The sequence below is a fragment of the Callithrix jacchus genome, chromosome 11 (assembly GCF_049354715.1).
Source record: "Callithrix jacchus isolate 240 chromosome 11, calJac240_pri, whole genome shotgun sequence".
NCBI lineage: Eukaryota > Metazoa > Chordata > Mammalia > Primates > Cebidae > Callithrix > Callithrix jacchus.
Genome location: NC_133512.1, coordinates 51,912,669 through 51,984,757, shown reverse-complemented (window position 1 = coordinate 51,984,757; position 72,089 = coordinate 51,912,669).

Here is a 72,089-nt window from a genome sequence, read left to right as displayed (position 1 = left end):
GTAAAGGCATACAATTGAAAATTTTTTTGTTCTCTTTTTCCTGAAAGTATTCTTATTCTGCCTTTATTCTATAGGAATATTTTATCTGTGTCTTTTTTTTTTTTCTAAGACAGGATTTCACTATGTTGGTCAGGCTGGTCTTAAACTCCCGACTTCAGGTGATCCACCCACCTTGGCCTCCAAAGTGCTTAAATTACGGGCATGAGCCACCACACCCGACCGTCTGTGTCTTTTAATTGGGGAATTTAGCCTGTTCACATATAAGGTTAATATTGTTGTATGAATTTGATTCTGCCATTATGATGCCAGCTGGTTATTCTGTCCATTAGTTGATGCAGTTTCTTCATAGTGTTGATGGCCTTTACAATTTGGTGTGTTGCAGTGCCACTTGTTCCTTTCCATGTTCAGTGCTTTTTTCAGGAGCTCTTGTAAGGCAGGCCTGGTGGTGACAGAACCTCTCAGCATTTGCTTGTGTGTAAAGGATTTTATTTCTTCTTTGCTTATGAAGCTTAGTTTAGCTGGATATAAAATTCTGAGTTGAAAATTGTTTTCTTTAAGAATGTTGAATATTGGTCCCCACTCTCTTCTGGCTTGTAGGATTTCTGCTGAGAGATCTGCTGTTAGTTAGATGGGCTTCTCTTTGTGGGTAACTCAACCTTTCTCTCTAGCTGCCCTTAACATTTTTTCCTTCATTTCAACCTTGGTGAATCTGATGATTACATGTCTTGCAGTTGCTCTTCTCAAGGAGTACCTTTTTTCATTGCATTTTAGGTTTTGGGGTACATGTGCAGAACATGCAAGACAGTTGCATAGGTATACATGTGGCAGTGTGCTTTGCTGCCTTCCTCCCCTTCACCCACATTTGGCATTTCTCCCCATGCTATCCCTCCCCAGCTCCCTCCCGCTGTCCCTCCCCTATTCCTCCCAATAGATCCCAGTGTGTAGTGCTCACTTCCCTGTATCCATGTGTTCTCATTGTTCATCACCCGCCTATGAGTGAGAATATGCAGTATTTCATTTTCTGTTCTTGTGTCAGTTTCCTGAGAATGATGTTCTCCAGATTCATCCATGTCCCTACAAACAACATGAACTCATCATTTTTTATTGCTGTATAATATTCCATGGTGTATATGTGCCACATTTTCCCAGTCCAGTCTATCATCGATGGGCATTTGTGTTGGTTCCATGTCTTTGCTATTGTAAACAGTGCTGCAATGAATTATTCGTGTGCATGTGTCCTTATGGTAGAATGATTTATAGTCCTTTGGATATATACCCAGTAATGGGATTGCTGGGTCAAATGGAATTTCTATTTCTAAGGCCTTGAGGAATCACCACACTGTCTTCCACAATGGTTGAACTAATTTACACTCCCACCAGCAGTGTAGAAGTGTTCCTATTTCTCCACATCCTCCCCAGCATCTGTTGTCTCCAGATTTTTTAATGATTGCCATTCTAACTGGCGTGAGATGGTATCTTAATGTAGTTTTGATTTGCATTTCTCTAATGACCAGTGATGATGAGCATTTTTTCATATGTTTGTTGGCCTCATGTATGTCTTCTTTTGTAAAGTGTCTGTTCATATCCTTTGCCCATTTTTGAATGGGCTTGTTTGTTTTTTTTTCTTGTAAATCTGTTTGAGTTCTTTGTAAATTCTGGATATCAGCCCTTTATTCTGTTGGTTAAGGAGTATCTTTGTGGTGCTCTCTGTATTTCCTAAATTTGAATATTGGCCTGCCTTGCTAGGTTGGGGAACTTCTCCTGGATGATATCCTGAAGAGTTTTTTCCAGTTTGGATTCATTCTCTCCATCACATTCAGGTACACCAATCAAACATATATTTGGTCTTTTCACATAGTCCCATATTTCTTGGAGGCTTTGTTTGTTTTCACTCTTTTTTTCTCTAATCTTGTCTTTTCACTTTATTTCATTGAGTTGATCTTCAATCTCTGATATCCTTTATTCTGCTTGATTGATTCAGCTATTGATACTTGTGTATGCTTTACAAAGTTCTCATGCTGTGTTTTTCAGTTTCATCAGGTCATTTATGTTGTTCACTAAACTGGTTATTCTAGTTAGCAATTCCTCTAACCTTATTTCCAGGTTCTCAGCTTCCTTGCATTGGGTTAGAACATGATCCTTTAGCTCAGAGAAGTTTGCTATTACCCACCTTCTGAAGCCTACTTCTCTTAATTTGTCAAATTCATTCTCCATCCAGTTTTGTTCCCTTGCTTGCAAGGAGTTGTGATACTTTGGCATAGAAGAGGGATTCTGCTTCTTGCGATTTTCAGCCTTTATGGGCTGGTTTCTCCCCATCTTTGTGGATTTATCTAACTTTAGTCTTTGAAGTTGGTAACCTTCGGTGGGGGGGGTCTCTGAGTGGACATCCTTTCTCTTGATGTTGATACTATTCTTTTCTGTTTGTTAGTTTTCCTTCTAACAGTGAGGCCCATCTGCTGCAGGTCTGCTGGAGTTTGCTGAAGGTCCACTCCAGACCCTGTTTGCCTGGGTATCACTGGCAGAGGCTGCAGAACAGCAAAGAATGCTGCCTGTTCTTTCACCTGGAAGATTTGTCCCAGAGTGTCACCTGCCACATGCCAGTCAGAGGTCTCCTGTAAGACGTGTCTGCCAGCCCCTACTGGGAGGTGTCTCCCAGTCAGGATACACAGGGATCAGGGACCCACTTGAGGAGGCAGTCTGTCCCTTACCAGAGCTTGAATGCTGTGCTTGGAGATCTGCTCTCTTCAGAGCTACTAGGCAGGAACAATTGAGTCTGCTGAAGCTGCACCCTCAACTTCCCCTTCCCTCAGCTGCTCCATCCCAGGGACAATGGGGTTTTATCTATAAGTCCCTGACTTGGGCAGCTGCCTTTTTTTCAGAGATGCCCTGCCCCAAGAGGAGGGAATCTAGAGAGGCAGTATAGCCGTAGTAGCTTTGCTGAGCAGCAGTGGGCTCTGCCTAATCTGAACTTCACAGTGGCTTTGTTTACACTGTGAGGGTAAAACTGCCTACCTAAGCCTTAGCAATGGCAGATGCCCCTCCCCACACCAAGCTCAAACATCCCAGGTCAAGCTCAGACTGCTGTGCTGGCAGTGAAAATTTCAAGCCAGTGGATCTTAGCTTACTGGGCTCCATGGGGGTGGTACCCACCAAACCAGACCACTTGGGTCCCTGGCTTCAGCCCCCTTTCCAGGGCAATGAACAGTTCTGTCTCGCTGGCATTCCAGGTACCACTGATGTAGGAAATAAAACTCCTGTGGCTAGCTCGGTGTCTGCCCAAACGGCCACCCAGTTTTGCACTAGAAACCCAGGGCCTTGCTGGCATAGGCACCGGAGGGAATCTCCTGGTCTGCAGGTTGCAAAGACCATGGGAAAAGCACAGTATATGGGCTGGAGTGTGCGTGGTATAGTTCCTAATGGCTTCCCTTGGCTAGGAGAGGGAGTTCCCTGACCCCTTGAGCTTCCTGGGTAAGGGGATGCCCCACCCTGCTTTGGCTCACCCTCCTTGTGCTATACCCACTGTCCAACCAGTCCCAATGAGATAAACCAGGTAACTCAGTTGGAAATGCAGAAATCACCTGCCTTCTCTGTGGATCTCGCTGGGAAATACAGACTAGAGTGCTTTCTATTCGGTCATCTTGCCCCAGTTGCCTCTAAATCTTTTATTTCTTAAAAAACAAAAATAAGAGAGGCATGCATAACAAAATGGTAAGATTTGACAAAGTTGAGTGGTGGATACGACATGTGTTAGTCATGTTATTCTCTGGACTTCTCTCATATGCCTTAATGTTTCATTATCTTTAAAAGAGCTTTAAATTATGAGGCAAAAACCATATTTATATATCAGCTCTGCCATTTACTGACCATACAACCCTCAGCAGACTCTAAGAGCTCTCTGCACTTTTGTTTTCTTGTCCGCAAAATAAATGTGTTGAACTGAGATCTTAAATTCCCTTGCACCATTAAAATTTCAGATTATATTAATTTTTAAACCTCAAATTAATTGCTCATGTTGATCCATTACTCCAGGCAGGATTCAGAATACCCACTTGAACATGCAAAGCCATCGATAGAGTCCTGAAACCTCAGATGGTTAGCTTAGCTCAAGGAATGCAAACTAGATTGTGGGTAGAGCAGTGCCTCATTCCAATATCATGAAAACTCTGAAAGTGAGAGTGGTCTAAAAGGTCTTTGTGACAATCAAGCCATTTATATTGTCTGCCAGAGTTGAAGATATACATACACACACACACACACACAGAGAGAGAGAGAGAGAGAGAGAGAGAGAGAGAGAGAGAGAGAGAGAGTCATTATCCTATAGAAAAAAAATATAAGAGAGCACTATCTTTATTAATGTTTTAAATAAATCTGTATATATCCTTAACAGGACCCAACCCACAGCCCAATCACCTATTTTGCTTTGACACAATTGAAGGACAACCATGATGATTTGAAAATGTGACAAGCAGGGGTTGGCAATGTACAGAATTAAAATGATATCATTTTCTACTGTAGACACAAAGAAAAGCCTTATTCTCAATAAAAAGGATACATTAAACCTAAAGATTAAAATGAGTTTCTCTAATAGATTCATGAATTCAGCTGCAATAAAGTAGCATTCTTATTTCCCTCTAGGTATATTCCCTGTTCTTAAGTTCTTTGTTTCAAATTCTTAGGAGAAAGTAGTCTTTGGCTACAGAATGTATTATGTCTGAATGCTTCCACATACAGTCTATGACTAACAAAGCTATTTATACAAACTTTTTCTGGGTTTTCAGATCTTCTGACTTATAGGACTCCTGTTCTAAAATGTGTTTTGTCCTCCAATTTCCTGCAAATTTATCTATGAAGCCTGGGAAACTGAGTTATCTTGGAATCAACTTTTGGCGGTTTCCAGGAGACAACCATCTGTAAGTACTTACACATGGGTAGTTGATGAAACTAGCTTAGCATGCTGTAGCCATGTAACACGTTTTTTCATAGGTAATACATTTTTCCAGGTGTAAGCTTAAAATATTATTCAATGAGGGAATAATTTATCCTCATCTTGGTTACACTGACTGAAAATGTTGAGAGTATCTGATCAGTGTGCCCTCCCTGTGCATGTTTAAGTCTTGTATGCTCTAAGAGAAGAATTTAACCATGATGCTCAAGTTGAAACTTTACTTATAAGAGGGAACACAACTGTGGAGAGAACCATCGTCCTCTCCCCTTCATGGTAGTGCCATCTTATTCCATTAATCACGGGGCAGTGAAAATACACAGCATCACACAATACCTGACGTAAGTGTGAGAAAAAAAGAAAACAAAACAAGGGAACAGCTGATGTGCCTAACTTTTTCCAATTGCTAATAGCCATTTATAATTGTCTGCACGACATTCCACATTTTCAAAGAAAAACAGTAATAGCACAGGTGTTGAAAGCATGGGTTGTACAGTTGTTACCTTGCCTTAAATCATACCATTACTGCTTACTAGTTCTGTGGTTGATCTTGTATAACTGACCTAACCTCGTTAAGCCATAGTTTTCCAGTAGTTTCCCAACTCTAAATTTTCATGGCACCATTGCTGTTATAAATTGTTTCTATAGCTGATGATATAGTTTAAATATGTTCATATTTTGCTTTTATATTGCCCTCTAAAATTGACCATACCAATTATTATATTTCCATAAATATCCCATAGATAATGTGTACTCTCTCTCCAAAATTTTGACTCCTTCTCAGGACAAATTCCTCAAACCTCTTCTATGGAAATGATCAAAAGGAATAGCTCTCACCACTATACCACAGTTGGTAGCATTCTAAGAGAGAGAGTTTTAGGGAAAAGAAATGCCAAAGGTGGATCTAAGCCTTTTTTCCTGAAAGTATAATATAAACATTGCAAATTTTATATTGCCCGCCTATAATTTGTAGAAGAAACTTCTTGGGTAGGGAGAGCACAGAGAATAAAATAAATGAATGAATGAATGAATGAATGAATGAACACAACACCTGAAATCTAGGTTATATAATTAAGGGAGAAGTACATACCTTATACTTCTTTCTATAGCTCTTTCTCCCATAGTGCCTATCACAATGCCTATCATTGCAAATATTTGTCAAAAGAACTATGACCATAAAAGGAAGAGCAGAAAGAGAGACGTGATGGTGTTGGAAGAAACAATTGTAGCAGAAGATAAGGAGACAAGGCAGTAAGGATTACAAAGGGGCACATGCACCATCACTGACTATAAACCAAAGTAAACAGCCTTTAAGTTACTGAAGTTTCTTACACCCTTGGTTGTGGCATGGGCAGGTGGTGATTTAGTTGTAATTAGGAGGTAACCAAATATATTATTTAGGTGCCCCTTTCTCTCTTCTACATTTAATTGGGTTCAACTCCTATGTCTGCCCACCTGGATCTTGTAGCTTGTGGAACACTCTGACCCATCAAAGCTTTTAGAAACTTTCCATCTTCTCTCATATCCCTCACTGAGGTAGAAGATTACAACCCTTCAGACCACAACCAGAGAGATAGGTGGCATCTCTGATTCACAGGGTTGCTCTTCATAAAGGAATACCTTCTTTCTGTATTTATCACAAAGACATTTTATCCTCTTCTAATATGTAACTACTCGCTGGGCATCTGAAGAGGACTAAAGAAGAGATGAAGTTAATTGTTATCAATGGTCAAGAGATAAATTTTTCATCTTGTGGCCAATCACTGCCTTAGTGTTTGAACCTATACTCCCCCCAGTTACTATTATTCTATACTGAAGAAGGTAAGGTACAGCTCACCAAGGAAATTTCTACTATATATGTTGAGCATATAAGTCAGTAGCTCAGGAGATAGACCAAAGATCAAACTATAAATCAAAGATAAAATATGTAAATATAAAATACATAAATCTTGGAGATGATCACTGAAACTTTGGGAACAGATAAGTATTAGTTTTGCTTATGTTTCAGTAAAAGGTTAGTATCAGGAATTTTGTGGGCCCACTGGGCTGGAGTGCACCAGTTGGTTGTTCACAGTTCAGGTCAGTGCAGATTCTATCAAAGAAAAAAAAATACATAGAACTTAACTGACCCCTGCCTTTGCACAGATCATTACGCACTGCTAATTATCTTCAACCACATATACGTCAGAAATAAAAGCCAAATCTGAGTGAATATTTCACCCACTTTTGGCTGAGAGGGGTACTTCCATGGCCTCTGGGTCATTTTAGCTTGTTGGCTTAGCTTATAGAGAGAGTGGTCAGCCCTACTCATGGGTACATTAACTTGGGATCTAACTTCCTGCCATTGGTACTGGAGTGAGTAATTTTCATTCTGTCTGATTTACTCAGTAGTTGATTAACACACTATCTTATGTACAAAAGGTGCTAAATGAACGATGAATCTAAGGAATTAATGGTCTTTGAAGTCATCTAATATTATATTTCAAGGGTAAATTTGAATACCAAATAAAATAGTGGCTCAAGTTATCCTCAGTTCTTTTCTCAAACACAATGCAAACAACAGCAATAAAATATGTTAGAAAGAGAACGTCTATGGCTCAGTGCAGTGGCTCATGCCTGTAATCCCAGCCCTTTTGGGAGGTCAAGGTGGGTGGATCACCTGAGGTCAGGAGTTCAAGACCAGCCTGGCCAACATGGTGAAACTCCATCTCTATTAAAAATACAAAAATTAGCTGGGTGTGGTGGCACGTGCCCATAATCCCAGCTACTTTGGATGCTGAGGCAGGAGAATCACTTGAACCCGGGAGGCAGAGGTTGCAGTGAGCCAATATTGTGCCACTGCACTCCAACCTGGGTGACAGAGTGACAGAGTGACACTTTGTCTAAAAAAAAAAAAAATAGGAATATAAATTGAATATTTGATAACTTGACCTAATCCTAAGAAAAGTGTTTAAAATGAGTAATAGTAGTTCTACAGATGTTGAGCTTTCTAAATAACATTCTTATTCCCTTAAATCTTGACATCTATGCACAATAGGTATTTATGCATTTGAAATGTTCATCACAATCTTAGGTATGTAAACATAAATATAAATGAAGTAATGAAGAAACAATTTTCTTGATTACAAGTTATCTTCATTTCAGGGATATATTCATTACCTTTTTATGCCTATAGAAATGGCTATCATTACTACTGAAACTGCAAAATAGAGTTTTAAATTTTGAAATATGTCTGTATCTTTACTAACTGCCTGCAGATGAACTTACTAGCTTCTGATTTAGTGTGAACACATCTGTGGCTTGTTTTGTCATTCCATTTGGTTTTGGCTTTTTTTTTTTTTAACATAATGTCTCTGTGTCACCAGGCTGGAGTACAGTGGCAAAATCTCAGCTCACTGCAACCTCCACCTCCCAGGTTCAAGCAATTCTCCTGCCTCAGCTTCCCAAGTAGTTGGCACTACAGGGACGTGCCACTGCCCAGCTAATTTTTGTATTTTTAGTACAGACAGGGTTTCACCATGTTGGCCAGCATGGTCTCAATCTCTTGACCTTGTGATTCACCCACCTCTGCCTCCCAAAGTGCTGGGATTACAGGCGTACACCACCAGGCCTGGCCAGTTTTGGCATATTTTTTTTAACACTTCCTCATTGTCTCTTGTTATACAAAGACAGCTGTGCCCCTAAATGTGTTCACTTTTAAAGTTACGTTGTCTATGAAAAGAAAACGTTCTGAGAAAAAAAAATATAAATAAAACACAGGTAAAAAAAAAATCCTGGTAAAAAATTAAATGGTACAAAAATGCTGCAGTAAGTGTTTGAGTGAGGATAGTGTTGAGGGTTGTGAGTATATTTCAAGCCCCAGAGAACAAAATACTTTGAATATGAAGTGACCATCACAATTATTTTTATGACTTACAACTACATAGAAGTTGAATCAGAGAATAACTAGGAAAGTAAACCAAGATATAAATGCTATTAACATATTGACATTCTCACTACTGTTTATATTTGAACAAGTATTGATGTATTTTCACATTCAACTATAAGTGAAAATTAGTAAATATAAATGATAAAAACTAAACATGAATTCGAATTCTTAGTCTTAATAACAAGCATTGTGATCTGGAGCAAGTTGTTTAATTTCTGTCTTATCGCCTATAAAATGAAGATGATGAAGCCTACCTTACACAGTGGTTAGGAAGATTAGAGTGCTACAAGAAGAGCACCTGATTATAAGTTTCTTAGTCAGAAGAAATTAACCAATTCCAATTAATTTAAGCAGGAAGGTAATGTGTTCAATGTTTTTCAGTAGCTGTATGAGATATAGGAGGACCAGAGCAACAAGCTTAGAGTTGCATGTTCATCAGTGTTCTAAATTAGACTGGAGAACAGTAGAAGATCGCATTTTGGAGGCAGTATTGCCATTCCCACTTACCATGGGCACAATGGTTTGCATTGACAACATCACTATCACTGAGCACAGGATGTTGCCATTAAAACCCCTGCCACTGCTACTTCTGGAAATTGGGTATCTTGTCTGTCAACCAAGTCAGAATGGATTTTGTATGTTACTTGTTTCTTACAGAGTCAGCTACAAAGACTGGCATGGGTGTGCCCAACTGAAAGAGCCTGGATCAAAAATGTGCCATCAGCCACAGTGAAATTGGAAAAATGAATTTCTGACTTCCATAATGAGAGGCCTATTTATTAGGTAGAAATTCCCCAAACATAAGAAGGATAAACAAAGGAGAAGCCAAAGAGAATAAAAAATGTCTATTACAGTCCACTCTTTTGGCATCTTAACCTTATGTATTATTCCCTTGTATAAACTTTCAAGCCACTGTACTAAATATTATATCCAACTCCATGTCCAGGATCTCTGGCATATATTTATTCCTCTTTCACTTCACAACCACACCTTGAGTAATATGTAGTCTATGAATTTTAAAAATCACCATCAGCATACTCTATGTAAGATTATAAGGGAAAAAAGAGGTTAAAAAAAAGAAAATAAGAAAATAAGCACATTTTTGTCTTTAAGCCAACAACACAGCTGGGTGTTGTCTTTACCTGAAGAGGTGACACAAAACTTCATTCTTGAGGGATGTGAGTGTGTGGTAGTCCTGCCTGAATGAAGCTGTTTGAGTCTTCCATCCCTCCCCTAGCCTTCCAGGAAGAGCTAGGAACTGTGCTGGTTTTCTCCGAGAAACCACATGTAGAACACCAGATGCAATGGGAGTCATTACCTTATTATGTGTATAATAATCTATCTTTAAGTCCACCTGTCTTCTCTATAGGCCAAATATGTGAATTTAATGGGAATGGGGTGGCATAATTGCTTGAATAGCTGCAAGCCATTGATGACAGCACTCATCTCTATAATCCTTCTAGAAACATGAAATTGTGGGTGGAAGGCTGGGGAGGGATAGCATTAGGAGAAATACCTAATGTAGATGATGGGTTGATGGGTACAGCAAACCACCATGGCATGTATATACCTATGTAAGAAACTTTCACATTCTGTATGTGTATTTCAGAACTTAAAGTATAAGAATAAAAAAATATGAAATTGATTTGGTTAACTGTCATGGTACAGAGATGCAGTTCTAGGGGCTTCCAGTTGGTTTTTCCTACAATGATAGCCCTCATTCCACAGTTCAATCAGCCAATAAGAGGATTTTGCCAGTTACTGAATATGTCTATCTCAACTCTGCATTCTGTAATTGGAAAAATAGCCAAGAGCTGGATTTACAGACTCAATGAACTCACTGTGAGATGGACCCAAACAAAAACTCCTTAATCATTTGACTTCTATAAACCCCTACTCTGACTGGCAAACCATGGTGGCAGAGAACAATCATTGTAAAGCCTTTCAGGGACCTTGGTTTTCTCTACAGTGATGTATTTTCCAAAGCCTTAGTGAATGGGTCTCCCCTGCACCCACTTGGAAGACAGAGAGAATAGCTGAGCATTGTACATCGAAATAAGTTCACTTCACATTCTCATCTCCCTAAGCTTTTGTATACCTTTTCCACAAAACATCAAGGATATTCTGGAGTTTCATCTTCACTTAATGCATAAAATGTGAGGGTCTAGATTTCAGTCATACAACCAAGCAAATTGTGAGAGCCACCCTCAGCTGCTTGAGTTAACACAGTAGAACCAGAATCTCTGGCTGGCACACCCACATCAATAAATTCGGTCTAATCCAATATAATATAATTTCTACCCTCATCTAACACCTTAGGGTTTATTTCCATGTATATTCCCCACATTTCTGTCAATATAAATTGGCAAAATGTTACAATTTTTGGTGTTTATGGTAATTCTCTTAGATTGTGTTTTTGACTTACTTTCTTGGAATCTGTAATCGAGTGCTATTAAAGGTCTAGAAAGTATAAGAGATAGGGAAGAGTTCAGAAGGCTCGGCATTTTCCTGTAAAATTTTAGGAGAATTTATTACATATTCTTCAAGGAAGGGAAGGCTAACTTTCTCAGACAAGGGAAGAAGGATGTTTCTACTGGGAAGAGAGGTTCAGAAGAATTTGAAATATGCTCAGATGTCCACATCTCACTCTTCAAGGCCCCCTTTTTCTCCTAAATAATGCCCTAACTTTAAAACACAATTCCTTGTAAGACTGTAGATTCAATTTGTGTTGTAATTCAGCCACCTGTATAATCTATACCTTGCAGTATACAAGATAAATGTTTCTTTCAAGGCAGTGATGAAAGCTTTCTAGTTCTTTACCTAAGTTCTGATCTGTGAAATCTTATACTCTTTATTCCCACTATAATTTTCTATTAGAACAGCTACCTCATCGCCCTAATTTTCTATCAACATTGGACTCCAGGTGACCACAAGTGATCATTTAAGTATCCATTTGGCCACTGCATGTCATAGACTACCAAACCCTAACTTATTACTGATGATGGGGTCATTAATGCTGTTACTGCTACTCAGATCAGAGAACCAATTCCAGATTTTCATGAAATTCTGTTTGCTAGTGAAGTAAAGCCATTGTTAGTATTACTGGAATAATAATTTCAGAAACAGAAATTATGGCTTACAAGAAGGCAAGAGATACTAGAAAAATGAAGGTCTGGAAAACAATTTATATGAGAGAAACAATCACTAATCACTTCAGCCTAGGATACTGGCCAGAGATAATGGAGAAGTCCAAGAAGCCACATGCATCCAGCCACCAACAGACAACTGCAAGGTGAAAACTTATGGAGAGGCCTAAATCCCCAACCACTGGGATGCTAGAGCTCCGGGAAATATTTGTAACACACCCCACAGCTGTGATATGTGAACTCTGAGGAATCTTCAATGTCTGTGGAAGCCAAAGTAACTGATCAAGCTGCAACATCTAATCATCTCACAACCGTCTCATAATAACTTCCACTTTATATCCTTATCCAAATCTTTTCTAAATGATTCTCATTGTTAAATTTGAATTCAGAATATAGACGGGATTGATGATAGTGGTGCCAAGCTGACAACAATCAATCCAGCACAGCAAGGAAACTCTCCTTTCATGGCACTGCGAGGAGGAAAAATACACTTTTTGAGAATTTATAACATCAAGCCAAGCCTCACAGGGATCTTTGTTTGAATATATGTTACTAATGTTGGTTAAAAATTTTCTAGTTGGAAATTTAATTTAACATGGTCTAGTGGTGATCAGATTCACAGAAACAGATAGTATCCTCTTGAAACTCAGGCTATCATTCTTCATGGCCAGCCTTCTCTACTGGCCAAACAAATGAGATAAATGGATATGAGGGACATCGGTATTCCTCTCTCTTCCGAGTCTTTATGGCAAGTGACTACTTCCACAATTCTTTTAGAAATCTAATATTGCTTTTGGTTTTCCATTTTTATAGTAAGCAGGAATTCTAATGATTTCTACTTAGCCCTTAATATCTACCTAATTCCATAGATCAGAGTGCCAGTCTGCTTGTTGCTGAAAATGTGTATAATTCAGAAGTTCCCAAACTTTCTTGGTATATAGTATTCATGATATCATAGCAATTTCTATGTAGTACCCTAAGACCAAAAGAAATACCTAGTAGTTCTGTTGATTAAGTAGTTAAGTTTAAACAACTTAGTATTTATGAACTAAGAAGTTAGTATCTGTTCAAAAAAACAATACATTTTATTGAAAGATACATTTTATTGTTTACTAATGGGATGTGTTCATCTTACAGGGTACTGTACAACTTCTCAAATCTTGGAATCAGATTAGAAAATGCCAGTCTCCTTTTCTATTCTCGTTTCTAAAATATTAATTTCCCACAAAATGCTTGTTTTTTTAATCAAACAATTGCCAAAAATCTCATTTTGCAAAACTACAGCATTTTTTAAAAAATAACACAAATTAACGTAATTCTGAACTACCTTTAGCTAGTAGTTCTCAAGGTTTCTAACAGAAATCAAGTTTCACTGCGCTTCTTTCACCAAATTTAAAATATCCCTCTATGTCCTTGTGGTTCAGGGTGCCTCAGCACACAGTTTTGGAACTCTGGATATAGCTAGTGCATAGAATAGGATAGTTCCAGGAGTATAAACACAAATCTTATTCTTTCTTACTTATTCTTTAAAATATACTTTCTTGGAGAAATTTTCTCCTGTTGCCAAAGTGTTTACTATGATGCAGACACTGTTATAAGCATGTGTAGTAGCCCATTTTCACTCTGCTTATAAACACACATCTGAGACTGGGTAATTTATAAAGAAAAATAGATTTAATGGACTCACAGGTCCATGTGACTGGGGAGTCTTCACAGTCATGGTGGAAGGTAAAAGGTATGTCTTACATGGCAGTGAACAAGACAGAAAATAAGAGTCAAGCGAAAGGGGAAACCCCTTACAAAATCATCAGATCTCATGAGACTTCTTCACTACCACAAGAATGGTACCGGGAAACTGTACCCATGATTCAATTATTTTCCGCCTGGTCCCTCCCACAACACATGGGAATAATGGGAGCTATAATTCAAAATGAGGTTTGGGTGGGGACACACCAAACCATATCAGCATGTTACAATTATTAACGGACTCAGTCATCATAACTCAAGGTAGTAGCTACTATGATTATTCCCAATGCACATACAATGAAACTGAGTCAAAGATAGATTAAGTCCCTGGCCCAAAATCAACACAGCTACTAAGTGGTCAATCTGAGATTCAAACCCAGGAAGATTTTTGGCTACGAAGTCCAACACCTTTAATCACTACATCATGTTTCCCCTTTAATGTGGAGGCAATACTTTTATCTCAACTGAGCTGAGACACCAACAAAAATACCAACACTGTTCACTGGGCATTACTGCTAAAATCTCTGCTACCACTACCCCAGAAACTGCACAGGCAACAGAATCTGCTGTTGTGTAAGCCAGAATGGATTGGATTTGGTGCTGCACCTGTTTCTTTCATCACTAGCTTCCAACTGACAGAGCCTAAGTCAAATGGTTAGATTTCTGCACTCTAATGAAATGGAAGATGAGAAAGAGATTTATATTTCTATTATGGGAGGTAAAAGCTCAATGGAGTTGTAATTCGCCAAATATAAGAAGGGTGCTCAAAATATTGAATGTCCAGAAAGAATGGCAAATGACTCCTATAACATGTAACATTATGTTTTCCATATATGTAGTGATAGACATGAAATATTAGCAGTAACAATTGTTGCCAATAATTATAGTAAATAGTGAATGTGTTTTAAATATAATTTCTAGATCATACTGTGGTAAATCAATACCATCCACATTTATTTATGTCCCTGACTTCACAAAATAAACCTTCTATCTATAATTTTTACTAACAGATAGGAACATGTGATGTGTTGTGTCTTTCATTGACATTCACCAAGCTACACTGTTATAGACAAGAAAAAGATAAAAATATATCAACCCACATGCTTTTGAAGAAGAAAAAAAAAGATTCTCTTTCCTCCCCATAGTGATTTCCTCTCCTCCACACTTTTCAAAATGTTCGTCTAAATATAGATTTAAATTACTTCCCAGGGCATAACTTATTATATTCTAAGATATTATCAACATATTCATATTCTCTTCAAATCCATATTAATAGAAACTGGTCCAAAATGAGTTATTAGGCATAGGAGGTAATTTTAAGTTTTAATATATCTTTGCAGTTAGTGACTCAAGTAATTGTGCCCAGTCAGAAATAACAGAATTAAAAATTGGGAGTGTGTTTTTGGATAAATATATGCACACTACCTAGAGAGAGAGAGAGAAAACAAAAACAGAAAAATAGCAAAGTTCACATTTTATTGGAAGACTTCAAGAAGCCCAATATTCAATCAGACCAAAAATTCAAACAACTTGGTATTCTGTCTCAACAGGAGCAATAGTAGTTCTTTTCATGATAGAAACAACTTGCCAGACCCACTTCAATTTTACAGATCTTATGCTTATAAAGCAGGTAGAAAATCATCTATAAGAAAATATTTCACATCTATTCAGATACCATTAATTAATTTACAAAATCAAAAGACCAGGATACTGAGGCAGGAGAATCGCTTAAACCCAGGAGGCAGGGGTTGTGGTCATCTGAGATCACACCATTGCATTCTAGCCTGAGCAACAAGAGCAAAACTTGGTCTCAAAAATAATTAATTAATTAATGGAAAAAATAAAAAGACTATGAAGACATATTAAAAATTACTCCAAAACATGTTGAGGGCACCTTATGAAAACAACACTTAGATCCCCTAAAAATGTCTCAATCATATTTATGGTTGCCCACTTTCTATAAGATGGATGAGGGAGAAGCCTAAATAATTTCAAGATATTATATAAAAAGGCAAAGGTACATTCATTTGCTCTTCTTCTAGGAGAAGCAGGTCTAGACCCATCTTCTTAACATTTAGTCACACATGTTCACTTAACAGTTAGTTCTTTAGTGAAGAAATAATAACCTCAACAGAACTCCTGTTCCCAAATGTTTTCACATTCTGTTTCTCACCACTCTTCCATCTCTTGCTTTCTCTTCTCCTCTCCAACTCCCATATGACTCCCTTAACCTCTCCAGGTCTTCCTTCTACAGTACCACCCTAAATCCTGACTCATTTGCTCCCTTGCCAATTCCTCCAGCAACACCTTTCCTTTCCCCATCCCCGCCATCAAACTTTTCTGTCTTTAGAACAACTCCCTTAGGGCTTACTCTCTGCTGTTCCAGAAAGCTAAGTAACTAATACATTAATGAAGGATAACTTGATAGTGGCAAATAATGATTTAGTAAGTTACTCCTCTAGGAAAGTTGCATCCTAAAAGGGAATTCTTGAATCTCCTTATGATCTTCCCGGGTTTCCCTGGATGACCTCTCTCCATCTATTATTTGTATTATAGCACTTAAAAATAACATTTTTCAGCCTGGTGCAGTGGTTCATGCCCATAATCCCAGCAGTTTTGGAGGCCAAGGTGGGCATATCACTTGAGATCGGGAATTCAAGACCAGCCTGACCAACATGAAGAAACCTGCCTTTACTAAAGATACAAAATTAGCTGGGCATGGTGGCACATGCCTGTAATCCCACTTACTCAGGAGGCTGAGGCAGGAGAAACACTTGAACCCAGGAGGCAAAGGCTGCAGTGTGCCAAGATCGTGCCATTGCAGTCCAGCCTGGGCAACAAGAGTGTAATTCCATCTCTAAAGAAATAAATTAATATAATAATATTTTTCTATCTTATACAATTTATGAGCATGTCAATCTTCACTCTTAGATTATACGACAAGGCAGCCACAACTGATCTTGTGTCCCTGGAACACACAGTAGTGACTCCATTCAATTGTATCAATAAAGCTCGATGGAGAAAGCTAAGTTTGGGGAGGAAGTCAGTTTTTCAGAGCTCTCAAACCATACTACAGGATGCCTCCTCTTCTAGCTTTGTATAAAAGCTACTCTGGAATTAGGCAGTGGCTTGGATTGAGAGTTGGCCTCCCTTGCCCCTTTCTTTCCTCCAGAAGCAGTGTTCACAAATATGTACATGAAGTTTCTCTTCTCCACCCAGTAGATAAGATAGTCAATGTTCTGTGATATGAGGAAGACAGCGAGGGAGAGAGGAGGCAATAAGGTTCTAAAAGCAATAGAAGATATCAGGGAAAAGAAGAGAAGAAAGTGAAGACAGAATATACTTTACAACTTTTTAACTTCTAGGAAGTAGACATAAAGTGACATAAAGTAAAAAAACTGAAAATGACATAAAGTGAAAAAATAAATGCTTTAAAAATTACCAAATCATTCCTCACCACTCTTACATTGTCTGGCAAGATGATGTCCAAGAAGCTATTGAGTCATGGTTTTTCTGAGTGTGAAAAATGATGTGATAAGAAATTACTCCCAAAGAGCCAGTCAGTCACTTAACTCGGGAAAATGAAATTCACTACCAGCATGAGATATCATATCATACTAATATGCAGAAGAGACTGCTGAAATGATATGATGTGCTGATTAAATTTTAGAAAATTCCATTAAGAGATTTTTTTTTCCATTCAGTCAAGTGTTTTGGAGGAAAATATTCACATTCTAAAATTAAAGCTATCAGATCAAATGACAAGATAAAGGCTATGTATTGGTAGTTAATTGATTAAACAAGATGGGGGAGATTGAGGAGGAGGAAGAGAGAAGAAAAGGGAAGAGGAGTAGGAGATGGAAGAGGAAAAAGAAGGAAAGGTCCTAGAATATCTTGAGGCCATTAAAATATTTCCAATAATTCTTGTTTTACATGTGTCTGACGTATTAATAATTGTTTTGAACTGATTTAGTTCCTTCTAGCAAGCGTTTGTAACATAATTCACATCTTTAGTGAGGGCAAACCTCCTGCTGTGAATATGCAGAAAACATGATCAGTTTTCCTGCGTGGCTATGAGGCACAAGAAACACTGAGATTTCTGGAATGTCCATAAAGATCAAGCATTCCAGAAAACTTGGAAATAGCAGATGAAAAAGAAGAAAATACGTTAGAGTTCTGTGATTAGAAGGCAATGAATACACCTTGATGTTCCAAATAAACTGCATAGTCAGATCAAAGCAGAAGAGAGTGAATTAATAGGAAATTCATTCATTCATCCTTTCATTCATTCATCTACTATACTGTGTGTTTATCTGTTCACCCATTCAACAAGTACTTGCCGAAAGCCCTCTACATACAAAGTCCTGGAAGTACAGTGCTGAATAAAGCAAACAGCCACAGAAAGCACATTTTTCATAGAATTCTGGGGTTCTGCTTTTGTTCCAAGAGAGATTATGGAAAAATCATGTATTTTGGTCTTGTCATTAAATGACAAAGTGTAGCAGACACTTATTGAACCCCTCAGGGATGTTAATCGGACTTTATGTCACTAGGAATGCAGTAAATTGATGTTGTAGCATAGTGTACTGCCATTAATTATAACTAGCGTTTCTCATAAATATTTCAGAAACCATTCTTTATCTGAAAAAAATATACAGAAAAGGAATTTCAGAAAACATTTTTAAGTGAAAGATATATAAAGGGATTTATTTCTTGTTCCATCTCAAGCAGATCACTCACATGAACGTTGATGGTGACAAAGAATTATCAGCCCTTATTCTCTGTCTCTAAGGATTTACATTTTAAATGTTCAGTTTCATAATAAATGGAACACTGAGAAAATCTTTTAAACATAATAAATAAGCAAAATACAAGAATATGCTTTATAAACCTTCAGGTTGTTATGATACCCATCACACACTGCTTCCCAGCCATACTGCCTCTCAAAGTGGTTTTAAATATCATCTACTTCTTTTAATTTTATTGAGAGTTTGTTGTCATAAATATTAATGGATTTAGCCCTCAGACCATGTCTACTAAGCAAAGCTTATCTAAGGCTAGAAAGTGCTCATTAACGCTTCTTTAATCTGAAATTCTAACAGTGAAAACAAATGTGGTGTTTCTGTAAACCCTCTTATCTCCTATTTCTAGTTGGTTTCCAGCTATCTATCCAACCATACTTTTCATAGTCCCAACATGGTGTCTTGTCATCCTTCATATAGGTGCCCCTATTCCCACCTCTCCTTTTCCTGTGGTTCTCCTATCATATGGAGTGACCTATCCTTCCCTCTATGCATCCAGCTTCTTCCTTTGAGGCCTAACTCAAATACTGCTGCGAATGGACCCAACGTTTGGGGCCTGATCAGGTTAACAGTGTTTCCTCTATCATCTGTGAACACCTGCAGCATTTGTGGCTGTGCTTTGATGCTTGTGTCCACTCTTCATTGCTTGGCCAAATATTGGCAGTATCTGGGCTTCAAAGAGAGTGAGCTCTTCCAGTAAATTAACAAAATGTTATAGTACAGAAACACCTGACCCAACACTTAACTACACTGTAGAAGGGAAGTAAAGGACTTCATACTTTCAGTAAATGATTGACTTTTCTCCAACCCTCCCCTTTTTAAAAATACAATTTTAGAACTCCACAGGAAATACTAAACCTAAGAGGTAAAATTTGTTTTTTGCTCTAAGTATGATCTAACTAAATCATTGGCTTGTTCAAACTAAACTTTACTAGGAAATTATGAAATAAGCAAAGTTTGCCCACAATGCCCCCTGCTTCCTTTTTAACCTAGACTCTAAGTCACTCTTTCTTCCCAGTGATCTCAAAGTACAACATATACCTGCTATCAAGATCTCTTAAGCTCATACACTCCATTAAATGTAGTCTTGAGCCATAAATCAGGGGAAATTTTCTTCTCTCTGTCAGGCCCCAATTTAATTTGCATTTTTTTCTGAAAAACAGTGAGTAAATATTCAGATCTCCATCAAAGGGACATTGGGCAGAAGGAGTTTTCAACAAAATCACTATAGTTGCTACTAAAGATAGCACTAAAGAGTGAGAATAGCTAAGATTTTTTGAATACTTGTTTATGCTAACTGGCTTAATCCCCTCAACCCTTTAATGCAGATTCTGCTTTTAATTCTCATGCATTCTTGTTCCACTTAGGCCCCATCCTTCACCACACAGCAGCCAGGGTAACTGCTTAAAACCCTAAATCAGATTAAGTCACTGCTCTGTTAAAAAATCCTCAGTGGTACCCAATCTCTCTGAGACGAGAAGCCAAAGTCTTTAACATGACCTATCAGACGCTCCAGGATCTGACTCTCTGTTCCCATGACCTGCTACTGCATTTCCTTTTCTCACTTCACTCCCACCTCCCTAGCCTCCCTATTGTCCTTCAAACACAGCAGGCACGCCACCTGCCCCAGAGTCTCTGTGCTAGCTGCTTCAACTGCCTCAATGACATCTTCCCAAAGAGACCATCTTTTTAAAATTATAATACTCATCCCCACCTCCATGGTATTCCCTGTTCTCTCTATTCTGCTCTATGTTTTTTCCCTAACAAAGATAATCTTCTTGAGTACTATATTGCTTGTTTGTTGATGAACCTATTTATTATATTTTGGTTATTGTTTCATTTTGTTTTCCACTCTAGAATGTGAGCTTCACAAGTACTGGGATTTTTGTCTGTTTGGCTCATTTCAATTTGCAGTGTTAGCACAGTGCCTAGCACATAGTAGGCATTCAGCAAATATTCTTTGAATTGTTGTATTGAATGATTATATGAAAGTAACAGACATGGAGAGGTTAAGTAGTTTGTCTAAGGACACACAGCTATTGAGGGGCTGAAGTGGGTTTTAAATGGTCTCTAAATAGCAGCAGAGTGATTTCCTGTGGCTGAATTCCTCAGAAGCAGACAGTCTGCCAGGATTCACATACAAGGGGTTTGTCAGGGAAATGTTCCCAGGTGAGAGTGGGGGAAGCAAGCAGGGAAGCGGGGAAAGTCAAGCAAGGGTGAGATCTCAGGCACAGTCCTAAAAAGTATGGCTTCCACCTAATCCCACAGCAATCTCTGAAGTATTCGCTACTCCTCTACTCAGAATCATCCTAGTTGAACCTAAAGCAAGGGAGCCAGGCTTTCATGACCCCTTACGTTGCAGTCCTGGGTCTGGTGCTGTGGGATGGGGGATGCATACATTCTTAGGCACTTACTTCCAGCTCTCTGTGTTTAACGGCAAATTTGCTCCAGCAGCTTGGCAGCAGTTATGAGTTAAACGCTGGATGTTGAAGGAAAAGCACACCACAGGGCAGGAGGGCACAGGAGGGAGAGGGAGGAGAGAGGCACTAATGTACCCCTACAGTGGTTCTTCAGTGTCTCTCATGATGCAGAAAGTGATGCCCCAACTCCATATTGTAGACTAAGACTCCACATAATCTAGAGCTCTTCCTGACCGTTCCAACCATACTGTGTACGATTCCCTTGTTCACTGTGAACTAGTGGCTCATTGGCCATAGGACCCTTGCACCTACTGTCTTGTCTGTTAGACGAAGAGAGCACTCTTCATCTAACTCTTTACATTTCAGTCTTCTCTTGACCTTTTGTGTACAACAAAAATATCCTCGAAAAACCTTCCTTAAGCTCTGAACCATCACAAGACTTTTTATTTCCTCAAAAGTATTTATCACAATCTGTAATTATTTTTGTTCCATATGTTCATTTATTTATGGCTTGTTTGTTTTCTGTCTCCCAACTATAATATAAGCCCCATAAAGGTAAGGACACTGTCTGTCCACTTACAAAATCCCTAGTCACTCTCACATTATAGGGTTTCTTTTCTTGAGTGAAAAGAAACACTAGGAGAGAAATCACTAGCCATGCGAGGTCATAGCTGCATCTACCTATCCAGAGCTGTATGAAGAGAACTCCCAGCAGTTAAATTTGTCCAAATCACAAATGAGGCTAGAAAGATGAAGAACATCTGAGTGTGTAGCATCACCACATTTCACAGGGTAATTTAGGTATCAGATAAAAGCAGCCTCTCTCTACTCTCAATGAAGACATCAATTTAAATGCACTAAATCTACAGGCTGAGATTGAGAGTTGATATTAGAAAGAACAATATAATTTTGCTACATTAGTTAAAATTACTCAGGAACTAAAAGCAGAGTCAGCCCACAGGAAGTATAGAAAAACTTGTGACCCCTAGCATCCATTAACTTGCCCATTTCTTTTGTGACTTGGAAGACAGTGTACCAAAGGGAATATAGAACTATCATTTTTATCTTTTCTTGTCTCAACTGTAGAATAAAATAACCGTCCTCAAAAAAGCAAAAAGAAATAGTAATTTTTCTCTCTTTAAAAAATGGGCTGCTTTGACAAATTTTATAAGAGATGCAAACAGAAACACAGAACATGAATTTTATTTTAAGAATCCTTTGAAGTCAAAACAAACCTTCAGTTGGTTGTTTTAACTATAAAAACTTAAAGGATTTGTTAATGTGCCGTCTGATTTGCTGCCAAGCAAAGAGTTCCCAAGGTATGTTGTCTATGAACATTTCTAATTTTCCAGTTTTAAATATTTTTGGAAGGAACACATATGCTCCAATAGCATAACTAAGAATTCCTGCTTAGACTTCCATATTTCTTTTCATTCCAATAATGGGATATATGAGCACATGTGGACTAGGCTTCCATCCTTCAATCACTGCTGCTATTACTCATGATGGCAGGCTACAGCTTGTCCCTGTTGCCCATATATTTAATCAGAGTGGCTACATATTTTCCTGGTCATCTCATATCATAATAATAACACTTAAAAATAACCTTCTTTCTCTTCTTATACCTACTTTAACATTCACTATCTTTCTAAGCTCATATAAACATGTAAAAAGTTGAACAATGCAATAGTCCTTTATATCAAAAAAATTAGTAAAATAGGTAGAAGTAGGGCTTCAAGGTATAATCAGAAAGGGGTATAATAAGAAAATATTTTTCTATCACATTCCTTTGTCAATAACAACTTTTAACATTTGTTTACCAAAGGAATAAATGTATATGCTGGTTCCAGGCAACATTCCCCAGCCCATCCCTTTCTTTCACCAGGCTCAGTTCCTAGCTATTTGTTCCAGTTTCATTGTCTTTATAGCATAGTTACAAATATTTGTGTATTTATATTTTCTTAATATGCATATTTATTAACAGGTATTAATATTTTATACTATGTGCAATATTACTATAAATATGTTCTATGCATTTATATTTTATTAATATGTATATTTTATTAAGCATTTTTAATATACTTAATGGATCTTTGTTTTATCAATTCTCAGTATTTTGTATTAACTTCCTGCTACAACTGATGAAGATTCACTGCACTCCACAATCACCTGCCTCCTATTCCCTTACTTTGCCAATTCATATAATTTCCTTCTTTCTTCACTAGCTACCATTGCATACTACTTGGATTCCTCTTGTATCAACTCTAAATAGAGATATTTTTTATTTTTTTGAGTCAGAATCTCACTCTGTTGCCCACGCCAGAGTACAGTGACATGATCTCAGCTCAGTGCAATCTCTGCCTCCCGGGTTCAAATAATTCTGCCTCAGCCTCCCAAGTAGCTGGGATTACAGGCATGTGCCACCATGCCCAGCTAATTTTTTTATTTTTAGTAGAGACGGGTTTACCATGTTGGCCAGGCTGGGCTTGAACTCCTGACCTCAGATGATCCGCCTTCCTCAGCCTCCCAAACTGCTGGGATTACAGAAGTGAGCCACTACACCCAGCCAAATAGAGATTTTTTACTTGCCATTTAATAATGTTGAGCTACTGGCCTTCCTATTCTTCTCTCTAGTGCCCCTTCCACCCTACCTTTGCCTCTTAGCTTCTGTCATCCTTACTCCTAATTCTGTAGTCAAGATTAATAACATGTATTCTATTCTGTAACCATAATCAAGTCTCCCATGTTCTGTCAATACATTGTTCTAGGAATTAAAAACCACAAAAAAAAGTTTACAGTCTTATGACCCATATGCATATTTTCCAATGCAGAACAATCATTAAGATAACATTTCTGTTTTTGTTCTTTTTGCAGTTTTTCTGAGACTTACCTTGCCTTATTGTTTCTTCTTATTTTTTTTAAAAAAGTCTTCATTTCTAATGTGAGATTTCTGATGCCCTTGAGAGCATTTATTCTTTTTCACAGGAAAGTGTATTCAGAGGTTTGTTTTATTTTAATTTAATTTTATTTATTTATTTATTTATTTATTTATTTATTTATTTATTTTTTGAGGTGCTGTTTCGCTCTTGTTACCCAGGCTGGAGTGCAATGGCACGATCTCGGCTCGCCGCAACCTCCGCCTCCTGGGTTCAGGCAATTCTCCTGCCTCAGCCTCCTGAGCAGCTGGGATTACAGACACATGCCACCATGCCCAGCTAGTTTTTTGTATTTTTAGTAGAGATGGGGTTTCACCATGTTGACCAGAATGGTCTCAATCTCTTGACCTCGTGATCCACCCTTCTCGGCCTCCCAAAGTGCTGGGATTACAAGTAAGTATATGATTGATAGACTATAGCTAAGTAAAGTTAAAATTCATAAACTTAGTTTTTCCTTAGGCTTTTAAATTACAAATCTTAATTTCTATTTCCGAGTCTAGCATATTTACACAATGACTTTTAACATTACTTTTGAATAATGTTTGTTCCACTTACAAATTTAGATAATTAAACTTGAATATTTCAATTTTATTATAAATTCAATATTAAGTATCAGTTATTTACTGCAAAATAAACTATTTTCAACTAAGCAATTTTTATACATTTAGTAAATAAAGTTTATATATATGGTGACTATTGAGCTTTCTTAAATATTCCAATACTGTACATAAACTTGTTAAGATTTCATTTCAAAAATCAGTCTAGGCCAGGCACAGTGGCTCAAGCCTGTAATTTTAGCACTTTGGGAGGCCGAGGCAAGCGGATTGCCTGAGCTCAGGAGTTCGAGACCAGCTGGGTAACATGGCAAAACCCTGTCTCTACTAAAAATACAAAAAAAAAAAAATTAGCTGGGCATGGTGGTGCTCGCTTGTAGTACCAGCTGCTTGGAAAGCTGAGGCACGAGAATTGCTTGAACCCAACAGATGGAGGTTGCAGTGACCAGAGATCATGCCACTGCACTCCAGTCTCAGCCACAGAGCAAGACTCTGTAAAAAAAAAAAAAATCAGTCTAGGCTTGGCATGGTGGCTGTAGTCCTAGCTATTTAGGAGGTGGAGGCAGAAAGGACACTTGAGCCCAGGAGTTCTAGATTGCAGTGAGCTATGCTTGCACTACTGCACTCCAGCCCTGGGTGACAGAGTGAGATCTCTTCTCAAGAAAAAAAAAAAAATCTAACTCAAGTACTGAACTATAAATTTCAAATTAATGTGACACCATTGTCACTCTTACAAGCAGATAGAATTCTAAATGTGCATGAATTCCTTAATGCAAAAAACAAAGTAATGCTCTGAGTCTTGATTCTTTTTTGATGCTTTCCCACAAAAGAAGACAATTATCTTTTCAGTTAAGACCTTACTTTTACACAAAGAGAGTGGATGTCATATTCTCCCCACAAAAATAATAATAATATGAGGGAATACATTTGTTAATTAGCTAGTTTCACCATTCCACAATGTGTGTATGTGTATATATATATAAGATTCACATGTATATGCACATATAGACATATATATATATATATACACACATACACACACACACATTTATAGGTGGGAGAGAGGCATTTCTGGTTTTATTGTGCTTTCCAAATACTGATATTTTTACAAATTGAAGATTCGTGGCAACCCGGGCAAGGCTATCAGCACCATTTTCCCCACAGCATGTGTTCACTTTGTGTCTCTGTCACATTTTGGTAATTTTCACAATATTTCAAATTTGTAAATTATTATGATGTCTGTTATCATAGTAACAGACATAGTAATAATCTGTCATTATCTATATGATCATCTGTGATTAACTATCTTTGATGTTACTATTGAAATTATTTTGGGGTGCTATGAGCCATGCCCATGTAAGACAGCAAACTTAATAATTGTATGTGTTTTGACTATTCCACCAACCTATTTTCCTTGGGCTTCCCTATTCCCTGTGCTACAACAATATTGAAATTAGGCCAAATAATAACCCTACAATAGCCTTGAAGTGTTCAAGTTAAAGGAAGAACTGTATGTTTCTCACTTTAAGTCAAAAGCTAGAAATGATTAAGCATTAAGTGAGGAAAGCATATCAAAACCAAGATAGGCCAAAGGCTAGGCCTCTTATACCAGTTAGTCAAGTTGTGAATGCAAAGGAAAAGGTCTTGAAGAAAATTAAAAGCACTATTCCAGTGAACACAAGAAAAATAAGAAAGCAAAATAGCCTGGGCGTGATGGCTCATGCCTGTAAGTTCAACACTTTGGAAGGCTGGAGTGGGAGGATAGCTTGAGCCCAGATGTTCCAGATCAGCCTGGGCAACATGGTGAGATCCCGGGTAACAAATTTTTTTTTTAATTAGCCAGGTGTGGGGGTGTGCACCTGTGGGTCACAGCTACTCAGGAGGCTGAGGCAGGAGGATTGCTAGAGCACAGGAGGCCAAGGCTGTAGCAAGCCATGTTCATCCCACTCAACTGCAGCCTGGGCAACAGAGCAAATCCCTATGTTAAAAAAAAAAAAGAGCAAAACAACCATATTGCTGATATGGAGAAAGTTTTAGTGGTATGGATAGAAGGTCAAGCCAGCCACAATATTCCCTTAAGCCAAAGCATAATCAAGAGCAAGGTCCTAACTCTTTCCAATTCTGTGAAGGCTGAGAGAGATCAGAAAGCCACAGGAGAAAAGTTTAAGGCTAGCCCAGGCTGGTTCATGAGGTTTAAAATAAGAAGCCATCTCCATGACATAACAGTGCAAGGTGAAGCAATATGTGCTGAGGCACAAACTGCAGCAAATTAACCAGAAGATTGATCTAAAATCATTGATGACAGTAGCAAGATTAAACAATATATTTTCAGTGTAGAGGAAACACTGGAAGAAGACGCCATCTAGGACTTTCATAGCTAGAGAATAGAAGTCAATGCCTAGTTCCAGAGCTTCTAAAGACAGGCTGACTTTCTCATTAGGAACTAATACAGCTGGTAACTTTAAGTTGAAGTCAATGCTTATTTACCATTCTGAAAATCCTAGGGCCTTCAGTAATTACACTAAACCTACTCTGCCTGTGCTCTGCAAATGGAACCACAAAGCCTGGATGGCAGCACATCTGTTTACACCATGGTTGATTGAATATTTTACCCTGACTGTTGAGATCTAGTGTTTAGAAAAAAAAGATTCCTATCAACACATTACTCCTCACTGACAATGTGCCTGGTCACCCAAGAGCTCTGATGGAGATATACAAGGAAATGAATATTGTTTTTATGCCTGCGAACACAACATCCATTCTGCAGCCTGCAGATCAAGAGTAATTTCTATTTTCAAGTCTTATTATTTAAGAAATACAATTTGTAAGGCTATAGCTGCCATTAGTGATTCCTCTGATGGATCTGGGCAAAGTAAATTGAAAACCTGGAAAGGATTCACCACTCTAGATAGCATTAAGAACACTTGTATTTTATGGGAGGAAGTGAAAATATCAATATTAACAAGAGTTTGGAAAAAGTTTATTCCAACCCTCAGAGATGACTGAGGGGTTCAAAACTTTATTGGAGGGAGTAACTATAGATGTGGTGGGAATACTGAGAGAACTAGATTTAGAAGTGGAGCCTGAGGAACTGGCTAAATTGCTACAACATCATGATATTACTTTAACAGATAACAAGTTGCTTCTGTTGGAAGAGCAAAGAAAGTGGTTTCTTGAGAAGGGATCCACTCCTGGTGAAGATGCTATGAATATTGTAGAAATGACAACAAAGAATTTAGAATACTCCATAAACTTAGTTATAAAGCAGTGGCGGGGTTTAAGAGGATTGACTCTAATTTCAAAAATAGTTCTACTGTGATTAAAATGCTATCAAACAGCATTGCATACTTCAGATAAATCTTCTGTGAAAGGAACAGTCAATGGGTGTGGCAAACTTCACTGTTATTTTAAGAAATTGTCACAGCCACTCCTGCCTTCAGCAACCACCACCTTGATCAGTCAGCAGCCATCAACATCAGCAAGACCTTCCGCCAGGAAAAAGATTATGACCCGCTGAAGGTTCGGATAACGATTAGCATTTTTTAGCAATAAGTATTTTCAAATTAAGGTATGTACACTGTTTTTTAGACAGAATGCTATTGCATACCTCATGGATTGTAGTATAAAGTAAACATAACTTTTACATGCCCAGCAAAATTAAAAAAACCTGTGTGACTTGCTTTATTAGTCACTTTATTGTGCTGTTGTGGAACTGTGCCTGCAATATCTTCAAGGTATGCCTGTGCTTCAAAACACCCTGTTGTACATGATACATACATACAATTTAACCTGTCAGTTTAAAAAATAAAAATTTTTAAATAAAATTTTAAAAGACTTTATTTTTCGATCAATTCTATACTTAATTATTTATGTTCTCATGGTTAATTATACTCTTCTTCTTAAAAAACAACTTCAAAGTTAACTACGGCTATTTTTAGCCACACATTTTGCCTGGCAATGAGATGCAGAGATACAGACATTCATAGTAAATATTCTTACAGCTTACTTATCAAGCTATTATGTCATCTCAAGGAACTTTGGGGATTGCCTTCTTATGCTTGAGGTTACATAAAATCATCAGACTTTGGCTGGGGAGCCAGTTGGGAACACTGATGCAAAGCACTGAACAGTATTTATTGCATTAAACGAGTTAAGTAGCTCTATTATATTATTTAATTCTTCAATCAAAGCATATATTAATAGAGCTATATAACTCCACTCAAATTGATAGCTTTGAAATTGCATCTCTGGCTTGTAAGACATGTAAATTTTATCTGAGTGAAAAGACTGGTAAACTTAATGGAAACCTACATTCTTTTTATGGACACCCTATTGTAGGACTACATGACCCTCAAAATTAGATCCAGTTGAATTCTGGGTACATTTCATTTGCTTTGTCTTACTATATGGTCATAGTTTTCAAGTCAGTTTACTGACTTTCATTTTTTTTCAATATCTTCATCTAATCAAAAAATTATTTTAGAGTTCATCTGTCCTCCAGAAACATACTTCCTGAACCCCTTTATCCTTCTGTTGTAATCTGGACTTCTGTTTTCTAGAGTAATGCAACTGAGATCTCCTTTCACTAATTTTCTAGGTTGGATCATTTTTTTTTTTTTCTTGAGTATCACATCTTCCACCTTGGTTTACTTCATTTTGCTGATGAACATCCTTAAGTGACTCCCAAAGAAATAATATATGAAAACACTTTTTTTACCCACATGTACCAGTATTTATGCTGTCCTTAAACTTCATTTGGCTTGGCTGAAAATCACTTTCCCACAAGATATTGATAGTACTTTCTTTTACCATTCAGTGCTTATGATAAAAAGTCTAATGTTATTCTGCTTTGTGTCCCTTTATAATTTATCTGTTTTTGTGTGTATAATGATTTCTGCGTTTTTGTTGTGCATCCCTGAACAATTTGAGTAACTTCTTTTTATCTTAAAGATTATAATATGTCTATCACAAATGTCTGGGAGGATACTTTTGTTCCCAGTAGCATGAAGACACAGAGACTCTTTTAACCTGAAAGCTTGTGTCTTTCAAGTCTGAGAATTCTCTTGTTTTATATTTACATTAAATAAAATAATACCTTGTACTTAACTCAATATATCTAAAATATTATCATTTCAATCAATATAAAAAATTCTACTTGATAATGTCCCTTCCTCTGAATTCTCTTTTCTGCCTTCTGGGAACTTCTCTTCATCAGCTGTTAGATCCCACAATTGGTTCTTTTTTTTTTCCTATATTTTCTTCTGTATCTTTCATAAATTGCCTTTTTATTATACTTTCTGGAAGATATTTTCCACATTATCTTTTCATTCTTTTATTGAATGCTTTTAATTTTAGTCATCTTTCCTATTAACTTGTTTTTAGAGATGGGGTCTTGCTATGCTGCCCAGGCTGCTCTCAAACTTGTAGGCTCAAGTGGTCCTCCCACCTCAGCCTTCCTAGCAGCTGAGATTATAGGCATAAGCCATGGTGATCAGTCTATTTCCTATAACTTTTTTTTTCAATTTTAATAATTCATTCTGTATAACCCAATATATCTAAAATATTATCATTTCAATCAATATAGAAAATTCATTGGCTATTTTACAGATCTTTATACCAAATCTTCAAACCTGTGAGTGTATTTTACACTTATTGTACATCTCAATTTAGACTAGCCACATTTCAGGTGCTCAAAAGATGCATGTGGCTAGTGGCTACTGTATTGGACTCTGAGAGCCTAGAATAACCAAGCTTCACACGTAGTAGATTTGAGAAGGGCATAATGTCAAAACTAGGAGGCATTTTGCTTGCATGTTTAATCTTTTAAGGCAATGCAGGGTTTTCTCTATTAAGATTAAAATGCAAAGGTTGTGTTGATTTTTCCTCTTTTCTTCTATGTTTCTGCAACAGATTCCTTTGCAGTATACTAAATTTGCTATATTGTAAATGATAGGAACCAGCCCTCCTCTTCCAAGGATTCTATATTAATTTTAAAAACTATTTTTTATTATCTGATTGTATGTTTTTCTTGTATGATATTCTTTTGTTTGAATGCAAATAACTCTGGGAATCTCTCGCTGGGTACTATCAACCATTGTTTTGTTTTATTTGGTTTGTGTTGTTTGTCTTGGTTTTTCTCCTTCATGTTGAAGGCCTTTCTCAAATTTCTGATGGTCCTTGATTATTTATTTATATTGAATATCAGCTTCTAAAAGCCAACATCCAACTCTATGAAATAGGTGGCCTTTGTCACATAGTAAGTTTCTTACTAGTAATTCATGGACCCTAGCTGAACATTAGAGTCACCTGAGGAACTTTTTAAACATACAGAGCAATGGTCATAGCCCCAGGGAATCTGATTTAATTGGTCTGCTGCAGGACTAAGCATGTTTTTTGTCAATTCTCTAAAAAGATTCTAATCTGCAGATGGAATTCAGAGCCACTGCTTAGAGCTTACGGACAGCTGAACATGTGGAGGTTCTTAGAGAGTGGCATGCCCAGGGAGGGCAGGGATGTCCCATGCCCCTTCCCCCATACCTCATCCTGCACGTTCTTTGCAATATCTTTTAAAATAGTTAGTAAATGTAAGTGTTCCCTGAGTTCTGTGAGCCACTCTAAAAAATTAATCAAATGCAAAGAGAGGGTCATGTGAATCCTCACTTGAAGCCAGTGAGTCAGAAGTTTCAGAGGCCTGGACTTGTGACTCTTATGTGTCTGGGGGCAGTTTTGGGGGTTGAGCCCTCAACCCATGGAATGCAATGCTATTATCAAGGTAGATAGTGTTGGAATTGAATTGGAGGACACCCAGCTGGTGTCTGCTGCTTGGTGTGTGGTGAAAAATCCCACATACATTTGTTCATAGAAATCTTCTGTGTTGATTGTTGTGGTGTGATAGTAGAGGAAAGACAGTTTGAGAGTTTTTCCCTTAACTATTGGTGTCTAAAGTAGGATTTGCTGGAATGGCCTTTACTCATGCAAGCATGGTTTGGGAAGAGAAAGGATAAAAGGGTGGGAGATGACAAATCTTTGATTCCTGAGTGGCCATGTGGTCACCCAAGGTATAAAGCTGCAGCTGTGTTGAGATGAGTTACTAAAGGTAAAAGCTATCAGTGGAATTAGAGAATGAATCTAACTCCCAGGGAGTGAGTTCACTGAATGCATAAGGGAATGCAAACTAATAGAAAAAAAGTGAAATATTCAATCTGTTGGTTATTGTTATCTGTAAGAGCTAAAATGAAATCAAGAGAATACTGGGTTGGACCTTCATGCTAGACCAAGCTCAGATTTCAGTCAGTCTGGGCTTAGTCCACCAGCCTCAAAGCCCCCTCACCAAGGGCAAAATTATGCAGCAACAGGAAGTATCTTTGAGACCTGTGGTTACAAAGAAGATAGTCAATGTAAGGGAAGGGCAAAACTAAATAACTACTGAAAACAGAGAGTATGGTGTAAAGGAATTTTCCATTTTGGAGATTAGCATCATCAGCTTCCTAAGGAACCTTTATGAAAATGGATTATGAGAGTAACTAATTTAAGGAAAGTATCTTGTTTTTTAATACTGCAGAGTGGAGGAGCATGTTTGGGTTGATACAGGACCTACAGCTCACCAATAAACAATCACAGATGGGTATATGTGATCTAGATACACAGAAGGTTATTCCTGAGGGAACAGCCAACCTAATAAACTGGATAAAAGCCACTGTAAGATGTATTTACCCTGAGAAAGGGGGCTATCCAACTCCACCTATAAATGCCAACTGGAACATCCCAGGTAAGGCAGCTGATATGCTTTGAATGCAAGCCATGTGAGACTGGCTTTATAATGACAGGGTTACTCCTCTGCTGAATATGCTCATTACTCATGTTATGGTAAATGCTATAGCTAAGGGGGCCCCTTCTACCTGAGCACCCTATGTGACATTACTCCTGCAGAATCAAACAACAGTTCCAGAAGACTTACCAAATTTACTGTTTCAGCTTCCCCTCATGAGTCTTACAGTTAATAAAAACATGAGGTTAGTTAACAAAGGAATGGGGAAAGGTGAATGGGAGAGTCAAAGGACTGGTCTCAGGAAGGTGGAAATTTTTTAAACAGTTATTAATAAATAAGGTGAGTAAAGAAAACATTGATGGGTGAAACTAAGAGGAAAAAGAAAGGAGGTCATGGAATTTATCCCAAGAGGGTGGAAATCTTTAGATGGTTATAAAGAAATTGAATCAATAAAATGGAAATTGATGGGGTTAAAACAAAGGTCCTAATACAACACTATTGAATGTTGGGTAAATCAACAGGAATCCCTGCTGGTCCCTCAATATTAAAGGTCCCCAAACCAGTTTGCTATATTTCCCCCAGTTTGGAGAAACTTAAAAAGCAGAAGGCAGAGATTACAAGGAGAAATCTGATCTGAAATTGCCTGGGGCAATAGTTGGACAGCTTAATCAAGACAAAGATTGACAAAAAAGCGAAGGTCCTTTGGCTCAACCCCTGGCTGAGGACCCAAAGCCTTTTGCACAAAAGAGTTTAAAGTGGTTTGAGGTTGGAGAACAGAAGTTCCTGAAACTAGAACTTAAAAATGGAAGAACTGATAAGATTATGTCAATTGATATATTTGAATATGCTTCATGTGAAGTAAAGTGGTTGCAACTCTTTTATCTGATTGTATCATGAGAACGAACATTGTTTCTTATTGGAAAATGTTTCTTCTACCTAGTTTTGTAAAATGGAAAGCAATTAAATCCACCCTTTGAGTAATATTAATTGAACTGCTAATGGAAACCAGTAAGATTGCCAGAGCCCATACAATGCAGAGTAAATGCTAGAGTGCTTGCAGGGACAAAGTCTCCAGTTGATAGGCCTCTGTGGCATGTTTATTTGAGCTTATGGCAAAATCTTGTGTGCAGCTCTCGGAAATGACTGGGCAGGTGGATCACAAGTTCAGAAGTTCAAGACCAGCCTGGCCAAGATAGTGAAACCCCGTCTCTTCTAAAAATAAAAAATTAGCCAGGCACAGTGGCAGGTACCTATAAACCCAGTTACTCAGGAGGCTGAGGTGGGAGAATTGCTTGGACCTGGGAGGCAGAGGTTGCAGTGAGCCGAGAACACACCATTGCACTCCAGCCTGGGTGATAGAGTGAGACTCTGTCTCAAAAAAAAAAAAAAAAAAAGGAAGGAAGAAAGAAAGAAATGACTACTGAAACCTTGGACTAGAGAATTTCAACTTGAGGGGCATTTACTGTCATACTGTGAAACATTAGCTGAAGCTACCCCTATGACGCCCTTCATGCTGCCTCCTCGGTTGATGTCAGAGAAACATTCTAATGGGGATGGCAGTGCCCAGAAGAGTTCTACAATAAGATGGAAATAGTTTATAAAGGATCGTGCTACCTAGGAAATGTAAAGATGGGATACTCTTGAGCAGAGAATATCTTTCCCCCTAGGACTGACTCTGGCACTGTCTGAGAAACTGTTGGATTCTGTAGCACCAGAAAAACAGCTCCCAAGTCACAAACCAAGCAAGCGCTGCATGTCCAAAGTAAATGGACAAGATTTTGTTTGGAAGGTGGCTACTTTAAGCAAAAAAAGGAAAAACAGATCACCTTGGCAGGCTGAATTGCATGCTGTTTTTCTAATAGTACTGGAGAATTCAACAGTGGTAGAAGCCCACGTGTTTGGGTTTTTACTGACTTATGGGCAGTGACTAAGGCTTGGCCGTGTGGTTAGGCAGAAGGGCAATGGAAACCTGGCCCATTAAAGGGATTACCAGATGGAACATGGCCCAGTGGAAATTTTTTTGGGGACAGAGTCTTGCTCTGTCACCCAGACTGGAGTGCAGTGGTATGATCTCTGCTCACTGCAACCTCTGCCTCCCAAGTTCAAGAGATTCTCCCACCTCAGCTTCCCAAGTAGCTGAGATTACAGGTGCATACCACCACACCTGGCTAATTTTTTTTTTAGTAGAGTCAGGGTTTTACTATGTTGGCCAGACTAGTCTCAAACTCCTGACCACAAGTGATCCACCCACCTTGGCCTGCCAACCTATGGAAATTTGAGGGCTACATTAAAGAAGACAAAGTCGATGCCAATTCGAAGAACTCCCTTCCAGTTTTGGTAGGTAACTGGAATCAACAAGTAGATATCCCTGTGTGCTCCCTTGGCATGGCCACAGGGGTTCATGAAAACAGTGGATATGGGGCACTGCAGCAGTGCAGAGACGAGCTTAATCTAGACATTATCTTTTCATACCATCTCAGGTACATAATGCTAGTAAAAATCGTTCTGTTTCTCAGCAAGAGAGACAGAGTCTACCAATGGCTATGAGGCAGATTCTCTGATGGGAAGCTCCTGAACACTGCTAGCAAGTGAGAGTAACGCTTGTAGCCCCAGGTGGCAAGGGGCAGGCTGCTACAAATGGGTCTTGAAAAGAATAGACACTGACTCTGGGCTGGGCTTTGCTTACTCAGTGGATGATGAAACTGCTCAGAGTGCCATAAAGAAAAAGAAAAAAAAAAAACAGAATTGAGGATATTGCATGGATTTGTACCTACCACCATTTTTTTTTTTTTTTTTTTTTGAGTTAAAGTCTCACTCTGTTGCCAGGCTGTAGTGCAGTTGTGCAATCTCAGCTCACTGCAACCTCTTCCTTCCAAGTTCAAGTGATTCTCCTGCCTCAGCCCCCTGAGTAGCTGAGACTACAGGCATGCACTACCACATCCAGCTAATTTTTGTATGTTTAGTAGAGACAGGGTTTCACCATGTTGGCCAGAATGTTCTTCATCTCTTGACTTTGTGATCTGCCTGCCTCAGCCTCCCAAAGTGCTGGGATTACAGGTATAAGCCACTGTACCAGGCCAATTTCTTCAGAGCAATAGTTTGTTAGAGAAGTATAATGGGGCAAGTGAAACTTTGGTCATCTAAAACAAGAGAATATAAAAGCACAAAGGGCTGGCCACCCTTTGTTATACCTGATATTTCTATGTTCTTAATCTCTCTGTGGTTCTGCATATTCATTCAATTCTTTCTAAGCTAAATTCTTTTCCAACATATTCTAGCTTGTGCCCTCTTCAGCTGAACTGATGTTCGAAAGAGAAGGGAAAACAAACAAGTAAAATCTTTTACTAGGTCCTTTTAACCCTTAAACAGAAGGACCTCAAGTCTATCAATTGTTTTGCAGAGCATATTAAAAAAAACCTTGAGATAAGTCAAAGGAAAATCAAGGCTATAAATGGCTGGAAAGGTAACTTGCACTGTATAATGAAGGAAACAAAATGCAATAGAATGAAATTCAATCTTAAACAATAGTGAGGGAAGATGAAGGAAAGCCAAATCACTCAGGAGGGAAGCTGCAGAACTTTCAAAGGCAGGAATGTCAAATATTCAGTTTCATTGCTGGGATATAAATACTCTGTCTTGTACAAATGCCTTTGAAAATGTGTTTTTTTCCCTCTCCTTTTCATGAAAATTAAAGAAGCATAAATAGCTTGGATGAATATTCATCTAGGTTGGCACCTGGCAGAGAAAAGAGAATTTGGAAACATGGACCAAAATCTAATCGGGAAAGTATTACTCTCCCTCTTGGTTGTGCCAGGAGCAATACCACCAATCATGAAGGTCTGAAGCAATTTCTCACTAAGAATTCTCTCCCTCAGTGGAGAGCTGTGTTACACCTGCACTGTGCCTTTATTTAAATATAGTGATGACCATTTGCAAACCTTTGGCAAAGAGTGTGGGTTTTAATCATTAAGAAACCTGGGAGATTGGAATTTAGTACCTCCATTATCACTTTTTCAACCAGGAACAAATCAAGTGGACTGCTGAGGCTGTACTGTAAGACCTGTTAGCTGTGTTTTCATTAGCCATGGTGGCTAATTAAATGGTGGTACTGCTCCTGGCAATACCAAGAGGGAGAGTAATATTTTCCCAATTAGATTTTGGTCCATGTTTCAAATTCTCTTTTCTCTGCCAGGTGCCAACTTAGATTAGTTGTGGTCCATAATGAAAACATGAGCATATGCCCTTGACTTTGCAGCTGAGAATGTCATTTGGGTAAAAATCCCAAGTATGAAGTTGATGAAGAAAAGATGTGCAATTGTTAAGAAAAAAAGACTGAGATCATTACACAAGTAGACCTACACATTTACTGTGTATAGTCAGTACTTAATAGTAAGAAAGGCAGTAAATACAACTCATTGTCTTAAATTGCCTAAGATTTTTTATGTCTATTCTTTCCAATTTTTCAGCTGAGGAGCAGGTACTCAAAGGTCAAAGTAGGCTGGCTGCAGTGGTTCATACCTGTAATTCCAACATTTTAGGAGGCTGTGGCAGTAGGATCATTTGAGCCCAGGAGTTCAAAACCAGTCTGTGCAACATAGTGAGACCCTGTCTCAAAAAAAAAAAAGCCAGTTATGGTGGGATGTAGGCATGTGCCTGTGTCCTAACTACTCAGAAGACTGAGGTAGGAGGCCCACTTGATCCCAGGAGGTGAAAGCTGCAGTGAGCCAAGATCATGCCACTGCATTCCAGCCTGGCCAACAGAGTAAGACACTGTCTCCACAATAAAATAATAAAATAAGCTGGCATGGTGGCATGCACCTGTGGTCCCAGCTACTCGGGAGCCTGAGGTAGGAAGATCACTTGAGCCCAGGAAATCAAGGATGCAGTGAGCCATGATCGTGTCACTGGGCCACAGAGTGAGACCCTGTCTCAAAAACAAGAAAAGAAAAGAAAGAAAGGAGGGAGGGGGAGGGAGGGAGGGAAGGAAGGAGGGAGGGAGGTAGAGAAGGAGGGAGAGAAGGAAAGAAGGAAGGAAGGAAGGAAGGAAGGAAGGAAGGAAGGAAGGAAGGAAGGAAGGAAGGAAGGAAGGAAGGAAGGAAGGAAGGCAAGCCGAAGAAGACTTGGCAGTGGCCACTGCTCAGATAGGATTCCAAAGCCTTGCACTCCTGGCTCTTCTTTCTCTGCAACCATGTGTGACTAACCGAACATGGCTGAGATTAAGACACTCAATAAGCAGAGTTTGAAGAAAGCTGAAACACAGGAGATAAATCCACTGCCTTCAAAAGAAATGAACTTAAAGAAGCAAACAGGTGAAGTATAATGAGCTGTGAGCTATGAATACGTACTTCATATTCCACAGGCATTGCCTTCTTATTTTTCTTCTTTTAGCTATTTTATTTTGTGAGATGCAAAGAATTTGGATCAAACTGAAATGACTGTGCTGCCCTTTCTGCATGAAAAAATTAAGAACTACTGACAACAAAGTCATCATCTGCTTCTCCCATCTATCTGTCTGGTTGCCAAGGGAGAAAAAGTACTTACATGTTGGTGATGTAAGAAGCTGAGTAAAACCACTGAATCTAGAGTAAAAACTAAATTGATACAAAGTGTCCTGAAGGCTGTTAAAAGTAGTTTAATAAGAATGCCATATTTTTGTTGATCAAATGATATTAACTATTGGATTGCACAATTTTTAAAATACGCAAATTAAAAGTTCTAAAATATAAAAAAATCAAGTGACCTAGATTCACATCCATGTATCACCACTTTGTGCTTCAGAGACAAGACCTGCTGTTGATGCAAAGATAAATCATTATTGATAATATAATAGCACAGACTTTGCTGTAGTTCCAGAGTCTGGGGAGATGTACATCGTAAAGCATAAATTGATCTTAAATAGATCCTATTTCCATCTACACCTTGAGCATTCCTAATCTGAAAATCTGAAATCTGAAATGCCCCAAAATGTGAAACTTTTTGAACTGTAATATATACCACAAGTGAAAAATTCCACACTTGATGTCATGTGACAACACAGTCAAAACACAGGTTCATCACACACAGTTTATTCAGCATCCCAAGACAAAACGACCTTCCTAGCCCCCTTCAGCTGTGTTCAATCTTTTTTTGTGCATGCCCTGACTCCCCATGCAGACATGCCCTCTGAGGGTAATAAAATGGCACATGCATAGACTGGCTACAACAATGACAGGTTCCCCATGATACCTCATACATGGCCAATTCCTACATGTATTACTCACTGTGAATTTTTTGCTTATCCTCTGCTCTGTGGTGTTGGGGTCCAGCACGTCTGCCGGGGGACTACCGACCTGCAAGGGTCCCCAAGACCACCAACGTAGATGTCTTGTTCAACCTGAGGGAGAGAGTGCACGGAAGTGAAAGAATAAAGGAAAGTGGAGTCTGGAGGGCTGGCTTAGGCTATGTCCAAGCAGCAATTTTATTTTTGCAATATGTTTCACTATATACTTTTCTGAAGTTAAAGTTGTTTATGCCAGATCAATGTACTTAAGTTACAGTAAGCAAGTTACGCCCACTAAGTTATGCCCAGTAAGTTAAGCCCAGTAAGTAGGTTAAGCCCAGTAAGTAGGTTACACCCAGTAAGTAGGTTACGCCCAGTAGGTCAAGGTAAGTAAGTTACAGTCACATCCAGTAAGTTATGGTAAGTAAGTTACCAAGTGTAAATACTTAAGTTAATATTTTACAATGAAGGTAACAAGGGTCCAAATGAACACAATCAAGCAATAAACCATAAGGAGCCAAAAGTGGACACATTGCCTCCCAAGTCCTCATAGCCATAAAGTAATGTCTGTTAATTATTTAGAATAACATAGTCCCTCTCTTGGTTCCTGCTTTCCCTCAGCTCGACTCCCCCAACCGGGGAGCTAACTGTATGGTGAGGCCCATTTCCTAGGGGCCTCACACGGTAGTGATCCCCACACTGTGGTATATATAAATTGTTGAAAATGTCAAAAAGGAGATTTGTTCATCAAACGAACCTTAGCATCACACAATACATCCAGGTAAACAAACCTGCACATGTATCCCCTGAAACTAATATTTGAAATTATATGTAAAAAAAGAAAATGTCAAAAGGCTTGCTGATACCCCTATGAGTAACAGTGATAGGAAAGAGAGGGAGCATTTTTGTTTATCTATAACACAGAAAGTCAAGCTGTTAGACAAACTGGATAGCAGTCTAAGCATGAAACGTCTTACAGAAGAGTATGGTATAGAAATGACCACTATATATGACATGAGGAAACCAGATAAATTGTTGAATTTGTATTGAAGCAATGAGTAGAAGTTAATGATGAACAGAAAAACACTGCATAAAGCTAAAAATGAAGATCTCAATCATGTAGTTCCATCAATATCACAATGAACATGTTTCATAATCATATGGTATACTAATCATGAAACAAGCAAAAATATATTACAACAAAATGAAAATTGAAGGGAGATATGAATATTCAAGAGGTATACTGAAATTTTAGAAAATATAAAGCATTACATTTTTTAAGATTTCTGGTGAGAAAACTTCTGCTGATCACAAAGCAAAGAAGAAATTCATTCATGAGTTTGCCAAGGTGATCACTGATGAAAATCTAACACCAGAACAAGTCTATGAGGCTGATGAAATATGATTGTCTGGGTTTCATTGCCCCAGAAAGGCAGTGACTACAGCTGATGAGACAGCCCCTACAGGAATTAAGAAAGCAAAGATAACATGTCTGTGCTGAGATGTGCTAATGCAGTAGGCATACATATTGTAAGGTTGCTGTGGTAGACAAAAGCTTGTGTCCTCACTGTTTTCAAGGAGTGAATTTCTTACTAGTCTATTTTTATGCTAACAAGAAGGCATGGACCACCAACCATATCTTTTCAGATTGGTTTCACAAACCTTTTGTACCAGTTTGTGCTCACTGCAGGGACGCTGGACCAGATGACAACTACGAGATTTTGTTACTCTTTGACAACTGTTCTCCTCAAACTCCAGCTGAAATTCTCAATCAAAATAATGTCTATGCCTTGTACTTTCCCCTAAATGTGACTTTGAATCAATGAGCAGCCATATGATGAGGTTATCCTTAGATCAATTAAGAGTAAATATAAAAATACTTCCTTGAACAGAATGCTAGCAGCAGTGAACAGAGGCATGGGTATAGAGGTTTTCAAAAGGAGTTTAGCATGAAAGATACTGTATTTGCTGTTCCCAACACTTAGAACTCAGTGACTAACTACAGTTGTGCACACCTGACACAATCTCTTGCCTCTGACTGTGTTTAGTGATGATAATGAACAAGGTAGTGACTTTGAAGGGTCTTGTATATTAAGCGAAAAAAAATGATATCTGGCCTCCTTATATTTGCAAAAAAACATACCTTCACAGTCCACCAATAAGTTAGAGGAAGTGAATATTGGAGAATTTTTTAACATGGATAACAAGGCTCCAGTTGCTCATCCAATGACATGTGGTGAAATTGTCTAAATGGTTCTGAATCAAGATGATCCTAAGAGTGACAATGAAGATGACATTGTTAACACAGCAGAAAAAATGCCTATGAACAACAGGATGAAAAAGTGTGATGGGTGTATTAAAGGATTAGAGCAACATGCATTCATAACAGAACAAAAAGTCTTGTCAGTTTAGAAAATCAAAGAGAGACTTCTAAGACAAAAATCTATTGTTAATGAGACAGATGACTAAGAAGGAAACCATTATCATACTTAAAAAGCCGTCCAGCAGCATGATTCCTCATCCCACTTCCTGGTTTCTCAATTGCTTCTAACGCTTCTTCTCATTTAAAACACACACACACACACACACACACACAAAAGATAGCGTGCAGTGATCGACCTTTCAATCAAAACACAGCCTTGTAGGTGGAGACAGAAAACCTGCCATTGTTTGTTGTTGCTCTTGTTTATCAGATGACGCAGGCACTCTGGTAATGCTACTGTGCTGCTTAGTTATCTGGAACACTCATATTTTTTCACTATATTAATGGTGTACCATATTTTTTACTTATGTGTGGATAATTATAAGAAAATGATTACTTATTGGTAGCATATAAATTCAGAGTCAGGAATGATGGTGATGCCAAAGAACCATGAACTGTCTGTATGGGTTTCTGGGATAATGATACCTTTGCTTTCTGACGGTTCAGTTTATACCAACTTTGCTGCATGCACAAATTTATTGCAAATATTGTATAAAACTACCTTCAGCCTGTGTGTATAAAGTATATATAAAGCATAAATAAATTTTCTGTTTAGACTTGGATCTTATCCCCAGTATATCTCATTATATATATGCAAATATTTCAAAATTAGAAAAAAATGAAAATCCAAACATTTCTGGTCCCAAGCATTTCAGATGAGAAAGACTGAACCTGTACTCTCTCTGTGAGGTTTGGTTAAATTAGTCTCTCAAAGCCTCAGTTACCTAGTCAATAAAGTATTGTCAATAATAGCATTCATGTTACAGGGTTATCATGATAATCAAACAAATTATGGCATATAAAGCACATAGCCCAAGTCTAGCAGTTGGTCAGCACCCAGTAAAAAATTACTATTGTTGTGCTCATTATTCTTCACAGTCTTACATGCCCAGCCTCTTTGAATCAGTACCATTGCATTGTGCTCATCTTGACGAAGAACTAAACACTTCAGCATGTAACAACTCCCCTGCAACACACCACCAAATAACAGGCCCAACTGAAATAATGAGAAAGAAGCATTTCATTGAAGAATTTATGTTATTACAGAGAAGAGTGTCTTTCTCACACTAAATGGGAAAGCGTCTCTATTTTCCCGAGAAATGCATCTCTTGCCTACAGCTGATACAATGTACACCTGCTCCCCTGTGAGCATGAGACCCCAGCAGTTATCTGAACTCCGAGATATATTAGTCATCAGTATGCCTGGGGGTAAAGGATGGGTTCATCCTGCCTTACCCACATTTCTTCACCACCAATGCTAATGTTCTCCAAAAGTATAACAAGAATCTATATTGTAAGGGAAATCACATTTTAAACATTTAGAAAAGCTTGCTATTGAAGACCAATTCAAATGTCACCTCTCCTGTGAAATTGTTTTCTAACCAAGCCATGAGAAAGAGATGATTAGAAGTCAAGAGTCCTGGATCTGCTGATACCTGGCTATGTAACCTTAGAAATATCCATTCGTGGGCTGGGTGCAGTGGCTTACACCTGTAATCCCAACACCTGGGGAGGCCGAGGCAGGTGTATCACTTGAGCGCAGGAGTTTGAGACCAGCCTGGCTAACGTGGCAAAGTCCCATCTCTACTAAAAATACAGAAAACTAGTCAGGCGTGGTTGGCATATACCTATAGTCCAAGTAACTCAGGAGACTGAGGTGGGAGGATAACCTGAGCCCAGGAAGTCAAGGCTTCATTGAACTAAGATTGTACCACTGCACTCCAACCTGGGCAACAGGCAAGATCCCGTCCAAAAAAGAAAGAAAGAAAAAGAAATATCCCTTTGTTTGTCAGTTTTATCATCTGAATAAAAGTTTTGGCAAGATTATTCCTAACACACATTTCAATTCTAAAATTCCATCAAGGATCTTTCTGAAAATAAAGAAGCTAATATTAAAATCGTTTTCATCTCACTTTCAAGGCATCTTTTAAATCGCAGTTTGTTTAAAGCTAGCCATGCCTTAATTATGTTATCCAAACTCACAAAGCCAGGATTCACAAAATGTGGCCAAATGCTGCAGGCTTAGATATGTAATAAAGAAAAGCCATACACTGGGTATGGTTTCTTTTATATAAATTGAGTGTTGAGTAAGCTAATTCCATATATAGAGCTAACTCCTCCCTGGAGATATTCTCTTAGTGGAATATCATATGTTTCCCCAAAAATATTTAAATACTAGATTTTAAAGTTAACAGTACTGATATAATCATGACTGCAATTTACTAGGTGTCTACTATATTTCAGGTACTCTACTGTGTGTTTCACAATGTGTTTCATACTATTATAACAATTCTATAATATTGATAAATACACACACACTGTACATGCACACACTGAGTATTAGATGCTAGTTATATGTCCAGCGTCAAACAACTAGTAAATGATGGAAAGCAGACTATAAATTGGGTCTATCTTCCTGCCACATTTGTGTTATGTTTCATTATCTAAGTTTTTATAACCTCTAATTGATTCTAAGTGTGTGTATTAGTCATCTATGAATCTCAAAATTTTAAAGCAGCTATGCGCTGCATGGCTCAAAGTATTAAAATATCATACAACTAGGAGGGATGGAGTAACCAAAATGATTTTAATCTTTTGTATGCCTAGAACATACTAAAAAATGTTAGAGGAACAAAATTAAAATGAATATGCCACTGGAACAAATTTTTTAAATCAGAAATAATTAGACTTCCCCACCCTCTATGAAGTCTTCTTCTAACTGATAACTTACCCTAGAAAGATGAAGGAAGAACCCAAATAGAAGAAAACAGAAAAAGATTGGCAATACATTTTTAAAGTTTTCTCTGAATTCCTAGTTACTGGAAATGCTAATTTTGATCAAATTAATCACAAATCTCTTGAATTTTAGTTGGCTAGAAAAAAGAAAGAGAAATGATTGAACTCCTACTTAAATTCTTCCTTATAATTAAAAATCCATTAATCCATAATGCTATTGATTCTTCTTGTAGCTAATATAGATGTAATAATAAATTACTATTTTATATATAATTGTTAATCCAGGTCATTGCATCCAGGATAACTCTATTACTGGGATAGCTTTGTGAGTGATTTTTATATATTACTAACAATGATTCATGGTCTAAGACAGGCAGAGTGGAAGGCTGTAGGCCTTTATATTCTCTGTTTATAGAATAAGCATCTAGTCTGAAATATCAGATATCTCCACGGTTAGTGCAGTAGTGGTTTCAAGTTTTTCATAAACTTTCAAGATAATTATAATCATATAGTGCTGGATACCTCCCAAAACAAGAACCTATGATTTCTTTTAAATTCTATGTTACAGACTGTCTTTTTTCATTGTCCAACTTTAAAGAAGACTCTCAGGAATCAACCTTTTCTTTATCTGGTTTATAGGAAAATTCCCTCATATCCAAGGTATTAGACAAAACTCTTTCCCACTAATAGACTTAACCAGGTCTCCCCAGGTTTCTTGATTCTCTTTTTTACTGCAGTTTTCACAAGTGTCCTTAACAAGGTATCTGGGAATATTGTCCTTTCCTTATTCCTAGCTCAAAATTTATTTCAGATAAATCTACTGAAAATATCACAGTGCTTAGCTCTAAGATTTTACAGCTAATCAATTACCCTTAAACATGGTTGTTAACATGTAAAAACTATCTGTTTTGCAGTTATGAACTATGACTTGAGCAATTGAACATCTCTGGAATCTACCTACGAGAAAACTGTAATAATTAATGGTAAAGTTTATATATTCTCTTCTATATTAATACAACAATCAGAGTAGAAGCTCCAGAAGTACTGTTGATTAATTTCACTACTAAGCATGTACTATCTTAGGAAATTTATCTATGTATTTATTTTATTATTGTTTTAAAGATGAGATGTTTCTGTACCTTTAATAAGAGAATTATCTCTAAGCAAATGTGGCTTAATCTTATTGTATGGGTTTGATGGAATAATTCTTCATAGTTTTTTGTCTATCAGAGTTACTCTACTTTGATTTTGATGTAACTATTCAACAAAGGAAATGTTTCTCTGGACTTCTACTTTTTTCTTCTCAGGTGAATGCAGTATCACACCAACCCAAGACAGAATAAAGACAAAGACTACTCTCTAAACTCACCTATGAAATCAGATAAAATCACAAAGAGCATCCAACAGAACAGTATACAGAAAGAGAAATATTTTTTCCAATGTAGGTTAAATTGAGAAGGGGGGCACTTAAAAGGTCTCAAAATAATCCCAAACAAAAGGGAAATAATTTTTTAATAGAACTAGAAAAATAGAACATGTTCCTTCATTTGTTCTGATAACATTTTGACATAGTTTGGCTCTGTGTCCCCACCCAAATCTCATCTCAAATTATAATCTTTGTAATCCCAATGTGTCAAGAAAGGGACCTAGTGGGAAGGAATTGGATCATGGTGGCAGTTTTCACCATGCTGTCCTCATGACAGTAAATGATTTCTCATGAGAACTGATGATTTTATTAAGTGTTTGACAGTTGTTTCTTCATGCACTCTCTCTCTCACCTGCCTGCCTGTCATGTTTGCTTCCCTTTTTGCCATGATTATAAGTTTCCTGAGGCCTCCCCAGCCATTTGGAACTGTGAGTCAATTAAACTCTTTTTTTTATAAGTTACCCAGTCTTAGGCAGTTCTTTTTTAGTCTTTTATCAGTGTGAGAACAAACGAATACTTATTTGTTACCCATAATTACCTACTATGATCTGGTATTATTTTAGGAACTGAGTATAAAGAACAAAGTTGGGTGGCACATATACACCATGGAATACTATGCAGTCATAAAAAATGATGAGTTTGTGTCTTTCATAGGAACATGGATGAACCTGGAAACCATCATTCTCAGCAAATTGACACAAGAACAGAAAATCAAACACCACATATTCTCACTCATAGGCAAGTGTTGAACAAGGAGAACACACGGACACAAGGAGGAGAGCATCACACACTGAGGTCTATGGGGGTGAGGGACTAGGGGAGAGACAGCAGGGCGTGGGGAGTAGGGGCGGGATAACATGGGGAGAAATGCCAGATATAGGTGATGGGGAGGAAGGCAGCAGGCCACATTGCCATGTATGTACCTATGCAACAATCCTGCATGTTCTTCACATGTACCCCAAAACCTAAAATGCAATAAAATATATATTTTAAAAAAAGAACAAAGTTGGCATGTTTCCTGTCCTTAAGGAATACACAGTCATGTACTGCATAACAATGTTTCAGTCAACAATGGACTGCATATAAGGTATCTTAAGATTATAATACTGTATTTTACTATACCTTTTCTGTGTTTAGATATGTTTACATACATAATTACTTACTATTATGCTATAACTGCCTACAGTATTCAGTACAGTAACATGCTGTACAGGTTTGTAGCCTAGGAGCAGTAGGCTACACCATACAGCCAAGGTATGTAGCAGACTATACCATCTAGGTTTGTGTAAGTACATTGTATCATATTCACACAAGAACAAATTCACTTAATGACACATTTCTGAGACATGTCCTCATCATTAAGCAATGCATGACTGTATAATCAAATAAAAGATACAGTTACAAGTAAACAAATAATACTTGAATACAACTTACGATGAACATAAAGGAATCACAAACTTGGTACTGTGATAAGAAATTTAGAAGGTAGCCAGCTTAGATATGATGATCTTTCTGCCTTTGTGAAGCAGACATTTAACTTGAGAACTCAATGAGAAAAGACTAGCTATGCAGAGATAAGGAAGATTAATGCTGACCTAGAGATCAGCAAACATCTGTAATGAGACAAAGAGTAAGTATTTTTCTGTTTTGTGGGTCATTTCTTCTCTGTTGCAACTAATCAGTTCCACCACTGAAGTATAAAAGCAGCCATTGACAATACTTGAACAGATAGGCATGGCTACATTCTAATAAAAATTTATTGATAAAACTAGGCAGTGGGCCAGACTTGGCTTATGAATTGCACTTTGCCAGCTTCTACTCTAGCCAGATGTATAACTGTGATCAAAGTCAACTGGATAGGACAGAGATTATTGTGTTCAAGAACTGATAATAGGCTGGTATGGCTAAAGTAAAGTAAATGGGAAGAGAGGGGCATGAAATGAGCTTGAAGAAGTAAGCAGGGGCCAGATTGTGTATGGCTGTAAAGACCATGGTAACAATTTTCTATTTTATTGGATTCCATTTCAGCCACTTACAGTTTTAAGTAGGATAATGTTAAGTTAAATTATACTTGGCCTTAAGTTGGCTCCATATTTTAATTCCCTGTGTAGTAAACTGCAACCAGATGTAGTATATAAATGAACAGCAACTAGGACAGGTGCAGTGGCTCACACCTGTAATCCCAGCAGTTTGGGAGGCCCAGGCAGGTGGATTGCTTGAGCTCAGGAGATCAAGACCAGCCTGGGCAACTTGGTGAAACCCCGTTTCTACCAAAAATACAAAATAATTCACTGGGCATGGTGCCATGTGCCTATGGTCCCAGCCACTCAGGAGGCTGAGATGAGAGGATTGCTTGAGCCTGGGAGGCAGTTTGCAGTGAGCCATGATTGCACCACTGCACTCCAGCCTGGGTGACAGAGCAAGACCCTGTCTCAAAAAAGAAAAGAAACAAAAAACAAACTGCAGCTAAGAGTATATTCTTGTGACAAACAGCTGAGTATCAGACAATCCCATCAATAAAACTTTAGCCAATCACAGGCTGCCAACTGATCAGACTGTGTCCATATAAGGCAAATACCTTATCCCATTATGCCCAAATAAGGCAAAGTTGAACTATAACCAATCAGGCTATTTCTATACATCCCTTTTTCTGTACATCAGTTTTTCTGTGAATAAATACTGCCTGCCCACATTGCCGAGTGGAACTCTCTGAACCTCTTCTGGTTCTAAGGGCTGCCTGATTCATGAATCGTTTGTTGCTCAGATAAACTCTGCTAAGTTTAATTTGTCTAAAGTTTGTCTTTTAACAGAAGTCAGATGGTGCTGTTTATATTTTAGAAGTTCATTATGATTCCTATGTAGAGAACAGATTGGAAGACTACTGAAGTAGTAGCACACATGGTGGCAATGAAAATGGTGGTAAGTGGATGTATTTGGGATGCATTTAAAGAGGAAGATCCTAGTTGACAAATTGGATGGGGATGGGATTGCAATAAAAGAAGGGGGAAAATTAACTTTGATATTCAGAGTTCTGGCTGGGACAATTGGATTGGACATAGGTAGTCAAGTTGGGTGAAATTATAAGTTTCCGAGGAAGACTAGAGGGAAAAAAGCCTAAAAAGTTAAGTTAAATCCAATTATGTAATACCTTAAGTGATGGGCTAAGTAGGATGTATTTGTGTTAGTAACAATGAAGAAGTTATGAAGAGTTTTGAAGAGCAGAATAATATAATCAGAGTTGTTCTATAAACTGTGTTTTGGCTATAAATTAGAGAGGGATACTGTCAGAAGTCAAGGGAAAATGTTACCAAATTATTGAAATTATATAGAAAACAGATAATGAAGATTTGGTCCAGGACACACACACACACACACACACACGAACCCTAATGTCTATAGCACGTGGGTTTTGAACTAAGCTCTCTGGACCCAGAGTCCATGACACAACCCATGGCATAATATTTTTATCAAAGAACTAATATGACATAATTTATTGTGGTATTTAATGTTTCATATTTAAAAGACTCTGAGTGATTTCATTCTTTTATAGTTCAGTGTATTTCTCCTGGAAAAGTTATATGTCTTCTTTTATCAGATGGAAGCTACTTAATTCAACATTTTATTTTTTGTTGTCAGAGAATGTGTGTGTGTGTGTGTGTGTGTCTGTGTGTGTGTGCACACACGTGTGCATGTTCACATGTTTCAGGCTATTTACAATAAATGAACAATATGAAATAATTTTTACAAATTAAAACACAAGAAGAATAAATGCCAAACTTTAAAAGGAAATGTGGGTAATTAGACTAGATTATAAAATTAGTACAATTGAGCCCAAAAATTAGTTCTGAGTTCTCTGACAACCAAAAAATAAAATAAAAACAGGGAGAAGAGGTAAATATGCTGAATTAAATAGCTTCCATCTTATATAAGGAGACATATCACTTTCCCCAAGAGATACACTAAATTGTAAAAGAAAGAAATCTCTCAGAGTCTTTTAAATATGGAACACCAAATACTACAATAAATTATGCCATAATAACTATTTGGTAAAAATGTTATATATATCATAGACTATTATAGCATATTGACAAAAAGTAAGAACAATGAAGTAGAGATAATGAGGGTTTTACAGTAACTTGATTTGATTCTGAAATAATGCTTACAACATAGGAATACATAGTTAGTGGTTCCCAGAGATATTTCTTCCACCAAACACCCAGAACATTAATGAGATCAACTCTAAAGCAGTACAGACAACATAGTGGGCAAAAGCTAGTGTCGGACTCGGGGACAAGATAGCCTGAGTTCAAAACCCATGTGCTATAGACATTAACTGTTTTAGCAGAGTGTCTGTAGACACCACATGTCAAGGGGTTACAGTGAGGCTGGCATAATCAGAAAGAAAAAGTTCCAATGTACATCAGCTGGCAAAAGTTAAAGTTACTTGTCAGATATATCAACTGTTAAATTAATAATGCCTAGAGAAAAATATAAATAAGGTATACTTCCCCAGTGGAGTTTCTCAGTTTGAAAAATATGCTCCCCAGTAAATTTAAATATGATCATTCTCATTATTAATCTAGTTCAAAATGATTTATTTCCTAATTTTTAAATAGTGTTTTTATGACGCATTACAAACTTGCCATTTTGCAAAGACAATTGGGCTGGCTGCATCTAATTTTAATTGAATTTTTGACCTTTAAGGATTCAGTTTGGCCAAACTGATATCTGATTAGGAGTATTTTCAGTAGACTTATTAGTCTGTGTTATTACTTTAAGATTGCAGAGTCATGTTGAATAAGGAGATTATATTCAGTATCTTGGCAAGTACATACAATGAGTATTTCTTAATTGCATAAAGAAGCAATGGAAAGAGAATACATTTATGAAAGATTTTTAAAGACTGCTATCCTTGACTATATGTACACAGTTCAAAAAAACCACCAGACTACTTGTCTTTTGATTGGAGTTTATGAGTTTATCTGACTAGGAGTGACATAAACTCATAAACTGAGAAGGTGAAAAACAATAGCTGTGGGCTTTGTTCTTCCTTCAGAGCAAGTTATATTTGCTTGATAACAGAATTTGCTAATGTTTAGTCTAAAAAAATAGTTGATGTCAATTGACTTTATCTTGTTTTACCTCTCCCAATCCCTGTCTCCCTCCAACATTTGCCACCTTGATTCTGGCTTCTCCAATGGATATTCAGTGCACATCCTTACTTCTCTGCCTTTGCTGAAACAGTTCCCTCTTCCTGGAACACCTTCTGCTTCAGTCCCTCCCAACTAAGGAAATTCCACTCTCTGCTCTGGTAACACAATGCTCTCTGTTACAGCATCTGTTACATTTCCTGCTTTTCCAACTTACTTGAACCCTGCCAGGGTGAAGGCTGTGACTCATTCATCTCTGTATTCCCAGCACCATATTTGTGGTGGCTTCCCATAAGAAGTTACTCTGGACAAAGAGATGGCAACACAAAGGTTAAACTCTTGAAGAAGCAGCATCATAAGGCAATGAAGGCAGTATTAGAGTCACATATAGTTAATAGTATGTGTTCCTAATAACTATGTTATAGTGTTACCTGGTTTTGATTAGTTTTGCTTAAAATCTAGCCTACCTCAGATGGTACAGAATCTTGTCACTCTGGCTTTGCCTTTCTAATACTGTCTCTTCTCACACCATGGGAAATGTAGCGAATAATTCAGAGCCTGGTAACAATGTGGCCTGGAAGGATTTGAAAAAATAATTCACACAAAGTGCGCTGAAATGAAAAATAGACATTTAATAAATATATATATAATAAAATTTAAAAATAAAGTTATACACAAAAGGAAATCAGAACATTTCACTACAAAAAATAAAAAACACAAAAGAACACAATAATACAGGAAATGAGGAGCAAAAAACAGCTATGAGGCATGCAGAAAACAAATAGCAAAATAACAGAAGTAAGTCCCTCCTATCAGTTAATTATTTTAATGTAAATAAATTAAACTCTTCAAGCGAAATACAGTGCTTGGTAGAATAGATTTTAAAATACGATTCTAACTATATGCCAACTGCAAGAGACTCACTTTAGATCTAGATATGCATGGAAGTTGAAAATAAAAGGATGGAAAAAGATTCCATGCAATTAGTAACTAAAAGAAAGCAGGGGTGACTATATGAATATTAGAAAAAATACACTTTAAACCAAAATAGTTTGTGAAACAAAGAAAGGCATTATGTATTAATAAGAGTTTCAATACAGCAAGAAGACATGAGATTATAACATTTACATTTACACACCTAATAACAGACCATCAAGGCATATAAAGCAAAAATGGGCAGAAATGAAGGGAGAAATAACATTGGGTGACTTCAGTATCCCACTCTCAGCAATAGATAAAATAACCAGACAGAAGATAACACCATAAAGGAGGAATGAGATCTAACAGACATAGAATACTCTAGCCCAACAATAGAATTCACATTCTTCTCAAGGGTACATGGGACATTTTCCAGGATAGACCATGTGATGGAGCACAGATTAAGTCTCAATAGCTTGGTAAAAAGATGTGTATATCATATAAAGTATCTTCTCCAGCCACAATGGGATGAAGCTAGAAATTAATGATAGAAACAAAACTGGAAAATTCAAATGTCTAGAAATGGCATGGCACACTCTTAAACAATCAATGGATTGAAAAATAAATCCAAAGGAGAATTAGAAAGTATTTAAGACTTTAGGACCAATATGGCAGACTAAAAACAGCTAGTGTGTGCATCTGTCATGAAGAGAAAGAAAGGGTGAGTAAATACGGCACCTTCAATTGCAATCTCCAGGTACACACATTGAGACTAAACAAGAAGACAATTCAAAGCACAGAGAACAGAGAAAAGCAAGGCAGGACAATGGCCCACCCAGGAGCAACACAGAGCCAGGAGAACCTCCCCTGCCCAGGGAAGCAGTGAATGAATGTGCGACCCTGCGAACCCACGCTTCTCCCACAGGTCTTTGCAACCTTTGGGTCAGGAGATTCTCCTCATGAACCTACCCCACCAGGACTTGCAGTCTGACACACAGAGCTATATGGAATCTGGGCAGAACAGCCACTCAGGCACAAATGGAGACCCGGGAGGCTTAGATAACCAGCCTTCCCAGCAAAAGTAGCTGCAACTCTGGCAAAGTGGCACGTTAGACCCTGGCACATACCCCTAAGAAAGACACGGAATTCAGGGGGCTAGGCAGTGATGGCCTCCAGGCCCTGCTTCCATGACAACCCACAGAATAAGATCCATTGGCTTGGAATTCTAGCCAGCCATGGGTAGCCGTGTTAGACATCCCTGAGACAGAGTTCCAAGTGGAAAGGGGCAGACCACCATTTTTGCTATTTGGGTGAAAGAGCAAAGCTGTTCCAGCCTTTGCACTTTTTAAGAGTCTGAGCTGACCAGGGACGACAAAAGCAATTCCTACCCACAACACAGCTGCATCCTTAAAAACATAGCCAGACTGCTTTTTGAAGCAGGTTCCCAATCCTGTTCCTCGTCACTGGACAGGACCGCCCAACCAGGGTCTTCAGCTACCACCACAGGTGTTATCTGGCCCACAGAGATTTGAAACCTCCGTTGGACAGAACTCCCAGAGAGAGGGGTGGGTTGCCACCTTTGCTGTTGGGTGACTTAGCTGCCCTGGCCTTTGAGTGTTGGAGACGGGGCTGAAGTAGACCCCCAGCACAGCACAGCACAGCCGCTCCATGAAAAAGTGGCCACACTGCTTTTTTAAGTGGGTCCCTGATCCTGTTTCTCCCTACTGGGTGGGACCTTTCAACTGGGGTCTCCAGCCATCTCCTACAAATGTGTTTGGTTCAGTAACAAGTCTGTACCTCCTTGGGACAAAGCTCCCAGAGAGAGGTGCAAGCAACCATCTTAGTTATTTCCCAGCCTTCACTGTTGATACCTCCAGGTAATGAAAAATCTGAGGTGACTAGGGACCAGAATGGGCCCGCAGCATATTATAGCAGCCCTACAGAAAAGTGGCCAGACTGTTATATGGGTGCTTATTCCCGTATCTCCTAATGGGCAGGGCCTCCAGCCCTGGGCCTCCAACCACCCTCTACCAGAGTACTAAGCCAGTAGCAGCTCTGCAACCCCCTAGACAGAGCCCCCCACCCAAGGCAACTGAAAGCCTCTCTGCCACTGCCTCTGCAGTGGGACTACCCTTGCCACTCTTGGACTATTAAAGGAACAGAGACCTAAGTTCCTTATTCACACCTCCAATAAGCTGCAGTTGACCCAAGGAGAGAAGGCCAGTTTGTTTTCCACGGGTCCCACCTTCCAGCCCCCCACTTCTCATCACCAGTCAGGGAACCTCCAGCTTGGGCCCATAGCCCAGACCCTCTAGCCTGAGCTGATGATGCTGGGTAATTACTGACTTCCATCTCTTTGGGATGTCTCCCTCAGGAGACAAGCAAAAGACCCTTGGCCACACCTACAACTAAGGTCCTTTCCTCTTCTGCCTCAAAGTTGGGGAAGAAACATAAACACTCAGATTGCCCCAGAGCTGCATGGGCAACTGGGGGTACCAAGTCATGATCTACAGCCAGCACTCAAGGGGGAGAGGAACTTACACTTCCAGAGTATTGAGGGAGAACATGGTTGCAAGCATGAGAGACATAAGGGAACCACACAACTGAGCAAAAGTCTACCAACAAATCAATACACCTAAGTGCCGCCTAATGGATCACACCTCAAAGCTTCAACATGAAAAATACCTCACTAACATATCCCTTTCTGAAATCAAAGACAAGAAATCAGCTCCCAATAAAGACCCTGCACAAAGCCTTGGCCCTGTGAAAACATCCAGAAAAGAAGTGTATTGACTGTACTCTACACTGCAGTTAAAGAAACATCCACACTAAAAGATAAGAAAGAACCCTCACAGGAACTACAGTAATTCAAGTGGCCAGAGTGTCATATGTCCTCCAAACAACCACATCAGTTCTCCAGAAAGAGTTCTTAATAAGGCTGAGCTACCTACAATGACAGAAATAGAATTCAGAATATGGATAGGAACAAAGGTCACTGAGATTCAAAAGGATGGCAAAACCCAATCCAAGAACTAAGAATCACAATAAAGTGATACAGTAGCTGAAGGATAAAATAGTCACTATAAAAAAAGAACCTAATGGAGCTGACAGAGCTTTGTAATCCAATATAAGAATTTCACAATGCAATCATGAGTATTAACAGCAGAATATTAATAAGCATTAACAGCAGAATAGACCAAGATGAAGAAAGAATTTCAGAACTTGAAGACTGGTTCTCTGAAATAAGACAGACAAAAATAAAGAAAAAATTAAAAGGAATGAACAGAATCTCCTAGAAATATGGGATTATGTTAAAAAGGCCAAATCTGTGAATTAATGGTACCCCTGAAAGGGAGGGTGAGAAACAAAACAACTTGGAAAATATATTTTAGGATATTGTCCATGAAAACTTTGCCAACCTTGCTAGAGAAGCCAGCAGTTTTAGGAAATACAGAAAACTCCTGCAAGATTCTACACAAGAAGATCATCCCCAAGACACATCATCATCAGATTTTCCAAGGTTGAAATGAAAGAATGTTCAAAGAAACTAGAGAGAAAGAGCAGATCACCTACAAAGGGAACCTCAACAGGCTAACAGTGGACCTCTCAGCTGAAACCCTACAAGCCAGAAGAGAATAAGGGCCTATATTCAATATTCCTAAAGAAAAAATCTTCAGTCAATAATTTCACATCCAGCCAAATTAAGCTTCCTAAATGAAGGAGAAATAAGAACTTTTTCACATAAGCAAATGTTTGGGAAGTTCATTACCACCAGAACTGTCTTACAGGAGATCTTGAAAGGAGCACTAAATATAGAAAGGAAAGACTGTTACCAGCTAATACAAAAACACACAAACACACAGACCAGTGTCACTGTAAAGCAACCACACAAGGAAGCCAGCATAATAACCAGCTAACAACACAATGACAGGACCAAATCCACACATATCAATACTAACCTTGAATGTAAATGGGTAAATGCCCCAACTTTTTTTGAGACAGAGTCTCACTCTGTCACCCAGGGTGGAGTGCAGTGGCATAATCTTGGTTGACTGCAGCCTCCATCTCCTAAGTTCAAGCACTTCTCATGCCTCAGCCTCCCAAGTAGCTGGGACTACAGGTGCACATCACCATACCTGGCTAATTTTTGTATTTTTAGTAGAAATGAAGTTTCACCATGCTGGCCAGACTCTTGCCTTGGCCTCCCAAAGTACTAGGATTATAGGAATGAGCTACCATGCCCAGCCTAAATGCCCCAGTTCAAAACCACAGAGCAGCAAGCTGGAAAAATGTAAAACCCAATGATTTACTGTCTTCAAGAGACCTATCTCACATGTAATGACACCCAGAGGCTCAAAGTAAAGGAATGGGGGAAAATCTATCAAGCAAATGTAAAATAGAATAAAGCAGCTATTGAAATCCTAATTTCAGACAAAGCAGACTTGAAGCAAATGACGATCAAAAAAGACAAAAAAGGGCATTATTTAATGGCAAAGGGTTCAATTCAACAAGAGGACCTAACCATCTTAAATACATATGCACCCAACACAGGCACACCCAGATTTATAAAGCAAGTTCTTAGAGACCTACAAAGAGACTTAGACTCTGACACAATAATAGTGGGAGACTTCAACACTCCATTGACAGTATCAGACAAATCATCAAGGCAGAAAATTAACAAAGATATTCAGGACCTGAGTTCAACATTGGACCAAATAAATCTGATAGACCTCTACAGAACTCTCACCCAGAACGAAAAAAAAACAGAATATATATTTATCTCCTCACTGCATGGAACACAGTCAAAACAACAATGTAATTGGACATAAAACAATTCTCAGCAAATGCAAAAGAAACAAATCATGCTGAACACACTTTCAGACCACACAGCACAATAAAAATAAAAGTCGAGAGTAAAAAACTTGCTCAAACCATGCAACTACAGGGAAATTAAACAATATACTCCTGAGTGACTTTTGGGTAAATAAAGAAATTAAAGCAGAAATTAAGATTTTCTTTGAAACTGATAAGAACAAAGATACAATCTATCAGAATCTCTAGGACACAGCTAAAACAGTGTTAAGAGAAATTCATAGCATGAAATACATACCAAAAAGTTAGAAGGATCTCAAATAAACAACCTAACATCATGACTGATGTTAGGAAGAGCTAGCAGAACACAAGAAATAACCAAAATCAAATCTAAACTGAAGAAAATTGAATCCAAACTGAAGAAAACAGTAGCTTTGTATCGTTTTTTGGAAAAAAATAAAGATAGGTAGATAGGCCACTAGCTAGAGTAATAAAGAAGAAGATCCAAATAAACACAATGAGAAATAGTGAAGAAAATGTTACCACTGATCCCACAGAAATTTAAACAATCATCAAAAGGTACTATGAACACCTCTATGCACACAAACTAGAAAACCTAAAAGAGATGGATAAATTTTTGGACACATACACCCTCTCAAAACTGAACCAGGGAGAAACCGATTCCCTGAAGAGACCAATGACAAGACTTAAAACAGAATCAGTAATAAGTTGTTTACCAAGAAGACAAAACAAAACAAAACAAAAAAGCCCAGGACCTGATGGGATTCACAGCTGAATTCTACCAGATGTTCAAAGAAGAGCTACTACCATTCCTACTGTAACTATTCCAAAAAATTAAGAAGGAAGGACTCCTCCCTAACTCATTCTATGAGGCCAGCATCTTTCTGATATCAAAACCTGGCAAAGAAACAACAAAGAAAACTTCAGCCCAATATCTTCGATAAGCATTAGTGCAAAATCCTCAGTAAAATGCTGGCAAACTGAATCTAGCAGTACATCAAAAAGCAAATTCACAATGATCAAGTAGACTTCATGCCCAAGATGCAAGGTTGGTTCAACATACGCAAATCAATAAATGTGATTCATCACATAAATAGAACTAAAGGCTAAAACTACATGATTACCTCAACAGATGCAAAAAAAAAGGCCTTCAATAAAATTCAATGCCCCTTCATGTTGAAAACTCTCAATAAACTAGGTATTAAAGGAACATACCTCAAAATAATAAGGGCCATCTATAACAAGACCACGGCTAACATCATACTGAATGGGCAAAAGCTGAAAGCATTCCCCTTGAAAACTGGCACAAGAAAAGGATGTCCTCTCTCACCACTCCTATTCAACATAGTATTAGAAGTTCTAGGCCAAAGCAATCAGGCAAGAGAAAAAAAAATAAAGGGCATGCAAATAGGAAAAAAAGAAGTCAAATTATCTCTATGTAAAGACAACATGATTTTATATCTAGAAAACCCCATAGTCTTGGCTCAAAGGCTCTTCCTGCTGATAAACAATTTCAACAAAGTTTCAAGATACAAAATCAATCTACAAAAATTACTAGCATTTCTATACACCAAAAACAGACAAACCAACAGCCAAATCAGGAAGACAATCCCATTTATAATTGCCACAGAAAGAATAAAATACCTAGGGATATGGCTAACCAGGGAGGCGAAAGATTTCTACAATGAGATATATAAAACACTACAAACAAAAGGAAAAACATCCCATGCTCATAGATAGGAAGGATCAATATCATTAAAATGGCCATACTGTCCAAAGCAATTTACAGATTCAATATTATTCCTATCAAACTACCAGTGTCATTCTTCACAGATCTAGAAAACTTTTGCTCCAGAACTATGACAGAAATATATCAGAAAAGCCTAGAGAATCCACAGACCCTCTAAAGGAAGTGGATTGCTCCTGCAGGACCTGGGAGATAGCCCAAATACTGTGCTGTTACCCATAGCTGAGAGACCTGAAGATAGGTCACATCACAGAATCTGTACAGACAACCCCTAGTATCAGCCCAGAGCCTGGTAGCCCTGCTAGGTGGCTAGATCCAGAAGAGAAATAACAATCACTACAGTTTGGCTGTCAGAAAGCCACATGCTATGAAAAGGGGGAGAGTACTACATCAAAGGAACACCCTTATGGAACAAAAGAATCTGAATGGCAGGCCTGAGCCCCAGCTTCTCCCTCTGACATAGCCTACCCAAAGGAGAAGAAACCAGAAAAGTAATTCTAGTAATAGACAAAACAATGTTCTTTAATACCACTCAAAAATCACATTAGCTCACAAGCAATGGATCCAAACCCAGAAGAAATCCCTAATTTACCTGAAAAAGGATTCAGAATGTCAAGTACTAAGCTAATCAAAGAGGCACCAGAGAAAGGGGAAGTCAATTTAAGGAAATTTTTTAAAAAGTACAAAATATAAAGGGAGAAATCTTCGGTGAAATAGATAGCATGCATAAAAAACAATCACAACTTCAGGAAATAAAGGGCACACTTAGAGAAATGCAAAATATAGTGGAAAGTCTCAGCAATAGAATTAAACAGCAGAAGAAAGAACTTCAGAGCACAAAGACAAGGATTTTAAATTAATCCAATCCAACAAAGGGAAAGGAAAAAAAGAATGTTAAAAAATAAAGCCTCCAAGAAGTTTAGGAGTAGGTTAAATGACTAAACCTAAGAATAATTGGTGTTTCTGAGGAAGAAGATAAATCTAAAAGTTTGGAAAATATAATTGGGGGAATAATCAAGGAAAACTTCCCTGGCCTTGTTAGTGAACTAGACCTCCAAATATAAGATCAACACACCTGAGAAATCCATCACAAAAAGAGAATCACCTAGGCATACCTAGGCACATTGTCATCTGGTTACCTAAAGTCAAAACAAGAGAAAGAATTTTAAGAGCTTTGAGGCAAAAGCACCAGATAACCTATAAATAAAAATCTATTAGATTAACAGCAGATATATCCACAGAAACCTTACAAGCTAGAAGGCACTGGGGCCCTATCTTCAGCCTCCTTAAACAAAACAATTATCAGCTAAGAATTTTGTACCCAGCAAAACTAAACTTCATAAATGAAGGAAAGATATAGTCTTTTTTAGGCAAACAAATGATGAGAGAAGTCACTACTACCAAGCCAGCACTACAAGAACTGTTAAAAGGAGCTCTAAATCTTGAAAGAAATTCTAAAAACACATCAAAACAGAACCTTGTTAAAGCATAAATCTCATAAGAACTATAAAACAAAAATACAACAAACCCAACAAATAGCATGATGAATAGAATAGTATCTCACATCTCAATGCTAACATTGAATGTAAATAGCCTAAATGTTCCACTTAAAAGATACAGAATGGCAAAATGGATAAGAATTCATCAACCAAGTATATACTGCCTTCAAGAAACTCACCTAACACATGAAGACTCACATAAACTTAAGGTAAATTAATGGAAAAGGATATTCCATGCAAAGAGACACCAAGAATGAGCAGAAGTAGCTATTTTTATATCAGACAAAACAAACTTTAAAGCAACAGCAGTTAAAAAAAAAAAAAAAACAAAGAGGGGCATTATATAATGATAAAAAGCCCTGTCCAACAGGAAAATATCACAATCCTAAATATATATGCATGTAACATTGGAGCTCCCAAATTTATAAAACAATTACTACCAGACCAAAGAAATGAGATACACAGCAACACAATAATAGTGGTGGACTTCAATACTCCACTAACAGCACTAGACAGGTCAACAGGACAGAAAGTCAACAAAGAAACAATGGATTTAAAATATAGCCTGAAACAAATGGACTTAACAGATATTTACAGAACATTCCACCCAACAACCACAGAATATACATTTTACTCATCAGCACATGGAACTTTCTCCAAGATAGACCATAAAACTCTCAATAAATTTAAGAAAACTAAAATTATATTAAATACTCTCTCTAACCACAGTGGAATAAAATTGGAAATTAACTCCAAAAGGAATCTTCAAAACAATGCAAATATAAGAAAATTAAATAACCTGCTGTTGATCATTCAATGAATGATCATTGAATCAACAATAAAATCAAGAGGAAAATTAGAAAATTCTTTGAACTGAACAATAGTATTGACACAACCTATCAAAACTTCTGAGATATAGCAAAGGCAGTGCTAAAAGGAAAGTTCACATCCTTAAATGCCTTCTTCAAAAAGTCCGAAAGAGCACAAATGGATAATCTAAGATAACACCTCAAGGAACTATAGAAACAAGAGAAAAACAAATCCAAACTTAAACCCAGGAGAAGAAAGGAAATAACCAAGGACAGAGTAGAACTAAATGAAATTAAAACAAACAAACAAACAAACTCTGAAAGATAAAGGAAAGAAAAAGCTGGTACTTTGAAAAGATAAGTAAAAGTGATAGATCATTAGCAAGATTAACCAAAAAAGAAGAGAGAAGGTTCAAATAAGTTCAATTAGAAATGAAATGGGAGATATTATACTGACACCACAGAAATACAAAAGATTATTCAAGGCTATTATGAACACTTTTACACACATAAACTAAAAATTCTAGAGGAGATAGATAATTCCTAGAAAGATACAATCCTCCTATATTAAATCAGAAAAAATTAGCAACCCTGAACAAACAAATAACAACCAGGGAGATTGAAATGGCAATAAAAAAGGTACCAACAAAAAAAGTCCAGGACCAGACATATTCATAGCTGAATTCTATCAGACATTTAAAGAAAAATTGGTATCAATCCTATTGACACTATTTCACAAGATAGAGAAAGAGAAAATTCTCCCTAAATCATCCTATGAAGCCAGTATCATCCTAATACCAAAACCAGTAAAGGACATAACGAAAAAAGAAAACTACAGTTCAATATTTCTGATGAACATAGATCTAGAATTCTGTAACAAATTACTAGCTAACCAAATCCAACAGCATATTAAAAAAATAATCCACCATGATCAAGAGGGTTTCATAACAGGGATGCAGAAGTGGTTTAACATACACAAGTCAGTAATGTGGTATACCACATAAACAGAATTAAAAACAAAAATCCCACAAGTATCTCAAGAGATGCAGGAAAAGCATTTGACAAAATCCAGCATCACTTTATGATTAAAATCCTCAGCAAAATCATCACACAAGAGACATACCTCAATGTAATAAAAGCCATCTATGACAATCCGACAGCCAAAATAATTCTAAATGGGGAAAAGTTGAAAGTATCTCCTCTGAGAACTAGAACAAGACAAGGATGCCCACTCCTACCACTTCTATTCAACATAGTACTGGAAGTCCTAGCCAGAGCAATCAGACAAGAGAAAGAAATAGAGTATCCAAACCTGTAAAGAGGAAGTCAAACTGTCAATGTTTGCTGACGGTATAATTGTATACCTAGAAAACCCTAAAGACACCTGCAAAAAGCTCCTAGAACTGGTAAATTAATTCAGTGAAGGTTTAGGATACGAAATTAATGTACACAAATCAGTAGCTCTACACCAACAGCAACCAAGCTAAAAAACCAACAAGAACTATCCACATTTACAATTGCTTCAAAAAAAATTAACATCCTTGGGAATATACCTAACCAAGGAGTTGATAAACCTCTAAAAGGAAAACTACAAAACATTGCTGAAATAAATCACAGACAACTCAAGAAAATGGAAACACATACCATGCTTATGAATGCATAGAGTAAATATTGTGAAAAATGACAACACTGCCAAAAGCAATCTACAAATTTAATGCAATCCCCATCAAAATACCACCATCATTCTTCACAGAATTAGAAAAAATAATTCTAAAATTTATATTGAAACAAAAAAGAGCCCACATAACCAAAACGAGACTAAGAAAAACAAACAAACAGAACCTCACAAATCTGGAGGCATCACGTTACCCGATTTCAAACTATACTAAAAGCCTATAATATCCAAAACAACATGGTGCTGATATTAAAAATAGGCACATACACCATTAGAACAGAATAGAGAACTCAGAAATAAACCCAAATACTTACAGCCAACTATTCTTCAACAAAGCAAACAAAAATATAAAGTGAGGGAAGGACACCCTATTTAACAAATGGTGCTGGGATAACTGGCTAGCCACATGTAGGAGAATGAAACTGGATCCTCATCTTTCACCTTATACAAAAATCAACTTAAGATGGATCAATAATTTAAATATAAGACCCGAAACTATAAAAATTCTAGAAGATAATATTTTTTAAAATCCCTTCTAGACAAATAAATAAATAAATAAATACGTGGGGACTCAGTTAAAGTGCACAGCAAAAGAAACAGCAGAGTAAACAAACAACCCACAGAGTGGGAGAAAATCTTCACAATCTATACATACAAAAGACTACTATCCAGAATCTACAATGAACTCAAAAACCTAGCAAGAAAAAACAAACAATCCCATCAAAAAGTGGGCTAAGGCCAAGGCAGGTGGATCACGAGGTCAAGAGATCAAGACTATCCTGGTCAACATGGTGAAACCCGGTCTCTACTAAAAATATAAAAAAAATAGCCGGGCATGGTGGCGCGTGCCTGTAATCCCAGCTACTCAGGAGGCTGAGGCAGGAGAATTGCCTGAACCCAGGAGGCGGAGGTTGCGGTGAGCCAAGATCGCACCATTGCACTCCAGCCTGGGTAACAAGAGCAAAATTCCATCTCAAAAAAAAAAAAGTGGGCTAAGGACACGAATAGACAATTCTCAAAAGAAGATATACAAAACACCAACAAACATATGAAAAAATGCCCAACATCACTAATGATCAGGGAAACGCAAATCAAAACCACAATGCAATACCACCTTCCTCCTGCAAGAATGGCCATAATCAAAAAATAATGGATTTTGCCATGGATGCAGTGACAAGGGAACACTTCTACACTGCTGGTGGGAATGTAAACTAGTGTAACCACTATGAAAAGCAGTGTGGAGATTTCTTAAAGAACCAAAAGTAGAACTACCATTTGATCCAGCAATCCTACTACTGGGATTCTACTCAGAGGGAAAAAAGCCATTACTCAAAAAAGATACCCGTACACATGTTTATAGTAGCACAATTTGCAATTCAAAAATATGCAACCAGCACAAATGTTTATCATTCAAGTGATACAAATAGGAATAAACACAAACGTTTATCATTCAAGTGATACAAATATCATTCAAGTGATACAAGTGAATACAAATACTGTGAGATACACACACACACACACACACACACACACACCATCAAATACTACTCAACCATAAAAAGGAATGAATTAATGGCATTTGCAGCAACCTGGATGGGATTGGAGACTATTTTTCTAAGTGAAGTAACTCAGGAATGGAAAACCAAACATCATATATATATTCTCACTCATAAGTGGGAGCCAAGCTATGAGGATGCCAAGGCATAAGAATAATACAATGGCTTTGAGGACTTGGGGGCAGGGAAAAAGATGGGAAGGGGGTAAGAGATAAAAGGCTACAAATTGGGTTTGGTGTATACTTTTTGGGTGATGGGTGCACCAAAATCTCACAAATCACACTTACCAATGTAACCAAATACCACCTGTTCCCCAAAAATCTCTGGAAAGAATATTTAAAAAGAAACATTGAAAAAAGAGAAAAGACCAAAGAAATTAAACAATAGCAACTCACTCTAAGTACTGTGGAAACAAACTCAAAATGGGGATAGAGAATAAAGAGAGAAGATCCATGTAGTCCCAGCTACTTGGGAAGCTGACATGCCAGGATCACCTGGACGAGACTGGGAATTTATTTCAATGTTTAGTATTTGAAGTGTTTCCGTCATTATGTAGAAGTTTGGTGATGTTTTTAATGTCTAGAAGTATGCCACAGGAAATTAATTCCTCTTTATATCAATTAGCCTGCAGTGGAATTGGTTTCCTTATGCTTAAAGTCACAGTATCTAAGAACCTAGCCACCATTAATTAGGTTTTCAGTTTGTTGACATACTAAACTAAGCTGCAATCAAGTAGGGATTGAAGGAACAGAGGCAATCTCATATCAAATATAGTTTAATAATATATTATATCACTTTCTATGTCTGTCATAGAGAAAATAAGTGAAAAACATTCTCGAACATATCCCCTTAATAACAATATCTTATTTGGTTAAATGTAAACACAGTTTTTAACATCTGAAGAAAAACTATTTTATAATTTTTAAATTGTACATATTAAGGGAAATACACCCATAACTAATAACGAAAACAGGCTATTTCAAGAATGAAATGGTCCACAAAGAGGGACACATGAGAGACAGGAAGTAAAGGATTAGTATTAGGGGGTGCGCTGGGCACGGTGGTTCACACCTGCAATCCCAGCACTTTAGGAGGCCAAGGTGGGAAGATCATTTGAGGCCAGGAGTTTAAGACAAGCCTGGCCAACTGGGTGAAACTCCACCTCTACTAAAGGTGCAAAAATTATCTTGGCATGGTGGTGCATTTCTGTAATCCCAACCACTTGGGAGGCTAAAGCTGAATTGCTTGAACCTGGAAGGCAAAGGTTGCAGTGAGCAGAGATCATGCTAATACACTCAACCCGGGCAACAGAGCAAGACTGTGCCAAGAAAAGAAAGAAAGAAAAAAGAAAGAAAGAAAGAAAAAAAGAAAGAAAGAAAGAAAGAAAGAAAGAAAGAAAGAAGGAAAGAGAGAAAGAGAGAGAGAGAGAGAGAGAAAGAGAGAAAGAGAGAAAGAAAGAGAGAGAGAGAGAGAGGGAGGGAGGAAGGGAGGGAGGAAGGGAGGGAGGAAGGGAAAGAAAGAAAGAAAGAAAAGAAGGAAGGAAGGAAGGAAGGAAGGAAGGAAGGAAGGAAGGAAGGAAGGAAGGAAGGAAGGAAGGAAGGAAAGAGAGAGAAAGAAAGAAAGGGGGTAGAATGGATGGAGGTGGGAGGAGAGTAGGGAGATGAAAGCAAAACCAGGGATGTCAGAGGTAAGAATAGAATAATATTTTAGAGCAGGGAGTCCCCAGCAAACTCATTTGTAAAATGAGTATTGAAACTCTAAGATTCTATCTTATACTAAAACTCCTTTATTTTGTTAAGGTGTAAATTGACAGTAAAAAAAAAAAATGCAAAAGGATTTAAGAAAAGATTGGCTCAGGTTGAGCGGTAGTCAATGAATTAGATGTTAGTGAACAATGTAGCCCTCAAAATCCTGACCCCTCCTCTTCCGAAATGCATGGCAATCAGCTCTTCCCACTGATTAAAATTTTGGCTCTTACAGGAAAATTTGGTATTAATAGTTAGGATGTGATGTTCTTGTAGGTATTAAATTATACAACAAACTTGAGTTTTCAAAAAAGAAAAGAGCTTCTGGAGAGCAAAAGCAAAAAACAAACAAACACCATCAAGAGTAAACAGACAACTTGCAGAACGGGAGAAAATATTTGCAAACTATGCATCCGACAAAGGTCTAATATCCAGCATTTGCAAGGAACTTAAGTCACAAGAGAAAAACAACCCTATTTAAAAATGAGCAAAGAATATGAACAAACATGTTTCCAAAGAAGACATGCATGTGGCCAACAAGCATACAAAAAAGAGGTCAACATTATTGATCATTAGAGAAATGTAAATCGAAACCACAATGAGCTATCATCTCATGCAAGTCAGAATGACTATTAAAAACTCAAAAAATAACAGATGCTGGCGAGGTTGCATGAAAAAGGGAACACTTACATACCATAGGTCGGAATTTAAATTAGTTCAATCACTGTGAAAAGCAGTATGGTGATTCCTCAGAGAACTAAAAGCAGAACTACCATTTGACCCAGCAATCCCATTACTGGGGACATACCCAGAGGAATATAAATTATTCTGCATAAAGACACATGTGCACACACATTCACTGCAGCACTGTTCACAATAGCAAAGACATGGAATCAACCTAAATGGCCATCAATGACACACTGGATAAAGAAAATGTGGTACATACACACCTTGGAATACTATCCAGCCATAAAAAAGAACAAGATCATGTCTTTTGTGGGAACCTGGATAGAGCTGGAGGTTATTATCCTTAGCAAACTAACATAGGAACAGAAAACCAAGTACCACATGTTCTCACTTGTAAGTGAGAGCTAAATGATGAGAATTTATGATCACAAAGAAGGAAACAACAGACACTGCGGTCTACATAAAGGTGGAGGGTAGGAGAAGGAAGAGTAGCAGAAAAGATAACTATTGGGTACTGGGCTTAATAGGTGGCTGATGAAATAATCTGTACAACAAACCCCCATGACATTAGTTTGCCTATGTAACAAACCTTCACATGTACCCCTAAATAAAAAATAAAAGTTAAAAAAAAGAGTAAGTATTTGAGAATTCATGAAAACAAAAAAAGCAACATAGCAAAACTTATGGGATAGCAAAGGCAATGCTAAGGGTGAAACATATAGCTATAAATATATACATTTAGAAACAAGAAAAACCTCAGAACAACAATCTGACTTACAACTTAAGGAGCTGATAAAGAAGAAATAACTAAACCCAAAGCCAGCAGAGAAAAGGAAATAATAAAAATTAGAGAGAGATAAATAAAAGAGAGAATAGAAAAACAATTGTGTAAACCAATGAAACAAAAAGCCAGTTTTTCAAAAAGATCAACATAACTGAAAAATCTCTAGCTAGAGTGACTAAGAAAAAAAGGAGAAGACTAACAGAAATTCAATCAGAAATGACATAAGAAGGGACATTATATTTGATACCACAGGAATCCAAAGGAAAATAAGAAAATACTAGGAGTAATTATATGCCAAAATTTGGACAACCCACATTAAAGGGAAAAGTTTCTAGAAATATGCAACCTACTAAGACTAAATCAAGAAGAAATATAAAATCCAAATTGACCTATTTAGTAAGGGGATTGATTCAATAATAAATTTTCCAACCAAAGGAAAGCCATAAACTTGATGGCTTCAATGGTTAATTCTACCACACATTTAAAGAACTAACACCAATTCTTCTCAAAATTTTCCAAAACTTTGAAGAGAAAACATGTTCTAACTCATTCTAAAAGGCTAGCATTTCCCTAATACCAAAGCCAGACAAAGACACTAAAAGGAAACAAAACTACAGACCAATATCCCTTATAAACATTATCACAAAAGCCTTCAACAAAATACTAGCAAATTCAATTCACCAGCCTATGGAGAAGATCACATACCATGACCAAGTGAGATTTATTTCTGGAATATGACAATGGTTCAACATATGAAAACTGATCAGTGTAATAAACAACATTAGTGAAATAACGGAAAAACAAAAAGCTGGAGGACTCTTAATACAAAGCTACAGTAATCAAAATACCCACCCAAATACTCAGTGATGTTGACATCGACTCCACAGAGCTACAGACAATATGGCGGGTGTAATAACTAGAAGCATGAACTTGAGAAGCAGATAGCCTGAGTCTAAACCCTTTCGCTAAACACATTAATGGGAAAAGTGTCCAAACAGTGTGGTAACAACAAACATATAGACCAATGGAATAGAATAGAGAAAATAGGATCAGAAATATGCCCTCACATAAACGTGTTTTAGTTAACAAAATACCATAGACTGGGTGACTTATAAACAATAGAAATTATTTTTCACAGTTCTGGAGTCTGGGAAGTCCAAGATCAAGGTGTCACCAGATTTGGTATCTGGTGAGTGCTTTTTGCCCAGTTTGGAGATGGCCATCTTTTTGCTATGTCCTCATATAGTGGAAAAGACAAGGGATCTCTTTTATCAAAGCATTAATCTCATCCATGAAGGCTCTATCCTCATGACCTAATCACTTTCCAAAGGCTCATCTCTTAATGCTATCACCTTGGGGGTTAGGATTTCAACATATGAATTTGAGGGAGGGGAGGACATAAATATTTAGTCCAATGCATAGGGTCAATCGATATTTTACAAGGATGCCAAGACCACTCAATGGGGAAAGGACATTTTTTTCAACAAAATATGTACTGGGAAAACTGGATATCTACATGCAAAAGGATGAATTTGGATCTTTACCTAACTCCCCAGAAAAGAATTAACTCAAAATGGATCAAAGACCTAAACATAAAGACCTAAAACTATAAAACTCTTAAAAGAAAACATAAAGCAAAAGCTATGATTTGACAATAATTTCTTAAATATGATACCAAAGGCATAGACAACAAAATAAACAAAATAGACAAAGTGGACTTTATGAACAATTTTTAAATGTTGTACATAAAAACACACTATTAACAGAGTAAAAAGGCAAACCACAAACCAGGCAGAAATATTTGCAAATTAGATATCTGATAAGGTACTAATACCTAGAATATAAATAGAACTCTTAAACTCAACAAAGAAAAACAACCAACTTTTCACCAATAGACAAAGAACCTGAAGAGACATTTTTCCAAATAATATAAACAAATGGTCAAATTGAAAAAAATGCCCAACATCACTAATCATTAGAGAAATGCAAATCGAAATCACATGAGATACCATCTCATACACATTAGGATGGCTATCATCAAAAAATCACAAAACAAAAAGTAGCAAGTGTTGACAAAGATGCAGAAAAATTAGAACCCCTGTGCACTGTTGGTAGGAATGTAAAAGGGCACAGCCACTTTGGAAAACTGTACAGCAGTTCCTCAAAAAATTAAAAATAGAATTAGCATATGATCCAGCAATTCCACTTTTTGATATAAAATCAAAAGAATTGAAAGTAAGGTCTCAAAAAGATACTTGTACACCCATGTTTATAGCAGCATTACTCACAATTGCTAAAACATGTAAGCAATCCAAGTGTCCACTGACAACAGAATGGAAAAGCAAAATGTAGTACATACATATAATGGAATATCATTCAGCCTTAAAAAGGTAGGAAATTCTGACAAGAATGAATTTGATGGATGTTATGCTAGATGAAATAAGCCACTCACAAAAAGACAAATACTGTTTGACTCCAGTTGCATGAGATACCTAGAGTCATCATCATCAAAGAGAAAAAGTAGAATAGTGGTTGTTATGAAAAAGGAGTAATTGGAAGTTATTGTTTAATGGTCATAGAATTTTAGTTTTACAAGATGAAAAGAGTTCTGGAGATAAATGGTGGTGACGGTTACACAATATAAGATGGTTGCACAACAATACCACTGAACTGTACCCTTAAAATGCTTAGGATGACAAATTTTATGTCACATTTGCTACAAAAGAATTAAAATTGAAAATATAAATATGACTAAAATTAATAAAGCAAGTTCGAATTTCCATTAGGCATTAAAAAAATTAGATTATTATTAGCAGCAAGATTTCCTAGGTAAATAATATGAAAAGGTAACAGTGTATCAGGAAGGATGGAAGGGACTTTGCCTTGTATACAATATATTATTTCAATGTAATGTTTGCAGCAGCAGCTATGTTCCAGAACTTTCTAAAGTTCTGGAGTCTGGGGTAACAAAACAGTGCAGATCTGGTGCACTAACTTGGTATAGATGATATCCAACAATTTTGCAAACATTTACTAGTTAAATAATATAAACGTGGCACTATTCTAGGACACACCCCCATATCTGCAAAATATAGTAAAAATTGTTAATTCAAAAAAAACTAAAATATGTAATCACCAACAAAACAAATAAGAATCACATCTAATTGATGCAATACTTTTCAAGAATATTAACCAGTGAAAAAAACAAAATTCTGGAGCTAAGCAGAGAGGCTCATTACTGCCTGGCTTAACAGAGCTCCTTTCCTTCAAATCCCACTATCACCCTCCAAAGGTTTTACTCTGAGTTGACAAAATTCTGAGAATTATCAATGATGTGACACACAGCAAAAAGAAAACTCAGTAGACAGGTCATTGTTTTCTTCCTAAACACAGTGGATACAAGTGATGCCAGGGAAGAGCACCCTAGTGCTGACTCTTTAAGAATGGAGGGGCCAGGGGCGGGGGCTCACACCTGTAATCCCAGCACTTTGGGAGGCCAAGGTGAGCAGATCACAAGGTCAAGACATCGAGACCATCCTGGGCAAAGTTGTGAAACCCCATCTCTACTAAAATTACAAAAATTAGCTGGGCATAGTGGTGTGTGCCTTTAATCCCAGCTACTCAGGAGGCTAAGGCAGAAGAATCACTTGAATCCAGGAGGAAGAGGTTGCAGTGAGCCAAAATCGTGCCACCACACCCCAGCCTGGCAACAAAGCAAGACTCTGTCTCAAAAAAAAAAAAAAAAAGGGAGGCTCCCAGGCCACCCAGAGATCAAAGTCTAATGGGATCTCCCGCAGGAGAAATACAGACTCTTCAATCAGGGAATTAACATGGAACAAGACATTGCACTAAATCTCAGAGGAAAGAGCAGAGACGAGTTATTTAGACTACAGGTCAAGTTCTCTACTCCCTTTGTCATTCCCTAAGGCTAAGAAAGCAAGCTGAATCCAAAATTCTTAGCCCTCAGAGGGGGAGGAATAAATCTCAGATATTGTTGGAATACAAGTAGTCACTCCCACTCTATCTGCCCAGAGTCACGCAAACAGCATCAAGATGGAGAAAATGGCCTAGAGACTACGCAAATATATTAGATACTGTATTATTAGTTAGGGTTTTCCAGAGAAACAGAATTTACAGGATGTGTGGAGAAAGAGGGACTGATTTTAAGCAACTGGCTCAGAAATTATGGGGTCTGGCAAATGTAAAATGCACACAGGTGTCTGGCAGGCTAAAAATTCCAGCAAGTTGATGTCTTCAGATCTTAAGTCCCAAGGTAGTCTGGAAGCAGAATTCCTTCATCCTCAGGGGACCTCAATCTTTTTCTCATAAGACCCTCAACTGATTGGATGAAGCCCACCCACATCATGGAAGGTAATGACTTTCCTCAAAGTCTATTGATTGAAATATTAATAACATCTAAAAAAAAAACTTCACAGCAACATGTATATGTATATAACCAAATAATTTAGCATCATAGCCTAATAAAATTGACATAAAATATTAAGTATTACACACAAACAGTGTGCACACACACATACTCATCTAGAATAATAATAGTTAATATTCAATGCATGTGCTAGGTACTGTTCTTTACATTTCACATATATTTACTCATTTAATCCCCACAGTGAAATTTATGAGGGAAAAACTATTTATTTTTGTATTTAACAGACTAGAAAATTGAGGCAGAGAGTGCTGAATAATTTATCAAAGACTATATGCCAGCAAATGGCTAAGTATTAAAATCGGCAGAGTTTGCTCAAAACTCATGCATTTTACCATTGAAATAGAAGAAAACATAACTCAGGAAACAGAAAGCAATTCCCTCACTTCACTCTAAGAAGGTCTTAGGAACATTAGTTCAGTAAAATAAGAACATACTAATATAATAATTTAAAAATTAAATGAGATGATAAAGGAAATTACTAGTCTAGAAAACAAATTGTAGACTATGCAACATGATTATAGAAATGATAACTGAATTAGAAAGAGCAAGTCACAGAATGGACAAAAGTTGTTACTGGCAGAAAAGAACTGAGATAATCTGAGTGAATGTGGATAAAAAAGATAAAGAATTAAAGCAATTTGGGAAACTATTATAGATATGAGATATATTATAGTATTATATATATATATGATAATTTAAAGAAAAAGTACATAATGTTATTTCTAAAATGTCCTACTTTAGGTATAGAATTTTATAAGATTTAAGGTGACATTATCACATATTTTTTATATTAAAATAAAAACAATAACAATAGAAGGCTAAACCAAAAACCTTAAAAGAAATACTACTAGATGTAAGATAGTAGAGAGATAGGGATTGAAGCTACACTTCTTTGAATACATAATGGTTTTTGTTGTTGTTGATTTTTTGTTGGTGGTTGTTTTTTGTTTGATTTTTGAGACAGAGTCTAGCTCTGTCACCCGGGCAGGAGAGCAGTGGCATAATCTCGGTTCACTGCAACCTCCGCCTCCTGGGTTCAAGCGATTAACCTACCTCAGCCCCCTGAGTAGCTGGGATTACAGGTGCATGCCACC